Source organism: Phyllobates terribilis, unplaced genomic scaffold (assembly GCF_046119375.1).
Source record: "Phyllobates terribilis strain yellow unplaced genomic scaffold, ASM4611937v1 Scaffold_9__5_contigs__length_417890890, whole genome shotgun sequence".
Taxonomy (NCBI): domain Eukaryota; kingdom Metazoa; phylum Chordata; class Amphibia; order Anura; family Dendrobatidae; genus Phyllobates; species Phyllobates terribilis.
Genome location: NW_027362769.1, coordinates 88900330 through 88972418, shown reverse-complemented (window position 1 = coordinate 88972418; position 72089 = coordinate 88900330).

Below are 72089 nucleotides of genomic sequence, written 5' to 3'. Positions count from 1 at the left end.
GGGCCGGTCCCATGGCAACTTGTTGTCGGTCACGCCCTGTGACGGCCCCCCCGCTTTGACGGACACATCTATGCGGACAGTCATTGTTGCAAGGGGTGGGGCCTTCTTTTGGCGCCATTCTGGGACCCGGCCCACGATGGGAGGTTCTATCTTGTTGTCTTTTGGCATGCAGATAATGGCGCCCGTTCTTCTGGGGCGGGCGCCACATTCAGTATCACAACACAACTGTTTAGGTACACTTCACCCGCTGGTACGGGCTGGTCACGCATCCTGTTCGTGACGCCAGGTCTGACTCGCCCCCAGGGCCGTGGGGTACTCGGCAGCCGGGCCTCTGGATGCTGGCATGGCGGGGATATCACGGTGGCTGGCCCGGTCCGTGACCCAGGGCGGTCAGTGCAAAAAGAGGAGAAATAAGATGAATAGAAAAGTTCGGATAATTCGAGACGCCACCTGTGGTGTCTGGTGAAGGTCACCAGCGCTGCAACAGTCCTCTGAGGCAGGTGTCAAGGCAGCTAAAGATGGTACGGCTCCCCACAGGGGAGCGGGCCTCAGGGCAGTGTCAAAATAGTTGAATGGTGGGTGTGCTGGGCGTTGTGGTGCAGTGAGGAATAATGGCGCCGGTAAATAAACAGACTGAGGCTGTTCGGTGCAGTCGTCCAAGGTTTTACTTACAGTTCTTAGACAATTCACAGGTGCGCTTTACAGGTGAAAGCATCCCTCGTCACGCTGCGCTCACCGGGCAGGGGTTCAATCCTTCCTCAAACAGTCCAGGAATGCCTGGCAGAACCCCACTTTCGTATGTGTCTATATTGACCTTCTTCACCCTTGGTCCTTCTCACCGTTGCCCTACGCTGCCCAGTCTCAATCCCGCTCGGGTATGCTGAAGTCCTTCCTGTACGTCGGATCCAGGACCAACCTGATCCCCTGAGGATTAGAATGCGGTAAGCTGGATCCCTCCTATATCCTGGCAGGAGCGGGGTGTACGGGTGCCGTCCTGCACGCGCCGTACCCTCTTGGATCCTTTTTGTAGAACTGGCGCCTACTCCCTGCTCCCCTCCGGGGCCTCTATCCTGGGCCCTAACTTGTGGAGCAGAGATCTGACTGAGCCTCTGCTCCCAGACAGTCCTCACTGACCGTCTGTACCTGTACTCCACCGACTGCACTCCTCTTGACTTAATATGGCTTCCTATTATATACCTACTGTATATGTGCTTCCTCTTTCTACTTCCTCCACCCACACAAACTACTGGTTCCCCCTACCTTTGGGTTTCCCCCTACTCCAGCCAGGGCCAGGGCTCAGCAGAAACTACATTGCGTCTTGCCCCTCCTGCTGGCCTGGAGCGGTGTAGTCTTGGATGTGGGTGTTTGGGGTTCTGTGCAGCACTACCTTCTTACCTGAGAGAAGGGAGACACCACACCTCGGGGTGAGGTGCAGTATCTCTGTGGGGAATGAACCCTCAGGGGCGCCACATGTGGACACCCGGCCGCCGGGCGGCTGGGGACTGAGTATGGATACCAGGCTGCCGACGCAGCCATGACATGGTGGCCGGCGTCTACCTCCACAAGCCTAAAAGGCCTCATTTCAAGTGCAAGCAAGCTAGCAGTATGGTATTGCAGCCTGGGGGTAGGTGGGTGGCAGGCTGCACACTTACGCTTGCATTCCAAGAAAACAAAGCAGATGCTAACTTCTATCATCATCATGCTCCTCACCTTGGCACTCTCAACTCCTCTGATGGAGAAGCCAGGGCCCACCGGAGGAGTCTGGTTGTCTGGTGGACTCGGCCAATGGTGCCCTAAAGCAGGCCAGGCTAAGAAAAGTGTGGGGAAGGTTACCGGGACAAATAGAGAAGGCTGGAGACTGAGTATGGACACCCGGCTGCCCCCTGGCGGCTGGGGACCGAGTGTGGACACTCGGCCGCCGGGCAGCTGGGGACTGAGTATGGATACCAGGTTGCCGACGCAGCCATGACATGGTGACCGGAGTCTGCCTCCACAAGCCTAAAAGGCCTCATTTCAAGTGCAAGCAAGCTAACAGTATGGTATTGCAGCCTGGGGGTGGGTTGGCGGCAGGCTGCACACTTACGCTTGCATTCCAAGAAAACAAAGCAGATGCTAACTTCTATCATCATCATCATCATGCTCCTCACCTTGGCACTCTCAACTCCCCTGATGGAGAAGCCACGGCCCACCGGAGGAGTCTGGTTGTCTGGTGGGCTCGGCCAATGCTGCCCTAAAGCAGGCCGGCTAAGAAAAGTGTGGGGAAGGTTACCGGGGTCTTCCATCGTTTCCAAAACTCCAGATAAGGAATTATTTGACCTACAACAAATTTCTAACCTACAGAAAACAAGAAAACATGTCAGTTAGACCAAACAAAATAGATAAGATCCAAAAATTTAAATATTAAATTTGTTCTGCTTACTTTGATTTGGTGTTTTCAAAAAAATAGTGAATAACAGCCATACATCTTCATAGAGGGTCCAAAATGTCCTCACAATCCAACATTTAGAAAACTGTTCTTTTTCAAAGATAAAAGGACCCATCCAAAGTTCTGATGGAAAATGAGTCAACCATGCCATGGCTCGTGCAATACGCAAGAAGTTCAAACTCATAGCTCTGTGCATGCACATCATTTCACAATGAAGTCAAAACAAATATTTGACAAGAGCATTTACTGTACTTGTCATAGTGAAATGTGTAGGTATTACATAGGAACAACCAAACAGTTGAACAAGATCTTCTAATACAAATTTGCCTGATGATAAAATATTTCAGTAACTACAAAGAGGGAATTTCCTGGATCGAGGACGGTCCTTAATTTTTCCAACTAAAACACAGCAGTTTAAAGGGAACCTGTCAGCAGGATTTCGCTAAGTAAACTACAGACATTGCCATGTTGGTGCTGTTACACTGATTAAAATGATACCTGAGGTGAAGAAATCCTTCTTATGGTTCTTGTGTAATCAGTGTTTGCAGTTTTGAGTTAATGAGATTCTCTTGCTTTCGGGGCAGGACTGTGTGACGCCTCTACTCAGAAAGCCCGTGTTTTACCCTGGGTGTTGGGGGACTTGGTGTCGGGCCCTGTGTTGAAGAGATGGGATGCAGCCGTGGCCCGGGCCCGACCCGTGCTCAAGGCTGTCACATTAGAAAGAGATGGTGTGGGCTTGTCCGGGTTGAGTGGCTGATTAACGACTACGCCACCTGTGGTGCCTGGTGAAGGGTCACCAGCGCCGCTAGCAGTCCGCTGAGGCCCGGTGTCGTGGCGGCTAAAGTTCTCACTGCTCCCCACAGGGGGAGCAAGGCCTCAGGGAAGACAAACAGGATGAAGGGGGGTAGCAGTAGCGCGGGGAGTACAGGCACCGCGTCGCGTGGTATGGCGCGTAATGAACAGTCTGGAGGCCATAGGGGTGAACTTCCAAGGCTTTACTCACTCAGAGATATTAGCGGGAAGGCGACTCCCTGCTCCTCGCGGAGTCCTGCGGCCACCAGGGACGGGGGTCCGACTACCTCTGAGGAAGTCCAGTATTCGGTAGCGACCCTACACCAGAGTGTTCCTGCACTACAGACTTCACCCTTTCCCGTCTGTGCGTGTGTGGATAGGCTGGGTCTCCCTCTGAGCTGCTCTCAGGTGTAGGGCTCGGGTGGCAATTCCTCTCCATCCGACGCCTGGCGGGATCCTCAGGGCCTAACCGGGCTTTCCCGTCCTGAACGTAGAGTACGAGGTCGGGTGTCGGGGGCCGGTGCCCCTTTTGCAGCCGGAATCCCTCTGAATAGATCAGGTAGGCGAGGACAGGTGGCGTGTTCCGCTCCGTCTGCATCCTCCCCGGGACCCATTTGCTAGGGAGCCACACTCTAAAGCTCCCGGGCCTTCTTGATCCTGGTCCTCGGCCGGGTTGAGACATTCCTTGTCTGCAACCTACCTCTCGTCCCAATATCAGGGTACGAGGGCTGTGTCCAATGCTGGTGCAGGCCCACACAGGATCTGCGCTCCCGGGGGGAAGTCACATTAACACACAGTAGTTTGACAGCACAGTGACAGCCGACAGACTAGCAAAGGCTAGACTGATGAACCAGAGAAGACAGGAGAGAAGGACCAAAAGACAAGATCAAAGATGGCATTCTATTAAATATGAAATCTAAAAGTGTCACTATCTAGTTGTTCCTCCACCCACACCCTCTAACTGGTTCCTACCACTTTGTGTTCCCCAGTCTCCCTGTAACCAGGGGAGCAGCACCTAGTGCATAATAGCTCCCTCTGGTGGAAATGTGGTGTTGGATGCAAAAGGTTAGGTCACTACCATCACACCGGCCTTACCTCAGAGGAACGCCACATTCCATTGAAGAAGTGCAGCATTCCTGTGGCGGTCGAACCCTCAGGGGCGCCACAACTGTAGGCAGGGTCTTTCCTTGGTGCTCTAGGCCAGATCAGCAAGATAAGACCTGCCCACATGCCTGTCCCGAAACTCAAGTATGTTCCTCATCATAGAGACAGCAAGACAGAAAGACAGCCAGAGAGATAGACAGATAGACAGCCAGTGGGGGAGAGAGACAGATAGACATCCGGAGAGGGAGAGAAACAAATAGGCAGTCATAGAGGGAGAGACAGCCAGAGACAAACAAGCGCACCTAGTAACCCGTTGTTTATCATGGTTACGAGCCTGCTAAAGTGAGCGGTAACCTCCCGCTCACTGTAGCAGAGTGGTAACCATGATAAACAATGGGTTACTAGGAGCTCGTGTGCCCCTAGTAACCCGATGTTTACCATAGTTACCAGCCTGCTCCTGCTTCAGCAGGCTCGTAACCAGGAGCAGGACATCGTGGAAAGATTCTTTCCATGATGTCGCTGCTCCCCTGATCGTTGGTGAGCCTGCCTGTTTGACAGCTCACCAGCGACCACATAGCGACGCAGCAACGATCCCTGACAGGTCGTATCGTTGTCGGGATCGTTGCAGCGTCGCTAAGTGTGACGGGGCCTTTACAGTAATTGGCCTGAGGATATCAGATTTCAGCGACTGCAAAGAGCATGTTGCTTGGATCGAGGATGGTCTTTTGTTTTTTTAACTAAAACACAACAGATTAGATTGTAGTAATAAAAATGCAATCTCAATGTAAAGCCTCTCAGCTTTCTGACACATGATGATTGCATATTGTCTACATTTAAAGCTTTGAAAATGTGATAGAGTTCTTGAGCAAATGCTTACCACACAATAGGAGTATGACCTGAATTCTACAATATCTCCCAAGGATTCCAAGAGTCCACAAAAAGGTTCCAGGTAAAGATTGTCCTGACCTACAAAAAAATACAAAAAAACATATCAGTAAGGACAAATATGGCCGGCTCACGGCCTTGCAACTTTTTTTTTCATGGGTACCTTCTGCTACCCATCCGGGTTCCAGTACCGTCAGCTGGTTCTCGGCAGTGCCTTTGGCTTAGGTGCCTCCTTCTCGGTATCCAAGTTCCACCAACGTCTGCTGGTCCTTGGTAGTGCTTTCTGGCACAGGTACCTCCTGCTTAGCAACTGGGTTCCAGTACCATCAGCTGGTTCTCGGCAGTGTTTTTGGCACGGGTACTCCCTCCTGCCCAGCCTGGTTCCAGCACTCCAGCTATTTCCAGGTAGTGTCAACATCACTTTGCCTCCAATACGTTGTCCTGCCGTGTTGTGGTCGGGTTAGCCGACTCTATGGTGCCTGCAGTTTAGATGACTCCTATGTGGGCTGCGGGATCTCGCAATGAAGGCTGGTTCCAGAGTGCCAATAGGACAAGCACCCCCTGTAGGACTGTGGGTTTTGGTAACGCCGGCCAGCTTGCGGCCTTGCAACTTTTTTTTTCATGGGTACCTTCTGCTACCCATCCGAGTTCCAGTACCGTCAGCTGGTTCTCGGCAGTGCCTTTGGCTTAGGTGCCTCCTTCTCGGTATCCAAGTTCCACCAACGTCTGCTGGTCCTTGGTAGTGATTTCTGGCACAGGCACCTCCTGCTTAGTAACCGAGTTCCAGTACCGTCAGCTGGTCCTTGGTTGTTCCATTGGCTATTGTGCCTTCTGCTACCCATCCGGGTTCCAGTACCGTCAGCTGGTCCTCGGTAGTTCCATTGGCTCTTGTACCTTCTGCTACCCATCCGGGTTCCAGTACCGTCAGCTGTTTCCCGGCAGTGTCTTTGGCACGGGTACTCCCTGCTGCCCAGCCTGGTTCCAGCACGCCAGCTGTTTCCAGGTAGTGTCAATGTCACTTTGCCTCCAATACGTTGTCCTGTCGTGTTGTGGTCGGGTTAGCCGACTTTATGGTACCTGCAGTTTAGGTGACTCCTATGTGGGCTGCGGGATCTCGCAATGAAGGCTGGTTCCATAGTGCCAATAGGACAAGCACCCCCTGTAGGACTGTGGGTTTCGGTAACACCGGCCGGCTCGCGGCCTTGCAACTTTTCTTTTCATGGGTACCTTCTGCTACCCATCCGTGTTCCAGTACCGTCAGCTGGTTCTCGGCAGTGCTTTTGGCTTAGGTGCCTCCTTCTCGGTATCAAAGTTCCACCAATGTCTGCTGGTCCTTGGTAGAGCTTTCTGGCACAGTTACCTCCTGCTTTGTAACCGGGTTCCAGTACCGTCAGCTGGTCCTCGGTAGTTCAATTGGCTCTAGTGCCTTCTGCTACCCATCCGGGTTCCAGTACCGTCAGCTGGTTCTCGGCAGTTCCTCAGCCTTCTTGTACCTTCTGCTACATTTCCAAGTTCAAGCTTTTTGAAATGGTTCTTGGTAATCACTCTGGATCTCCCTGACGACGACCCTGAAGACAAGGACCCTGAAGACCACCCCAAAGAAGACGAGGACCCCGAAGACGATGACCCTGAAGACGAGGACCCTGAAGACCACCCCGAAGAAGACGAGGACCCCGAAGACGAGGACCCTGGAGACGAGGACCCTGAAGACCACCCCGAAGAAGACGACGACCCTGAAGACCACCCCAAAGAATACGAGGACCCCAAGACGACGACCCTGAAGACCACCCTGAAGAAGACGAGGACCCCGAAGACGACGACCCTGAAGACGACGACCCTGAAGACCACCCCGAAGAAGACCAAGAAGATGACCCTGAAGAAGATGACCAAGAGGACAAAGAACAAGAAGACAACCACCAAGATACAGAAGAACAAGAGACAGAAAACCAAGAAGCAGAAGATTAAGAAGCTGCAGAACAAAAAGCGGAAGAACATTAAGCATAAGACTAAAAATCAGAGCAAAAGATATTATCTAAATTATAAGCAGAAGAAGACTAAGCAGTGTATGGGGTGAGTCCATTCCTCCTCGTGGTGCCCCTGGAAAAGACTTCTTGCTGCAGGCCAAACTGAACGCGGACAAATCCTGTTGTAAATCTTTTGTGACAGGCAGAACGAAAGGTGTAATCTTCAAACTTTTATAGATAACAACTACAGGAATGCCTGTCACAAATAAGAATATGATGAAGAAGAAGAATATGAAGAAGATGAAGAAGTAGAATATGAAGAAGAATAATAGTTGAATAAGAAGAATATGAAGAATGTAAAAAAAAAGAATAATACGAAGAAGGTGAAGAAGATGAAGAAGGTGAAGAAGAAGTTGATGAAAAAGATGCTGATGCTGAGGATGTTGAAGGAGAAAGTGTGGGAGAAGTAAAAAAGAAGGTGAAGAGCATGGAAGTAGTGAAACATAAATATCTGACAAAATATAAAAAAACTTAACATAGTCAATATTTTTGTAACTCAGAACATCTTAAAAAAAATATTAGTTCCTGCTATTCCATTTGATTGGGCTAAACCTCTATGCCTTTATTGTCCCCCCCACCTCCCCCAATACATTCTACATTATTCTTAGCTGTTTTCCTTCATGTAGAATTAACCTACAAGGAAAGAAAGGGTTTATTTTCATTCCGATATTTGTGTCCCATTGACTTGCATTGGTTTCCGGTATCGGAATCGGCGATATCTGATATTTTTTGGGTATCGGTCCGATCCAATCCGATCCGATATTTCTCGATATCGGAGGGTATCGATCAACACTATCACAACAATGCAGTAATACAACTCTTTTACAAGAGCTTTTACTTTTTTATCATTGTGAAATGTGTGGGCATTGCACAAGAACAGCCAAGCAGTTGAACATGACCTTCTTTCCATAACTGGCCTGAGAATAACATATTTCAATAACTACAAAGGGGGTATTGCCTGGATCGATGACTCTCCTTCATTTTTCTAACTGAAAAAATGAAACAGATTAGCTTGCAGTAATAAAAATGCAATCTCAAAGTAAAGCCTCTCAGCTTTCTGACACATGATGATTGCATATAATCTACATTCATAGCTATAAACCAGTGATTGAATGGTGTAGGTAATACTTACCATCCAATTGGGGCATACCGAGAATTCTAAAATGTATTCCATTGATTCCAAGAGTCCAGAAAGTGATTCTAGAGAAATTATTTTCTGACCTACACAAAACAAAACAAAAAATGTCATCTAGGAGAAACGGATTAGATAGAATTCAAATATTGAAATATTAAATTTTTTAAACTCACGTTGATTAGGTGTTTTCCAAAATTGATGAACAAAAGCCTCTCATGGTTTTCAAGGTGTTTCTAATGGAATCCGTTCTTGATAGAAGGTCCAAAAATGTCCTCCAAATGCAACACTTAGAAGACGCTCGTGTGTCAAAGAAGCAAGAATTTTTCTATGGTTCTTCTGAAAAGTGCATCAACCATTCCATGGCCCATGCAATATGCAAGAAATTTATGCCCTAGGCTCTATGCATGCACATGATTTCACAACAATGCAGTAAAAACAAATCTTTGACAAGAGCTTTTACTGTATTTATCATTGTAAAATGTGTGGGTATTGCACAGGAACAACCAAGCAGTTGAACAAGTATTTCTTACCCTAATTGGCCTGAGGATATCAGATTTCAGCGACTGCAAAGAGCATGTTGCGTGAATCGAGAATGGTCTTTTGTTTTTTAACTGAAACAGAACAGATTAGACTGCAGTAATAAAAATGCAATCTCAGTGTATAGCCTCTCAGCTTTCTGACACATGATGATTGCATATTGTCTACATTTAAAGCTTTGAAAATGTGATAGAGTTCTTGAGCAAATGCTTACCACACAATTGGAGTATGACCTGAATTCTGCAATGTCTTCCAAGGATTCCAAGAGTCCACAAAAAGCTTCCAGGTAAGGATTTTCCTGACCTACAAAAAAAGTAAAAAAAATCATATCAGTTAGGACAAACAGGGTTTGATTAATTCCAAACATTTAATATTACATTTGTCCTACTTACTTTGATTTGGAATTTTCCAAGAAAATGATCAATAAATCCACACAATTTCTTTAAGGTTCTTCTGAGGTAATCTTTTCTAGATGGAGGATCCAAAATGTCCTCTCTGTCCAACATTTAGAAGATGTTCTTTTGTCAAAAATGGAACAACCCATCCAAGGTTCTTCTAGAAAATGCAGAAACCATGCTATGTCTCATGAAATGCGCAAACAATTATTGCTCATAGCTATGTGCATGCATAGTTTCACAACAATGCAGTAAAACAACTCTTTTACAAGAGTTTTTACTTATTCATCATTGTGAAATGTGTGGGCATTGCACAAGAACAGCGAAGCAATGGAACATGACCTTCTTTCCATAACTGGCCTGAGAATAACTTATTTCAATAACTGCAAAGAGGGTATTGCCTGGATTGAGGACTCTCCTTCATTTTTCGAAATAAAAAAATGAAACAGATTAGCTTGAAGTAATAAAAATGCAATCTCAATGTAAAGCCTCTCAGCTTTCTGACACAAGGTGATTGCATATAATCTACATTCATAGTTATAAACCAGTGATTGAATGGTGTAGGTAATACTTACCATCCAATTGGGGCATACCGTGAATTCTAAAATGTATTCCATTGATTCCAAGAGTCCAGAAAGTGATTCTAGAGAAATTATTTTCTGATCTACACAAAACAAAACAAAAAATGTCAGCTACGACCAATGGAGTAGATAGAATGCAAAACTTGAAATATTAAATTTGTTAAACTTACTTTGATTAGGTATTTTCCAAAAATTGATGAACAAATGCCTCACATGTCCTTCAAGGTGTTTCTAATGGAATCCATTCTTGAAAGAAGGTCCAAAAATGTCTTCAAAATGCAACACTTAGAAGACGCTCGTGTGTCTAGGAAGGAAGAATTTTTCTATGGTTCTTCTGAAACGTGCATCAACCATTCCATGGCCCATGCAATACGCAAGAAATTTACTCCCTAGGCTCTGTGCATGCACATGATTTCAAAACAATGCAGTAAAAACAAATATTTGAGAAGAGCTTTTACTGTACTTATCATTGTAAAATGTGTGGGTATTGCACAGGAACAACCAAGCAGTTGAACAAGTATTTCTTACCCTAATTGCCCTGAGGATATCAGATTTCAGCAACTGCAAAGAGCATGTTGCTTGGATCGAGGATGGTCTTTTGTTTTTTAACTAAAACACAACAGATTAGATTGTAGTAATAAAAATGCAATCTCAATGTAAAGCCTCTCAGCTTTCTGACACATGATGATTGCTTTTTGTCTATATTTAAAGCTTTGAAAATGTGATAGAGTTCTTGAGCAAATGCTTACCACCCAATTGGAGTATGACCTGAATTCTACAATGTCTTCCAAGGATTCCAAGAGTCCACAAAAAGGTTCCAGGTAAATATTTTCCTGACCTGCAAAAAAAGTAAAAAAAAACTTATCAGTTAGGACAAATAATGTAGATTGAGAAAATTAAATCCAAACATTTAATTATTACATTTGTCCTACTTACTTTCATTTGGAGTTTTAAAGAAAATGATCAATAAATCTACACATTTTCTTCAAGGTTCTTCTGAGGTAATCTTTTCTAGATGGAGGATCCAAAATGTCCTCACAGTCCAACATTTAGAACATGCCCTTTTGTCGAAAATGGAACAACCCATCCAAGGTTCTTCTAGAAAATGCAGAAACCATGCTATGTCTCATGAAATGCGCAAACAATTATTGCTCATAGCTATGTGCATGCATAGTTTCACAACAATGCAGTAAAACAACTCTTTTACAAGAGTTTTTACTTATTCATCATTGTGAAATGTGTGGTCATTGCACAAGAACAGCGAAGCAATTGAACATGACCTTCTTTCCATAACTGGCCTGAGAATAACTTATTTCAATAACTGCAAAGAGGGTATTGCCTGGATCGAGGACTCTCCTTCATTTTTCGAAATAAAAAAATGAAACAGCTTAGCTTGTAGTAATAAAAATGCAATCTCAATGTAAAGCCTCTCAGCTTTCTGACACAAGGTGATTGCATATAATCTACATTCATAGCTATAAACCAGTGATTGAATGGTGTAGGTAATACTTACCATCCAATTGAGGCATACCGTGAATTCTAAAATGTATTCCATTGATTCCAAGAGTCCAGAAAGTGATTCTAGAGAAATTATTTTCTGACCTACACAAAACAAAACAAAAAATGTCAGCTACGACCAATGGAGTAGATAGAATGCAAAACTTGAAATATTAAATTTGTTAAACTTACTTTGATTAGGTGTTTTCCAAAAATTGATGAACAAATGCCTCACATGTCCTTCAAGGTGTTTCTAATGGAATCCATTCTTGATAGAAGGTCCAAAAATGTCTTCAAAATGCAACACTTAGAAGAAGCTCGTGTGTCCAGAAAGGAAGAATTTTTCTATGGTTCTTCTGAAACGTGCATCAACCATTCCATGGCCCATGCAATACGCAAGAAATTTACGCCCTAGGCTCTGTGCAAGCACATGATTTCAAAACAATGCAGTAAAAACAAATATTTGAGAAGAACTTTTACTGTACTTATCATTGTAAAATGTGTGGGTATTGCACAGGAACAGCCAAGCAGTTGAACAAGTATTTCTTACCCTAATTGCCCTGAGGATATCAGATTTCAGCGACTGCAAAGAGCATGTTGCTTGGATCAAGGATGGTCTTTTGTTTTTTGACTAAAACACAACAGATTAGATTGTAGTAATAAAAATGCAATCTCAATGTAAAGCCTCTCAGCTTTCTGACACATGATGATTGCATTTTGTCTATATTTAAAGCTTTGAAAATGTGATAGAGTTCTTAAGCAAATGCTTACCACCCAATTGGAGTATGACCTGAATTCAACAATGTCTTCCAAGGATTCCAAGAGTCCACAAAAAGGTTCCAGGTAAAAATTTTCCTGACCTGCAAAAAAAGTAAAAAAAACCTTATCAGTTAGGATAAATAATGTAGATTGAGAAAATTAAATCCAAACATTTAGCTATTACATTTGTCCTACTTACTTTCATTTGGAGTTTTAAAGAAAATGATCAATAAATCCACACATTTTCTTCAAGGTTCTTCTGAGGTAATCTTTTCTAGATGGAGGATCCAAAATGTCCTCACAGTCCAACATTTAGAAGATGCCCTTTTGTCGAAAATGGAACAACCCATCCAAGGTTCTCCTATAAAATGCTGCAACCATGCTATGCCTCATGGAATTGCGCAAACAATTATTGCTCATAGCTATGTGCATGCATAGTTTCACAACAATGCAGTAAAACAACTCTTTGACGAGCGCTTTTACTTTTTTTATCATTGTGAAATGTGTGGGCATTGCACAAGAACAGCCGAGAAGTTGAACATGACCTTCTTTCTGTTAGAACCTTGCTGTTAGGTTTTTTTTCCTTTGCTGGTCACATGACCTTGTTGGCCTATTTAATCCTGCTCCGCCCTTCTGGCTTTGCTGGACTTCATTGTATATCTACTTTCTAGCTAGCCTGTGCTCTGTATCTAACTCTGTTAGTTTGGTTGGTCTACGGACCTCTATGTTCTATCTATTTTGTTTGTTCGTCTGTCTGCTACTATTTCTGTTAGGAGGTGTCCCATATTCCTCCCAGTCCTTAGTACTTGTAGGGATTCCCTCCCCACATCTATAGGTCTCCGTACAGACTAGATTAGGACTTTAGCAGGTCTGATCGCAGGATCAGGTTCCCTGTTACATCGTAGGGATTCAGCTGAGTCCTATAGTAGGGACAGATCTCCTCTCTTTCCTTAGCTTTGGTAGCAGAACATAACACTTTCCATAACTGGCCTGAGAATAACATATTTCAATAACTACAAAGGGGTATTGCCTGGATCGAGGACTCTCCTTCATTTTTCTAACTAAAAGAATGAAACAGATTAGCTTGTAGTAATAAAAATGCAATCTCAATGTAAAGCCTCTCAGCTTTCTGACACATGATGATTGCATATCATCTACATTCATAGCTATAAACACTTGATTGAATTGTGTAGGTAATACTTACCATCCAATTGGGGCATACTGTGAATTCTATAATGTATTCCATTGATTCCAAGAGTCCAGAAAGTGCTTCCAGAGAAATTATTTTCTGACCTACACAAAACAAAACAAAAAATGTCAGCTAGGTGAAATGGATTAGATAGAATTCAAGTATTGAAATATTAAATTTTTGAAACTCACGTTATTAGGTGTTTTCCAAAAATTGATGAACAAATGCCTCACATGTCCTTCAAGGTGTTTCTAATGGAATCCATTCTTGATAGAAGGTCCAAAAATGTCTTCAAAATGCAACACTTAGAAGAAGATCATTTGTCCAGGAAGGAAGAATTTTTCTTTGGCTCTTCTGAAGCGTGCATCAACCATTCCATGGCCCTTGCAATACGCAAGAAATTTACACCCCAGGCTCTGTGCATGCACATGATTTCACAACAATGCAGTAGCAACAAATCTTTGACAAGAGCTTTAACTGTATTTATCATTGTAAAATGTGTGGGTCTTGCACAGGAACAACCAGGCAGTTGAACAAGTATTTCCTACCCTAATTGCCCTGAGGATATCAGATTTCAGCGACTGCAAAGAGCATGTTGCTTGGATGAAGAATGGTCTTTTGTTTTTTAACTGAAACAGAACAGATTAGATTGTAGTAATAAAAATGCAATCTCAGTGTATAGCCTCTCAGCTTTCTGACACATGATGATTGCATATTGTCTACATTTAAAGCTTTGAAAATGTGATAGAGTTCTTGAGCAAATGCTTACCACACAATTGGAGTATGACCTGAATTCTGCAATGTCTTCCAAGAAACCCAAGAGTCCACAAAAAGCTTCCAGGTAAGGATTTTCCTGACCTACAAAAAAGTAAAAAAATCATATCAGTTAGGACAAACAGGGTAGATTAATTCCAAACATTTAATATTACATTTGTCCTACTTACTTTCATTTGGAGTTTTACAAGAAAATGATCAATAAATCCACACATTTTCTTCAAGGTCCTTCTGAGGTAATCTCTTCTGGTTGAAGGTTCCAAAATGTTCTCACAGTCTAACATTTAGAAGATGCCCTTTTGTCAAAAATGGAACAACCCATCCAAGGTTCTTCTAGAAAATGCAGCAACCATGCTATGTCTCATGGAATGCGCAAACAATTATTGCTCATAGCTATGTGCATGCATAGTTTCACAACAATGCAGTAAAACAACTCTTTGACAAGAGCATTTACTTTTTTTATCATTGTGAAATGTGTGGGCATTGCACAAGAACAGCCAAGCAGTTGAACATGACCTTCTTTCCATAATTGGCCTGAGAATAACATATTTCAATAACTACAAAGGGGTATTGCCTGTATCGAGGACTCTCCTTCATTTTTCTAGCTTAAAGAATTTAACAGATTAGCTTGTAGTAATAAAAATGCAATCTCAATGTAAAGCCTCTCAGCTTTCTGACACATGATGATTGCATATCATCTAAATTCATAGCTATAAACACGTGATTGAATTGTGTAGGTAATACCATCCATTTGGGGCATACTGTGAATTCTATAATGTATTCCATTGATTCCAAGAGTCCAGAAAGTGCTTCCAGAGAAATTATTTTTTGACCTACACAAAACAAAACAAAAATTGTCAGCTACGACCAATGGATTAGATAGAATGCAAAACTTGAAATATTAAATTTTTTACACTCACGTTGATTAGGTGTTTTCCAAAAATTGATGAACAAATGCCTCACATGTCCTTCAAGGTGTTTCTAATGGAATCCATTCTTGATAGAAGGTCCAAAAATATCTTCAAAATGCAACATTAAGAAGACGCTCGTGTGTCCAGGAATGAACAATTTTTCTATGGTTCTTCTGAAACGTCCATCAACCATTCCATGGCCCATGCAATTCGCAAGAAATTTACGCCCCAGGCTCTGTGCATGCACATGATTTCACAACAATGCAGTAAAAACTAATCTTTGACAAGAGCTTTTACTGTATTTATCATTGTAAAATGTGTTGATGTTGTGGCGCTCTGCTGCACTTGGTACCACAGATCCCAGGAGGGATGCATGGAAGGATTCCTCCACAAGAGGCCCTCATAAGCATTCACACATCTCCACCTTACCACCTCAGACCACCAAAGGGAGCCCGTTAGGGATATAAATAGGGAAGGTGGAGCTAGGCAGTTTAGTCTGTGAGAAGTGTGGAAGCTGATAGCAGTCTGAAGCACAGTCTGAGCGCAGTTACCTCAGGAGACAGAGACAGTTACTGCTCCAGCAGTTGCTTGCCTGCAGTGGAGCACAGTCCAGACTCACCGAGCTCAGGTTAGTGAGCCTAAGGAGTGCTGACGCCATAAGAGTGGTGAAGAGTAGCGAGGCCTACTGCCCGTGTGAAGCCTAGTCAGGGCCCGAGTGCGGCCGAAGGCAAGAGGAAGGAGAGTAACTTAGGGGGCAGAGGAGCATTACCCGCTCACGCCAGAAACCAAATACCGGACACCGGGTCCACGTCTGCAGGGATTCATCATATCCAGCAGAAAACAACCGGAACCCCTGGAGAACTACATGTCCCAGGTTAACCCAATGCTGACCACGTACCAGGGTCAGGAGTTACTGAAGCCCCATATACTAGGGAGTGAGAACTCCAACAGAAGGCCCTATCACCAGGATCAGCAGGTGCAAGACAGAAACCTAGTTAGGCCTAGCACCAGGCAGGTCAGAAACTTATCGAGGAAAGGCAAAGAACAGGAGTCCTCACACCCGCTCACTGTGGAAAGTCCCGACATGCACCCTTCACCCTGTAGCACCCTGGATTGTGCCTGAAATACCACCAGTAAAGGTGCTGAAGTGAACCGTTGTGTGTGCCTATCCTTTCCCTGACCCGGCTGGGTCCCGTCTGTCCTGCATCCCTGCACCTACACTGCCCTGAGGTCCCGCTCCACCTGTGGGGAGCTATACCAACTATGCTGCCAGAACACCGGCCTCAGAGGACTGCCGCAGCGCTGGTGATCCTCACCAGAATCTACAGGTGGTGTCATGAATAATTCCCCTATCCTATACAATCTTTTCCCCTTTTCTTTTTCTTATTTTTTTTACTGACCACCCTGGGTCACAGACCAAGCCAGCCACCGTGATATCCCCCGCAAAACAGCCATATGCCCAGCTGCCGAGTACCCCACAGCCCAGGGGGCGCGTCAGACTTGGCGTCACGAACAGGATTCCGTGCCCGTTGCCACCGGGTACTGTGCGCCTTTAATCAAAAACTGTGTGTTAAACTGTGGTGAAGATGGCCGCCATTGTTGCGCTGTAGTGCGGGAAGAAGAAGGGCATAACCGCGGGAAACTGAAGGGCGTACCTGCTGAAGCGCGCGAAGCCCCGGACACGCCCCACGCCTCGACGTCAAACCATGAAGCGCCAGGTCCTGGAAGGAGTCGCGGTGAGCGCTCTGACGTAGGAAGCAAGCGACGCAAGGTCCTGAAGAAGACCGTCACCTGCGCAGCTGCGGCCTACCGGAAGAAAAGAAAAGAAGGAAGGCCACAGTTCTCTAGGGGGGCGCCAGAATGTCTGAAGAACAGCACAACGCCGGAATACCGGTTAACGACCCTGGTAACAAATCCGCGCCCGGCGCCGAGCAGGCCGGAGCAGCTGCTCAACCAGCAGGACTTGTAACACCTGTCGTACCCATGGCCCTGCCGTACATCCCTGGAGCGAAGTGGCTCCCCCAGTATAGCGGCAAACCAGATACCCTGTCTGGATTTAAACGGAAGATATGCGGTATTTTGGACATGTACTCTATGACACGCAAGCAAAGATCCGCTGTTGTATTGGGACAATTGATTGGTGCTGCATAGTGAGAAGTAGAAAACTGGTCGGCCGCAGACCAGGAGTCAGTGTCCGCAATCTTTGAGGATCATACTGAGACGGACCTCCGGATGAGGTTCTACAACTGCTCTCAGCAACCAGAGGACAATGTTCAGGACTATGCCTGGCGTCTACAAGGGGGTCTGCGAGCTCTGAAACAGGTTAGTCCAACCAGCATCAACAATGAAAATAAAATACTGAAGGAACAGTTTGTCCGGGGACTGAGGTCTCCAGAGGAGAGCAGGACTGTGCGTTGGTGGTCCCTGGATCATCCAGATGCCACCTTTGACAACCTTAAGGACATGGCTATAAAAGGACTGCAGCCCCTGGAAACAAATGCCATCCAATGTTTCCAGGGTGGGGCCACCCCACCCACCTTTTCCCCGGTGGCTGCTGAAGCCAAGGTTCCAGCAACGTCCCCTAGTGAGCTGGACAGCCTTCGCTCTGAGGTGCATCAGTTGAGCAAAACCATGACCACTGTGCTGAGTGCCCTGCAGCTGCGGACGGAGCCCGAGGCCGAGGGAAGGATCCTGCTAGCCGACAGCCCTGAGGATGTCCCCTGGATGAGGAGGAGGAGGATAACACCACCCCCTGAGAGGACCAGCCACCAACGCCGCCCACCGAAGGACCCTGTCTGCTACCGTTGTCGCAAGACAGGTCACACCATCCAGAGCTATCCTTTAAACGAGAAAACCCTGGGGCCGAGGGCCGACACCCAGGAGTAGATTCCCCAGGCCCATCAGACTGGTACTGCAGGTTCATGGGAGGAAGACCTTTCCTGTCCATCGTGCTGGACGGCATCCCGACACACGCTCTGCTGGACACAGGATCTCAGGTAACCATCATGCCTGACGTCCTCTACAAAAGGTTCTGGTCCATGGATGACCTAAACCCACCAGCTCCAAATCTTTCCATCTATGCTTCAAACGGCCTTCCCCTTAACCTAATTGGGGTTAAGGATGTGGTAGTGAAGGTGGGAAGAGTGGAACTGAAGAACCAGGGACTAATTGTAGTAGAGACTAATCCTGATGATAAAGACTTGTATATGGTACTTGGCACAAACATTGTTAGTAACTGTATGGGAGAAGATGTGTTCTTGCTCCAACAGCTAGCTGACACTGCAAGACCAGGCCAGAGAAGGGCGCTCCAAAAAGAGATCGGAGCCCTTTTGTACCAGCAACAGGTAAAGTTAACAGGTGGTGAAATTGGTAATGTGCGGGTGACAGACCCGGTACCCATTGTGATTCCCCCCATGAGTGAAATGCTAATCTGGTGTAGAGCAGCAATAGGTCTCAGGGGACGGAGCTACAAAGCAGTAGTAGAGCCCATTAGCTCTGAGCATAGACCTACACTCTTGACAGCCAGAGGGGTAGTGGATGTACGCAATGGGAGGGTGCCCATACGCCTCTTAAACTGTGGGGAGGACGAGGTTAGATTACCACGCTATGCCACTGTTTCCAAACTGTACACAGTAGATAACAACTCCATACACACGGCGGAGTCCTTGACCTCACCAAATGAAGTGGAGGATAATGACCCTGGAACCCAGGTGGAGGATTGGTGTCAGCAGCTCCATGCTGGGACAGACACCACTCCTGCCCATCAGAAACAGGGGGGTGCACCGGGTGGTTCAGGAATACGCACAAGTATTCAGTAAGCACCCACTTGGCTTTGGGAGGATTAAGGGGGCACAACATCATATACCCACAGGTGACCATCCACCCATCAAAGAACGGTACAGGCCTATACCACCAGCTCACTACCAGAAGGCAAAGTAGATGCTGCACAACATGAGAAAGGCAGGGATAGTAAGGGATAGTTGTAGTCCCTGGGCAGCTCCCCTAGTGCTAGTCAGGAAAAAGGACGGGAGCATGAGAATGTGTGTAGATTACAGACAAGTAAATCGCATTACACATAAAGATGCATACCCTTTACCACGCATAGAGGAATCCCTGGCTGCCTTAAAGTCTGCAAATTACTTTTCCACCCTTGACCTCACTAGTGGGTACTGGCAAGTAGCTGTTGCTGAGGAGGATCGGGAGAAGACTGCCTTTACTACCCCGATGGGACTCTGCGAGTTCAATAGTATGCCGTTTGGACTCTGCAACGCCCACGGAATGTTCCAAAGATTGATGGAGTGCTGCCTGGGACACTGCAACTTCGAGACTGTGTTACTCTACCTGGATGATGTGATAGTGTACTCCAAAACATACGAGGACCACTTGAAGCACCTGGCGGAGGTATTTGAGTCACTGTCCCGTTACGGGATGAAGCTGAAGCCCTCAAAGTGCCACCTGCTCAAGAGAAAGGTACAGTACCTGGGGCACATCGTCAGTCCGGAGGGAGTAGCACCAGACCCGGAGAAGATCACAGCCATCCAGAAATGGCCGGAGCCGAAGAGCCTCAAGGAGGTGCATCAGTTCCTGGGACTAGTAGGATACTATCGGAGGTTTGTAAAAGTTACACTAAGAAAGCAGCCCCTCTGCAAGACCTCCTGGTAGGACAGTCCCCCAAAGGCAGAAATCCCCCGTTCCACTGGGGTAACGAGCAAGCCGAGTCATTTCAGGAGATGAAGGAGATCCTGACAGGCAATGAGATCCTGGCCTACCCTGACTACAGTCAACCGTTCCTGCTGTATACTGATGCCAGCAACGAAGGATTGGGAGCTGTCCTAAGTCAGAAGCTGAATGGCCAAGAGAAAGTGATCGCATACGCAAGCAGGAAGCTCCGCCAGACCAAGAGGAACCCAGAGAACTATAGCAGCTTTAAGTTGGAGTTCCTGGCCCTGGTCTGGGCCATCACCGAGCGGTTCAAGCACTACCTAGCCTCCAATAAATTCACTGCCTTCACTGATAACAACCCCTTGACTCATCTGGAAACAGCCAAGCTTGGAGCCCTGGAACAACGATGGATGGCTCGGCTGTCAAACTACCAATTCACAATTAAATACCGGGCGGGCCGCAAGAACGCCAACGCCGATGCCCTGTCTAGGATGCCTCACCAGTCAGACACGGAAGAAGAAGTGGATGACCTGGAAGAGATTGAGCTACCTGCCTTTCACCGGAATGGGATGATCCACGAGCAATGAGCCTCCAGGAGGCAGCGTGGGAAGACGTTAAACCCTCTGCCTCACCACAGCTGAAAGGAGACCCAGGACAGCGACCCGGTTGTCAGCCGTATTAAAGAACTGATAACCCAGGAAGGTGCCTCCCTGGAAAAGGAAGCGTCTCTGCAAGCGAAGCAGCTATGGAACGAGCGAAGCCGGCTGTTTATCTACCGTGAGAAGCTGTGCCGGAGGTATGTCAATCCAAAAACCCATGAAATGGTATGGCAGATAGTGGTCCCTAAGACAGACCTCCAAATGGTGTTGGAGGCCTGCCATGATCAGGCGGGACACTTTGGCTGGAAAAAGCTAGAGAACTTGCTGAAGTGTCGACTCTACTGGGTAGGAATGCGCAGCTCCATTGAGCGGTGGTGCCGAAACTGTGGACCCTGTAGCCTCAGAAGAAAAGACTACAGCAGCCAGAAGGCACCCCTGCAATCCATTAAGACGACTCGACCCCTGGAGATCGTGGCCCTGGACCATGTCAAGCTGTCATCCAGCAGGTCAGGGTACTCCTATGCCCTGACCATGGTGGATCACTACTCCAGGTTCCTGGTGGTCGCCCCCATTAAAGACCTGACAGCAGAGACAGTAGCAAAAACGTTTCAGGCGTGTTTCTGAAGACCCCATGGATACCCTGAGCAGGTGCTAACGGACCAAGGCCCGGCCTTTGAGGCTGAGTTGTTCAAAGAGTTCTGCCATTTGTACGGGTGTAAAAAGATCAGGACTACACCGTACCAAACACAAACCAATGGTCTCTTTGAAAAGATGAATAACATCATCATTGACCTGCTGAAGACCATACCACTTGAGGAGAGAAATCAGTGGCCGGACCTACTACCTGACCTGGTAGATCTGTACAACAACATACCTGTGAGGTCCACCAATTGTACTCCGGCATATCTCATGCGTGCAAGACCTGGGAAGTTGCCCATGGACCTGGAGCTTGGTGTAGTGGAACCAGAAGCAGATATGTCCACTGAGGACTGGGACACGACCAGACAGGAGCAGTATAGAAGAGTACAGGCCTCGGTCGAAGACAGTCTCACTCGGGTGAGGGACAAGCAGGAAGCCCACTACAACAAAAGTGCGCCAGCAGAACCCTTCACACCGGGAGAAGTGGTGTTAAACAGGAAGAGGAGTAACCACAAACTTGATGACCAGTGGGAGAAAGAACCCTACACTGTGTTAAACTCAAGGTTTGATAACAAGAAGACCTGTTTAATAAGCAAAGATGGAGGAATAACGACTGCGACGGTATCTAGAGACCATCTGAAGTTGTGTCCAGACCTGCTAAAGCCCCAAGAAGAAGTGCCTCTCACCATACTGGAGGAGCCTAAAGAAGCAGTAATACATACTGACTTAGGAGATTTCCCGGCAGATTGGCCCCAACTAGGAGGAGCAGTAATCATCCCTGTAATCACCTTCTACCCACAGCAAGAAGAACCTGTAAGTGCTTTAGAAGAGCCTGCTCAAGAAGAATCCCCTGCTCAAGAAGAATCCCCAGAAGAAGGTTGGAGCAGAGCAAGAAGGCCCAGTCAATGGTATACTTGCCAGTCCTGAAGAGAGGTCAATGCAGGCTTGTAGCCCCTCCACACCTAGAACTGACAGAAGGCGAGGTAGTACAAACACTAGGGCCTCATGCATCCCAGTACTACGCAGATCAACACGTAGCACGAAAGGTCAACCCCCTGTCAGATACACTGAGTAAAATAGTTAAACTCTGACAGTGTAGATAGTTGGCCCTGGGGTATTGTGTATTTTTCATGCAGATGTATCTTAATATGTGTTTTTGCCTTTAGTAATGGATAATTTAAGTGATATGGACACTTCCCTTGTTATTCACATAAAGAACTTTGTGGCTGAGGACTATGTGCAGCCTAAAAACTGCTTCTTGTACATAATAGTGCCCCCTTTAGGTGACCTCAGAAGAAAAACCTGTCTGGAGTGGCTCTACCGGAGGTCCAAACTCAGGATCTCCATGCCCTGCAGCCACCCCAGGGCCTAAGTTGAGGGTTTGGGACAGGTCCCTCAAGCTACCAAGTACTTCACCCTGTGAGATGGACACTCTGTCAGGGGACCTCACCGGAAGAGACTAGAATTCTGAGGTTGCTTATTGAATTATTATTTGTTATTTATAATGTTTTATGCAACGTTCAAGCAAAGTGCCTCCCATAAAGGGAAGAGTTATTGTATTGTTGTTTTAACTGTTTTGCAAAAGTTACTTCAGTCCGGGAGTACTGAGCTTTGCTAGGGGAAATGTGGCGCCCTGCTGCGATTGGTACCACAGATCCCAGGAGGGGTGCATGGATGGATTCCTCCACAAGAGGCCCTCATAAGCATTCAGACATCTCCACCTTACCACCTCAGACCAAAGGGAGCCCGTTAGGGATATAAATAGGGAAGGTGGAGCTAGGCAGCTTAGTCAGTGAGAAGTCTGGAAGCTGGTAGCAGTCTGAAGCACAGTCTGAGTGCAGTTACCTCAGGAGACAGAGACAGTTCCTGCTCCTGCAGTTGCTAGCCTGCAGTGGATCACAGTCCAGACTCACCGAGCTCAGGTTAGTGAGCCTAAGGCGTGCCAGCGCCATAAGAGCGGTGAAGAGTAGCGAGGCCTATTAACCGTGTGAAGCCTAGTCAGGGCCCGAGCGCGGCCGAAGGCAAGAGGAAGGAGAGTAACTTAGGGGGCAGAGGAGCATTACCCGCTCACCCCAAAAACCAAATACCGGACACCGGGTCCGCGTCCGCAGGGATTCATCATATCCAGCAGAAAACAACCGGAACCCCTGGAGAACTACATGTCCCAGGTTAACCCAATGCTGACCACGTACCAGGGTCAGGAGTTACTGAAGCCCCATATACCAGGGAGTGAGAACTCCAACAGAAGGCCCTATCACCAGGATCAGCAGGTGCAAGACAGAAACCTAGTTAGGCCTAGCTCCAGGCAGGTCAGAAACTTATCGAGGAAAGGCAAAGAACAGGAGGCCTCACACCCGCTCACTGTGGAGAGTCCCGACATGCACCCTTCACCCTGCAGTACCCTGGATCGTGCCTGAAATACCACCAGTAAAGGTACTGAAGTGAACCGTTGTGTGTGCCTATCCTTTCCCTGACCCGGCTGGGTCCCGTCTGTCCTGCATCCCTGCACCTATACTGCCATGAGATCCCGCTCCACCTGTGGAGAGCTATACCAACTACGCTGCCAGAATACCGGCCTCAGAGGACTGCCGCAGCACTGGTGATCCTCACCAGAATCTACAAGTGGCGTCACAAATAGCCCCCTATCCTATACAATCTTTTCCCCTTTTCTTTTATTTTTCATTTTTTTTACAGACTGCCCTGGGTCACGGACCGGGCCAGCCACCGTGATATCCTACGCAAAACAGCCATAGGCCCGGCTGCCGAGTACCTCACAACACAGGGGGCGCGTCAGACTTGCACAGGAACAACCAAGCAGTTGAACAAGTATTTCTTACCCTAATTGGCCTGAGGATATCAGATTTCAGTGACTGCAAAGAGCATGTTGCTTGGATCGAGAATGGTCTTTTGTTTTTTAACTGAAACAGAATAGATTAGATTGTAGTAATAAAAAAGCAATCTCAGTGAATAGCCTCTCAGCTTTCTGACACATGATGATTGCATATTGTCTACATTTAAAGCTTTGAAAATGTGATAGAGTTCTTGAGCAGATGCTTACCACACAATTGGAGTATGACCTGAATTCTGCAATGTCTTCCAAGGATTCCAAGAGTCCACAAAAAGCTTCCAGGTAAGGATTTTCCTGACCTACAAAAAAAAGTAAAAAAATCATATCAGTTAGGACAAACAGGGTAGAATAATTCCAAACATTTAATATTACATTTGTCCTACTTACTTTGATTTGGAGTTTTCCAAGAAAATGATCAATAAATCCACACATTTTCTTCAAGGTTCTTCTGAGGTAATCTTTTCTAGATGGAGGATCCAAAATGTCCTCACAGTCCAACATTTAGAAGATGCCCTTTTGTCAAAAATGGAACAACACATCCAAGGTTCTTCTAGAAAATGCATCAACCATGCTATGTCTCATGGAATGCGCAAACAATTATTGCTCATAGCTATGTGCATGCATAGTTTCACAACAATGCAGTAAAACAACTCTTTGACAAGAGCTTTTACTTTTTTTTATCATTGTGAAATGTGTGGGCATTGCACAAGAACAGCCAAGTAGTTGAACATGACCTTCTTTCCATAATTGGCCTGAGAATAACATATTTCAATAACTACAAAGGGGTATTGCCTGGATCGAGGATTCTCCTTCCTTTTTATAAATAAAAAAATGAAACAGATTAGCTTGTAGTAATAAAAATGCAATCTCAATGTAAAGTCACTCAGCTTTCTGACACATGATGATTGCATATCATCTACATTCATAACTATAAACACGTGATTGAATTGTGTAGGTAATACTTACCTTCCAATTGGGGCATACTGTGAATTCTATAATGTATTCCATTGATTCCAAGAGTCCAGAATGTGCTTCCAGAGAAATTATTTTCTGACCTACACAAAGCAAAGCAAAAAATGTCAGCTAGGAGAAACGGATTAGATAGAATTCAAATATTGAAATATTAAATTTTTTAAACTCACGTTGATTAGGTGTTTTCCAAAAATTGATGACCAAATGCCTCACATGTCCTTCAAGGTGTTTCTAATGGAATCCATTGTTGATAGAAGGTCCAAAAATGTCTTCAAAATGCAACATTTAGAAGACGCTCGTCTGTCCAGGAAGGAACAATTTTTCTATGGTTCTTCTGAAACGTGCATCAACCATTCCATGGCCCATGCAATACGCAAGAAATTTACACCCCAGGCTCTGTGCATGCACATGATTTCACAACAATGCAGTAAAAACAAATCTTTGACAAGAGCTTTTACTGTATTTATCATTGTAAAATGTGTTGGTGTTGCACAGGAACAACCAAGCAGTTGAACAAGTATTTCTTACCCTAATTGGCCTGAGCATATCAGATTTCAGCGACTGCAAAGAACATGTTGCTTGGATCGAGAATTGTCTTTTGTTTTTTAACTGAAACAGAACAGATTAGATTGTAGTAATAAAAATGCAATCTCAGTGTATAGGCTCTCAGCTTTCTGACACATGATGATTGCATATTGACTACATTTAAAGCTTTGAAAATGTGATAGAGTTCTTGAGCAAATGCTTACCACACAATTGGAGTATGACCTGAATTTTGCAATGTCTTCCAAGGATTCCAAGAGTCCACAAAAAGCTTCTGTGTCACCCTGGCCTGGATGCCACAAATATAATAAAGCTGTGTCTGAGAGCAAGGGGGAGGTTCTCTGGTCAGGGGAACATTAGCATGCAATACCTCCTGTCTCAGGCCAGTAGGGGGAGCAGGCTGCCCCTATAAAAGCTGGAATTGGGGGCAGGGTTAGGGAGAACTGGAAGACCTGTCTCAGGACTGAGAGGTGTCCCAGAGCAGAGAGGGACAGTTGTATTGCACCCTAAGAGGACGTGTGGCAGTAGGAGAGCCACAAGCCAGGGACAAGAGGTGAAGTACGCCTGTCCTGGCAGACAAAGAGACTACTCTACCAGACTTTGGTGTCTGAGGCTGTGAGGATTCCACGTCCTACAGCAGATAACCAGTCCGCAGGGTACTGTATGTTCCTTGGCCTAAGAAGCCCGGCGGTTCCGCCACACCAGAAGGGACCAGCAGAGCCGTACTAGGCCGGGAGTAGAAAGGAACCCACGTTGCAAACCATACGGGCGAGAGGACACGGTGAGCTCGGGACCGTGGGCTGTTACCCTACCTGGAGGAGATAGCCAGAAGGAGCGCAGAGAGCACGGTAGGCCTACACCCTCACTCTGACCAGGGCCAATTTCCCAATTGCTCTCAGACATCCAGGTCCCCTCCTAGCCGGGACTGTTTGTGGGTCAGTTCACCTGTTCTAGTAAAGACCCTGGACTGCAACCTGTTGTCTGTGTGCTCCTTGCTCCTCCAGCACTAACGGTACTGGGACACCCTACACCATCACCCCCCATCTTCCATTATACTGCCCTGGGGCCGCACTCTTCCCGTGGGGAGTCACACTATCCCAGCTGCATACATCATCAGCCCCAGCGGTCTACCTGGCAGCGGCGGTCCGCACTGACCGCAATCCACGGGTGGCGTAGTTGGACACACCAACAGCGCGTCGCAGACTACCACTGGTCTGACCACCCCGAGCCACGGAACCGGGTAGCCACTACTACCTCCATCGTTCCCCTATTGCCCGGTTCCGAGTGCCCCCCGGCCCAGGGGGCGAGTCAGCTTTTGGCGTAGTCGGCAGGATAGTAACCAACCCGCCACAAATGGGTATTGCGTGCCTGAAAAAGACTGTACACGCACCTGAAAAGAGGTTTCCCGCCATCCGGAGCCGTTTCCCGCCATTTCCAGCCGTCTCCCGCCATCTTCCGTCGGTTCCCGTCATCTTCAGCCGTTTTCCCGCCATCGGACGCCATCTTCAGGACGCCGCGCGGGAAGAAGAGGGGCGTGGACGTCCAAACCGCGTGAGACCCGAAGCTCCGCCCCACGCACCAACGCTGCGCAAGGTCCTGGAAGGGAGAGAGAGCGACGCTGACGTCACCAGGACGCGACGCAAGGTCCTCGTCCGGAGCAGCATCAGCGGAGCCACGGCCTACAGAAGAGGATCGTCGGAAGGTAGGCCGCGCTTAACTAGGGGGGAGGAAGATGTCGGACACAGAGGCGCCCACTACCACCAGCGCAGCTGCAGCAGCGGTGATGCCATTTTCCCTGCCCTACGTCTCTGGAGTGGCCTGGCTGCCTAAGTACTCAGGGGAGCCCCATGCCCTGACTGATTTTAAGGAAAGGCTGTACAGTTTGTTCCAAGTTTACCCCCTGACAGAGGAACAGAAGGTCAGCATACTGACGGGGCAGTTAACTGGCGCAGCCCAGCGGGTGGTAAAGTCATGGCCCGCTGAGGAGAAAAGGACTGTGAAGGACATTCTGGCCCGGCTGCGAGGTACCTTTGATATCCGTACCTCCGCTGAAATTAAAATGCGATTCTATGGATGTAAGCAGCGGGCACAGGACAGCATCAGAGACTATGCCCTAAACTTGCAGGAAGCCTTGAGGGCCATCAAACAAACTGACCCTGGCAGCGTGCAGGAAACGGATAAGCTGCTAACGGAACAATTCATAGAAGGTCTGCTGTCTAGCGCCCACAGGGCCCAACTGCGCCTCATGTTCTTTCAGAACCCTGATCTGACCTTTGCCCAATTTAAGGACAGGGCCATAAGGTTGCTTCGTGAGCCCGCAACAAGTGGCGCTATAAACCCCCGGCGCCCTGCTCTCACCTACCACCAGGAGGCGGCGCCCTCCTCTATGGACTGCGTGGGGGCTGACGCACAGGCCCTGAACCAAGCCCCGTCGAAAGATCTGCATCACCAAGTCCAGGAGCTGACCAGGAGCGTTGCTGCGTTGACCAGGACCGTCCAGGCGTTACAAGTGGACCCGTCAAGACCCATCGAGCTGGCTTCAAGTCCGGAGGATGTCCCGTGGCATCGACAGAGGAGGATCCTGTCGTTCCGAGGGAGGCCCACAGACCACTACGCAGAGGATGGACAGCCCATTTGCCGTCGATGCAACCAGCCCGGACACATTTCCAGGTACTGTAATTTAAACGGGTCCAACCTGGGGCAGAGGGCCAACCCCCAGGCATAAGATCACCAGGCCCTTATAATTGGCGTGATAAGTGCGTTGGGGGGCGCCTGGTTTTACCCGTGGTGCTGGACGGTATCTCCATGAGCGCCTTGCTGGATACCGGGTCGCAAGTAACCACTATCCCTTATGTACTTTTTAAGCAGTATTGGATTGATGCTGATATCACACGGTATCCAGACAGTAACTTGAGCATCATCGCCAGTAATGGCTTACCCGTGCCGCAGATGGGGTTCAAGGAGATGACCATTAAAATTGGTAAAGTTGAACTACCGGCACAGGGAGTGATTATTGTGGACATTGATCATCGTGAAAGTCACCCTAAAATAACTGTGGGTACTAACGTGATTGAAAATTGTCTTTCAGAGGTAATTGTAATTCTACAACAGGTGGCGGTGAATGCTAGTTCCAGCCAACAGAGAGTCCTCAACAAAGAGATAAAAGCCCTGATGAGATGGCAGCAGGTAGAACTGTCTGGTGGTGAGATCGGTAGCGTAAGACTGAGTGACCCATTCCCCATTTCCATGCCTCCCAAAAGTGAAATGATGATCTGGTGTCGGACTGCAATCGGGTTGAGAGGTAGAGACTACCAAGCCATGGTAGAATCCGTGTACTCAGACAGCAGGCCCACCATTTTGACAGCCAGGGGGGTGGTTGATGTCCGCCATGGGAGGGTGCCCGTTCGCATTCTCAACATTGGGGAGAGAGAGGTACACTTACCCAGGTACGCTACACTTGCCAAACTGTTTGTTGTCGAACACAAAGCTATCAGGGCCGTGGAACCCTTGCCTCCATCTCCTCAGGCGGAGGGTAATGGCTCCCAGAAACAAAAGGAGGACTGGTGCCAGAAACTCCATGTGGGTGCTGACTCCACTCCCCTGCACCAAAAACAAGGAGTCTACCAGGTGGTCCAGGAGTACGAGAGAATTTTTAGTAAGCACCCGCTAGACTTCGGCAGAGTAAAAGGGATAGAACACCATATCCCCACGGGGAGCCACCCACCAATAAAAGGGAGACACAGGCCTGTACCCCCTGCACATTATCAGAGCGCCAAGGGTATGCTGAGAGAAATGAAAGAAGCTGGGGTCATTAGAGATAGCTGTAGCCCCTGGGCAGCCCCCTTGGTTTTGGTAAAAAAGAAAGACGGCACCATGAGAATGTGCGTGGACTATAGACAAATCAACCATATCACCCACAAAGACGCATATCCGCTGCCTAGAATAGAGGAATCTTTAGCCGCACTAAAATCAGCTAACTTCTTTTCTACTTTGGACCTTACTAGCGGGTACTGGCAGGTTCCTGTGGCAGAGGCTGACAGGGAGAAGACCGCCTTCACCACCCCAATGGGACTGAGCGAGTTCAACTGTATGCCCTTCGGGCTCTGCAACGCACCAGGGACCTTCCAGAGGCTGATGGAATGCTGTCTAGGGCACCGAAACTTCGAGACGGTCCTCCTTTACCTGGACGACGTGATGGTCTATTCGAAGACTTACGAGGACCATCTAAAGCACCTGGCCGAGGTGTTCGAAGCCCTGGTAGGCTATGGCCTGAAGGTGAAACCATCGAAGTGTCACCTGCTGAAACCAAAGGCCCAGTACCTAGGGAACGTGGTAAGTGCGGAAGGAATAGCCCCCGACCCTGACAAGGTCACGGCAATCAAGAGCTGGCCAAGCCCTTCGAGCATCAAGGAAGTGAGGCAATTCCTCGGGTTGGTAGGCTACTACCGAAGGTTCATCCTCGGGTTCACTAAGATGACAGCTCCTATGCAGGACCTCCTGATAGGACAGTCTAAGTCCAGAAGCCAAAAGCCACCCTTCAAGTGGGATAAACCGGAAGAGGAGTCCTTCTGCCAGTTGAAGATGGCCCTCACAGGGGATGAGATCCTGGCCTACCCTGATTATGGCCAGCCTTTTATTCTCCACACAGACGCCAGTAATGTGGGACTGAGAGCTGTACTGTCCCAAAACCAACAGGGCAGAGAAAGGGTGATCGCGTACTCCAGCCGGAAGCTGAGGCCCACCGAGAGGAACCCGGAGAATTACAGCTCCTTCAAGCTAGAATTCTTGGCGGTGGTGTGGGCCGTAACGGAATGCTTCAAGCATTACCTGGCCTCCGCAAAGTTCACTGTGTACACGGACAACAACCCGTTAACACACCTAGACAGTGCAAGACTTGGTGCCCTGGAACAGCGGTGGATGGCCCGTCTCTCCAATTATGACTTCGTGATCAAGTACCGGGCAGGCAAAACCAATGCCAACACTGACGCCCTATCGAGAATGCCTCACTTACCTGAAGGTGACGAAGACCCAGAAGAGCTGGAGGAGGTAGAACTCCCCGCGTTTCACCGGTATGGAGCCGCTCAATACTCCCACCGTGTGAAGGAGGAGGATTTAACAACCGTTATGATCAATCCCCTACCTCACCACAGCTGGGCCGAGACCCCAAATAGTGACCCTGCAGTCCGCCTGGTGAAAGATCTGCTGACCCAGGAAGACGCCCGCTTAGGTCCGGATGCTCCAGAGGAAGCCAAGCAGCTATGGAAAGAGAAGAGCAAGCTGTTTCTCTATGAAGGCAAGCTGTGCAGATGACTTGTCAACCACCGGACACACGAGCTGACTTGGCAAGTCGTGGTCCTAAGGCGGGATGCAGCTATGGTCCTGGGGGCTTACTATGACAGAGCGGGGCACTTCAGTTGGAAGAAACTGGAGTTCCTGCTAAGAGGACGGTTCTTTTGGGTCGGCATGAGAGGTGCTGTAGAGAAGTGGTGCCGGGACTGTGGCCCTTGTCACTTAAGGAGAAAAGACCACACCAGCCAGAAGACACCCTTGAAGCCCATCGTCACCCAGCAACCTCTTGAGCTGGTAGCCCTAGACCACGTCAAATTGGCTCCAAGCTGGTCAGGATACATCTACGCCCTGACAATCGTGGACCACTATTCCCGTTTTCTAGTGGTGGTCCCGGTGAAAGACTTGACAGCCCAAACGGCGGCCAGAGTCTTCCAGCAATACTTCTGCCATCCTCACGGGTATCCGGAACAGGTCCTGACGGACCATGGTCCAGCGTTCGAAGCTGAAATCTTCCAAGAATTCTGCAACCTCTATGGCTGTAAGAAGATTCGGACAACGCCTTACCACCCACAAACCAACGGGATGTGTAAGAAAATGAACAATATAGTCATTGATCTCATGAAGACGTTGCCCCTGGAGGAACGCAGCCTGTGGCCAGAAAAACTGCCGGATCTAATAGACTTATACAACCATATCCCGGTGAATGCTACAAACTGCACCCCGGCTTACCTGATGCGAGCTAGACCAGGTAAGCTGCCCGTAGACCTGGAGATGGGAGTCCTAACACCTGAGGACACCTCCCCGGATGCGGGTTGGGATACGGAAAGGCGACTGCAGTACAAGAAGGTACAGAAGAGTGTGGAGAAGAGCTTGGCCCAGGTGAGAGAAAGGCAAGAAAGACTCTTCAACCAACACGCCCCTGCTGGTCCCCTAGAACCTGGTGAGCAGGTCCTGAAGCGCAAGAGAAAGCTACATAAGTTGGACGACCAGTGGGAAAGGGAACCCTACACCGTACTGCAGTCTGACCACGACAACTCGAAGGTGTGCGTGATCACCAAGGAAGTAGGAGAAACCACTAGTACCGTCTCCAGAGACCACCTCAAAAGATGCCCCGAGCAACTCCGTAGTGCAGAAGAGGATCAAAGTGACCTTGAACCCGCAGAGGACAAGGAAGAAATGATCAGCACCGTTCTCGGAGAGTTCCCTCAGTCCTGGACTCGAATAAACGATGCCATAGTGGTGCCCGTCCTGCATTTCCTGCAACCGACTGAGCAACAACCTGCACCAGAGCTGGAAGGTGAAGAGGAGCAAGCAGCTCCAGAGGCAGAAGAGCCTGAACCAGCAGCCCAGGAGAGTCAACCCTCTGCTGACAGCGAGCCTGCCATGCCTGCGGTAAGCCTGCCTGCCTTACCTGTACACCCAGCTGGTAGCAGTACCCCTAACGCTAGTGGGGAAAGCCAGGTCGGTCCACCACCAGACAGTGGGTTAAGGAGGTCAACCAGGAGCACAAAGGGGCTGATACCCGCTCGCTGGAGAATATAGGGTGCACTAGAATTGTAAATAACCCTGTTGCCAAATGTTGAAATGTTTGCCAAGTTACCTGCATGATTATTAATAGTGTATTTCAGTTTCTTGCAGTTACCGTACTCACTCAAAGGTTATGGACTTTTAATAACCGGGACTTTGTATGTACTGCGTTCGGAGCCTGACCAAGGAATGAACTAAGACTGTAAAGGACTTGGGGTAGGACAGACCCCCACCTGGTTAAGGCTCCCCGTTGTGTTGGTGATATGGACACCTGGTCACAGACCACACTGTGACCTTAAGAACTCAACCTGTGCGTCGTTTATCTATTAATGTTTTATGGCTATGCATATTGTTCTTGTTTCTTGTTTAGTCCCGGAGTACTAAATTCTACTAGGGGGAAATGTGTCACCCTCGCCTGGATGCCACAAATATAATAAAGCTGTGTCTGAGAGCAAGGGGGAGGTTCTCTGGTCAGGGGAACATTAGCATGCAATACCTCCTGTCTCAGGTCAGTAGGGGGAGCAGGCTGCCCCTATAAAAGCTGGAACTGGGGGCAGGGTTAGGGAGAACTGGACGACCTGTCTCAGGACTGAGAGGTGTCCCAGAGCAGAGAGGGACAGTTGTATTGCACCCTAAGAGGACGTGTGGCAGTAGGAGAGCCACAAGCCAGGGACTGTTTGTGGGTCAGTTCAACTGTTCTAGTAAAGACCCTGGACTGCAAACTGTTGTCTGTGTGCTCCTTGCTCCTCCAGCACTAACGGTACTGGGACGCCCTACACCATCACCCCCCATCTTCCATTATACTGCCCTGGGGCCGCACTCTTCCCGTGGGGAGTCACACTATCCCAGCTGCATACATCATCAGCCCCAGCGGTCTACCAGGCAGCGGCGGTCTGCACTGACCGCAATCCACGGGTGGCGTAGTCGGACAGACCAACAGCGCGTCGCAGACTACCACTGGTCTGACCACCCTGAGCCACGGAACCGGGTAGCCACTACTACCCCAATCGTTCCCCTATTGCCCGCATCCGAGTGCCCCACGGCCCAGGGGGCGAGTCACTTCCAGGTAAGAATTTTCCTGACCTACAAAAAAAGTAAAAAATCATATCAGTTAGGACAAACAGGGTAGATTAATTCCAAACATTTAATATTACATTTGTCCTACTTACTTTCATTTGGAGTTTTCCAAGAAAATGATCAATAAATCCACACATGTTCTTCAAGGTTATTCTGAGGTAATCTTTTCTAGATAGAGGATCCAAAATATCCTCGCAGTCCAACATTTAGAAGATGCTCTTTTATCAAAAATGGAACAACCCATCCAAGGTTCTTCTAGAAAATGCAGCAACCATGCTATGTCTCATGGAATGCGCAAACAATTATTGCTCATAGCTATGTGCATGCATAGTTTCACAACAATGCAGTAAAACAACTCTTTTACAAGAGCTTTTACTTTTTTATCATTGTGAAATGTGTGGGCATTGCACAAGAACAGCCAACCAATTGAACATGACCTTCTTTCCATAATTGGCCTGAGAATAACATATTTCAATAACTACAAAGGGGGTATTGCCTGGATCGAGGACTCTCCTTCATTTTTCAAATAAAAAAATGAAACAGATTAGCTTGTAGTAATAAAAATGCAATCTCAATGTAAAGCCTCTCAGCTTTCTGACACAAGATGATTGCATATAATCTACATTCATAGCTATAAACCAGTGATTGAATGGTGTAGGTAATACTTACCATCCAATTGGGGCATACAGTGATTTCTAAAATGTATTCCATTGATTCCAAGAGTCCAGAAAGTGATTCTAGAGAAATTATTTTCTGACCTACACAAAACAAAACAAAAAATGTCAGCTACGACCAATGGAGTAGATAGAATGCAAAACTTGAAATATTAAATTTGTTAAACTTACTTTGATTAGGTGTTTTCCAAAAATTGATGAACAAATGCCTCAAGTGTCCTTCAAGGTGTTTCTAATGTAATCTATTCTTAATAGAAGGTTCAAAAATGTCTTCAAAATGCAACACTTTAGAAGGCGCTCGTGTGTCCAGGAAGGAATAATATTTCTATGGTTCTTCTGAAACGTGCATCAATCATTCCATGGCCCTTGCAATACGCAAGAAATTTATGCCCTAGGCTCTGTGCATGCACATGATTTCACAACAATGCAGTAAAAAAAATCTTTGACAAGAGCTTTTACTGTATTTATCATTGCAAAATGTGTGGGTATTGCACAGGAACAACCAAGCAGTTGAACAAGTATTTCTTACCCTAATTGGCCTGATGATATCAGATTTCAGCGACTGCAAAAAGCATATTGCTTGGATCGAGGATGGTCTTTTATTTTTTAACTAAAACAAAACAGATCAGTTTGTAGTAATAAAAATACAATCTCAATGTAAAGCCTCTCAGCTTTCTGACACATGGTGATTGCATTTTGTCTATATTTATAGCTTTGAAAATGTGAGAGTTCTTGAGCAGATGCTTACCACACAATTGGAATATGACCTGAATTCTGCAATGTCTTCCAAGGATTCCAAGAGTCCACAAAAAGATTCCAGGTAAGGATTTTCCTGACCTACAAAAAAAGTAAAAAAATCATATCAGTTAGGACAAATAAGGTAGATTGAGAAAATTAATTCCAAACATTTAATATTACATTTTTCCTACTTACTTTCATTTGGAGTTTTACAAGAAAATGATCAATAAATCCACACATTATCTTCAAGGTCCTTCTGAGGTAATCTCTTCTGGTTGGAGGGTCCAAAATGTCCTAACAGTCCAACATTTAGAAGATGCCCTTTTGTCAAAAATGGAGCAACCCATCCAAGGTTCTTCTAGATAATGCAGCAACCATGCTATGTCTCATGGAATGCGCAAACAATTATTGCTCATAGCTATTTGCATGCATAGTTTCACAACAATGCAGTAAAACAACTCTTTGACAAGAGCATTTACTTTTTTATCATTGTGAAATGTATGGGCATTGCACAACTACAGCCAAGCAGTTGAACATGACCTTCTTTCCATAATTGGCCTGAGAATAACATATTTCAATTACTACAAAGGGGTACTGCCTGGATCGAGGACTCTCCTTCATTTTTCTAGCTTAAAGAATTAAACAGATCAGCTTGTAGTAATAAAAATGCAATCTCAATGTAAAGCCTCTCAGCTTTCTGACACATGATGATTGCATATCATCTACAGTACAGACCAAAAGTTTGGACACACCTTCTCATTTAAAGATTTTTCTGTATTTTCATGACTATGAAAATTGTGCATTCACACTGAAGGCATCAAAACTATGAATTAACACATGTGGAATTATATACTTAACAAAAAAGTGCGAAAAAACTGAAAATATGTCTTATATTCTAAGTTCTTCAAAGTAGCCACCTTTAGCTTTGATGACTGCTTTGCACACTCTTGGCATTCTCTTGATGAGCTTCAAGAGGTAGTCACCGGAAAAGGTATTCCAACAATCTTGAAGGAGTTCCCAGAGATAATTAGCTCTTGTTGGCCCTTTTGCCTTCACTCTGCGGTCCAGCTTACCCCAAAACATCTCGATTGGGTTCAGGTCTGGTGACTGTGGAGGCCAGGTCATCTGGCGTAGCACCCCATCATTCTCCCTCTTGGTCAAATAGCCCTTACACAGCCTGGAGGTGTGTTTGGGGTCATTGTCCTGTTGAAAAATAAGTGATGGTCCAACTAAACGCAAACCGGATGGAATAGCATGCCGCTGCAAGATGCTGTGTTAGCCATGCTGGTTCAGTATGCATTCAATTTTTAATAAATCCCCAACAGTGTCACCAGCAAAGCACCCCCACACCATCACACCTCCTCCTCCATGCTTCACGGTGGGAACCATGCATGTAGAGTCCATCCGTTCACCTTTTCTGCGTCGCACAAAGACACGGTGGTTGGAACCAAAGATCTCAAATTTGGAATCATCAGACCAAAGCACAGATTTCCACTGGTATAATGTCCATTCCTTGTGTTCTTTAGCCCAAACAAGTCTCTTCTGCTTGTTGCCTGTCCTTAGCAGTGATTTCCTAGCAGCTATTTTACCATGAAGGCCTGTTGCACAAAGTCTCCTCTTAACAGTTGTTGAAGAGATGTGTCTGCTGCTAGAACTCTGTGTGGCATTGACCTGGTCTCTAATTTGAGCTGCTGTTAACCTGCGATTTCTGAGGCTGTTGACTCGGATAAATTTGTCCTCAGAAGCAGAGGTGACTCTTGGTCTTCCTTTCCTGGGGCGGTCCTCATGTGAGCCAGTTTCTTGGTAGCACTTGATGGTTTTTGCAACTGCACTTGGGGACACTTTCAAAGTTTTCCCAATTTTTCGGCCTGACTGACCTTCATTTCTTAAAGTAATTATGGCCACTCGTTTTTCTTTATTTAGCTGCTTTTTTCTTGCCATAATACAAATTCTAGCAGTCTATTCAGTAGGACTATCAGCTGTGTATCCACCAGACTTCTGCACAACACAACTGATGGTCCCAACCCCATTTATAAGGCAAGAAATCCCACTTATTAAACCTGACAGAGCAAACCTGTGAAGTGAAAACCATTTCCGGTGACTACCTCTTGAAGCTCATCAAGAGAATGCCAAGAGTGTGCAAAGCCGTCATCAAAGCAAAAGGTGGCTACTTTGAAGAACCTAGAATATAAGACATATTTTCAGTTGTTTCACACTTTTTTGTTAAGTATATAATTCCACATGTGTTAATTCATAGTTTTGATGCCTTCAGTGTGAATGTACAATTTTCATAGTCATGAAAACACAGAAAAATCTTTAAATGAGAAGGTGTGTCCAAACTTTTGGTCTGTACAATACATTCATAGCTATAAACACGTGATTGAATTATGTAGGTAATACTTACCTTCAAATTGGGGCATATTGTGAATTCTATAATGTATTCCATTGATTCCAAGAGTCCAGAAAGTGCTTCCAGAGAAATTATTTTCTGACCTACACAAAACAAAACAAAAAATGTCAGCTAGGAGAAACTTATTAAATAGAATTCCAATATTGAAATATTAAATTTTTTAAACTCACGTTGATTAGGTGTTTTCCAAAAATTGATGAACAAATGCCTCATGTCCTTCAAGGTGTTTCTAATGGAATCAATTTTTGATAGAAAGTCCAAAAATGTAACATTTAGAAGACGCTCGTGTGTCCAGGAAGGAAGAATTTTTCTATGGTTCTTCTGAAACGTCCATCAACCATTCCATGGCCCATGCAATACGCAAGAAATTTCCGCACCAGGCTCTGTGCATGCACATGATTTCACAACAATGCAGTAAAAACAAATCTTTGACAAGAGCTTTTACTGTATTTATCATTGTAAAATGTGTTGGTGTTGCACAGGAACAACCAAGCAGTTGAACAAGTATTTCTTACCCTAATTGCCCTGAGGATATTAGATTTCAGCGACTGCAAAGAGCATGTTGCTTGGATCGAGGATAGTCTTTTATTTTTTAACTAAAACACAACAGATTAGATTGTAGTAATAAAAATGCAATCTCAATATAAAGCCTCTCAGCTTTCTGACACATGATGAATGCATTTTGTCTATATTTAAAGCTTTGAAAATGTGATAGAGTTCTTGAGCAAAAGCTTATGACGCGCCCCCAGGGCCGTGGGGTACTCGGCAGCCGGGCCTATGGCTGCTTGCGTGGGATATCACGGTGGCTGGCCTGGTCGGTGGCCCAGGGCGGTTAGTGAAAAAAGGGGTTATTTAATTGGGAATTATAGAGTTCGTGACGCCACCTGTGGATTGCGGCTAGAGGGAGCCGCCGCTGCGGGTCAGTCCTCTGGAGCTGGTGTTCGGCAGCAGGGATGGTGTGGCTCTCCACAGGTAGAGCTAGCTCCAGGGCAGTGGAGGTAATGTAAGGTGCGCTGGGCGTTGCAGTGCAGGGGGAAAGCTGGCGCTGATGAAAGAATGGACGGAGGCAGTGCAGTGCAGTCATGCGAGTTTTTACTCACAGTTGTTAAGGTAGTTCCACTGGTGCACTGATCGGGTGCTAGCCTCCCACGTTGCGCTGCGTTCACCAGGCAGGGTTCCAGTTCTTCCTCAGGCAGATTAGGAGTACCTGGCAGAAACCCACTTTCCTGTGTTCCTAGGTAGACCGTCTTCACTCTGGGTCTTTCTCCCTCCTGCCATGCGCTTCCCCACTCTGAATCCTGCTCGGGTGCTCTGAAGTCCCTCCTGTCCGTTGGAGTTCACAGACCTGCTTGACCCTCACAGGTATTAGAGAAGGGCTTCGGCAACTGACTGTAGAAGCCAGAAGCCTCCGTTTTTTTCCAGCCGAGACCTGGAATACACGACTGGGCAAGGGGCCGGTCCCCTTTTTTCGGCCTATGATCCCTCTGTCTTGTGACAGATTCGGGGCGTATGGGTGCCTTCCTGCACTCTCCGTACCCCCTAGGATCCCTTCTACAGAACGGAGCTAACTCCCTGCTCCAGTCCTGGGCCTCTATCACTAGGCCCTAGTAGTGGAGCAGAGCTCCTACAGAGACTCTGCTCCCAGACTGTTCTTATGAACTGTCCCTACTGTCTGTTCTGACTAACCTGCCACCCTAAGAAGGCTTCCCTTTATATACCTCCTTCTCCATGTGCTCCCCCTAACTACTTCCTCCACCCACACCCACTACTGGTTCCCCCTACCTTTGGTTCCCCCCACTTCAGCCAGGGACAGGGCTCAGCAGAAAACACATTGCATCTTGCCCTTCCAGCCGGCCTAGAGCAGTGTAGTGTTGAATGTGGGTGTTGGGGTTCCGGGCAGCACTCCTTCCTTACCTGAGAGAAGGGGATACCACACCTCTGGGTGAGGTGCAGTACTTCTGTGGCGACTGAACCCTCAGGGGCGCCACACTTGCCACCCAATTGGAGTATGACCTGAATTCTACAATATCTTCCAAGGATTCCAAGAGTCCACAAAAAGGTTCCAGGTAAAGATTTTCCTGACCTGCAAAAAAAGTAAAAAAAAACTTATCAGTTAGGACAAATAAGGTAGATTGAGAAAATTAAATCCAAACATTTAATTATTACATTTATCCTACTTACTTTCATTTGGAGTTTTACAAGCAAATGATCAATAAATCCACACATTTTCTTCAAGGTCCTTCTGATGTAATCTCTTCTGGTTGGAGGGTCCAAAATGTTCTCACAGTCCAACATTTAGAAGATGCCCTTTTGTCAAAAATGGAACAACCCATCCAAGGTTCTTCTAGAAAATGCAGCAACCATGCTATGTCTCATGGAATGCGCAAACAATTATTGCTCATAGCTATGTGCATGCAAAGTTTCACAACAATGCAGTAAAACAACTCTTTGACAAGAGTATTTACTTTTTTATCATTGTGAAATGTGTGGGCATTGCACATGAACAGCCAAGTAGTTGAACATGACCTTCTTTCCATAATTGGCCTGAGAATAACATATTTCAATAACTACAAAGGGGGTATTGCCTGGATCGAGGACTCCCCTTCATTTTTCTAACTAAAAAAATGAAACAGATTAGCTTGTAGTAATAAAAATGCAATCTCAATGTAAAGACTCTCAGCTTTCTGACACAAGGTGATTGTGACGCGCCCCCTGGGACATATTCCTCTTTGAGGGGAATACCCGGCACCGGATCAGATGGGGGGTTGTAGTCTCCGAGCGGCTGTGACCCGGTCCCGTGCCCAGGGCGTCAAGCTCAGTGTTATGTGGCAGCTTTACAGATGTTACTAAAGTTCTTTTGTGTCGACTACGCCACCCGTTGTGATGCGGTCACTGTGGCCGCCGCTGCTGCAGGGTCCGCTGAGGCTGATGGTGGGTGCGCAGCTTGGTGAGATAACCCCCAACGGGAGGGGTATAGCCTCAGAGGGGACAGGCGCAGAGGATGGGGGTTGTGGTGGTGCGATGCAGCCGGCAATGAAGACAGACTCGGGTTGTGCAGTTAAGGGTGTTTACTTACTGCTGATGTTGTACTGGTCACTCCAGCTGCTAGTGACCACCCGAGCCGTGCTGCGTCCACCAGGTCCTGGATCCAGCCAACCCCCAAACAAGTCCGGAGCGTGGCCCTGAGCTCTCCCTCTGTCCTTTCTTCAGCCGTCCCCACCAGTGATTCACCTAGGTCCAGCTCCCTCGGGCCTTCTTTTGGGACACCCTTGGCCCTGGGTTCCCTGACCCTTCATGTGGTTTGCCTTCGGGGTGAATGTGGTGGGTGACCGTGGCAAACGCTGCCCACGATCTCCGGTCTCTGGCTGGGGATTGTTTTTGCCCCCACCAGCTTGGGTTCCGGTACCCTGATGCTGACTCCTCACCCGGTGTTCTAATTTGGGTTCTTGGGTCCCTTCAGTCTTCCCCCTCTGGGTCTTTCTCTGCTCCACTCTCTCTCTCTCCAGGGCTGCTGTTTCCTTCTCTCTCCTCTCCAACTGACTTGTTCTCAGCGTCTGACCCTGATCTAAGTTGGTGCCCTCCTTATATATCCCTCTATGTGTGAGCTCAGGTGACCAGCACCCAATGAGCTCCTATCACTACCCAGACTGCTCCCCCTATCTGCCCCTACACTACATGGGATGTACCACCCCCCTCCCACTCCAGCCAGGAACAGGCTCGGTTGTACCTGCACATTTCTAAGTGGGAGTACCGTCGGCCTGCTCCTCTGGAATGGGATGTATGTAGTGCATGCAGTCTATCTGAGCTCAGTTCCACACTCCTTCCTTACCCGGGAGTGGAATATCACACCTCTGGGTTGAGGTGCAATACCCCTGTAGCAGCCGAATCCTCAGGGTGCTACATTCCCCCCTGGTAAATCACAGCACGTCCTCGGGCTGTAAGACATAAAACACCAAAACATACAAAATTTTTATATGAACATATAAAACATATAAACATTATATATATATAAAACTTTTTATATAAACATTCTCGTAGACTTCTCTTGTCTCTGGTTCCTCCTCCGGACACTGTGCACCGTGTGTCCGGGAAAAGTGCGACAGTCTCTTAGGAAAACTGGTTTCCCTATAAAACCGGTAGGGGGCGCTTTAGGACGCGCAACTATATACAGGGGAAGTTGAAAGTTGGCCGCTCTCAGTCCTCGGCCAGGTAGAGGGTAGGGAATGGCTGCTCACAGTCCTCAGCCTGTAGGATGAAGGGGTTAACGGGTAAACAGTTCCCTGGTCCCAACGGGGACTATTTTAGCAGCAACAGTTTCAGTTTCTATATACCCCGATTGGGTAACTATTTACAGCTCCTGCTCTGCCGCACTCAACGGCGTCTTCCTCCTGCTCTTTCTTGATATGATGTTTCTTCAGACCCGTCCGGGTCCTCTGGCTCCTCCCAGATGCGGCACTCTTGGTCTTATGGGCGCGGTGGTGGTGGCGCCCAGGTCGCCCGGGCCTTGCGGCCAGGCCTGGGGCACCTGGAAGGTGAAGGGCACCGTTAGGACGGCGGCGCCCTGGGCTACCTGGCCTTGCGGCCAGGCCGGGGGCTCCGCGGAGGTAGGGGGCGCTGTTGGTGGTGCGGCGCCCGGGGGTACTAGGCCTTGCGACCAGGCTGGTGGTAATTCCTGCTTTGTCACGCTCCGGGTCGGGGCGCGTGACGTCACAGGGGTCGCTGCGGCGGCTTCCGGTCGGGGCCTAGTCCATAGCGGTGACATGGCGGCTACGGGCACAGCAGGGGGACTTTCGGGCTCTGCGACGGGGAGCTGGGGCAGGTAAGCGGTGTCACGGCTTGGGGTATAGGCGTCCCCTTTACCTGCCTCCATGCGTTCGGCTCCCTCCTCGGCGCCGTCTCCGGCCTTGGGTCCTCCCGCGCCATCCTCAGAGGCGGTCTGCTTCCTCTTCCAGGGTAGCGTGCTCCGTTGACTGGTCTCAGCTTGCTGGGTCATCTCCCGGCTCCACTCCGCCAGTATCTCGCGCTGTACCCGGGCCATCCTCCTTGCGAGGCCCTCCAGGGCAGTTTGTGCACACTCCCGGTCTCGGGGGAGCTGCGCTAGGATCTCCGCTAGACCTAGCGGGGTTGTGGACTCTAGCAGGCTCCTGACCATCGGGTCGGTGCTGCTCTGCTCGGCTTCCGGCAGGCTCCTGGCCAGCGGGCCGGTGCTGCTCTGCCCTCCTTCCTCGGTCTCTAGCAGACTCCTGGCCAGCGGGCCGGTGCTGTTCTGCTTTCTCTCCATCTCCGGGTGAGCTCCTCCGCTACTCCTTGTTAGACCTCTTGCCTCCGGGTGCGCTCGCTCCAGACTGCTCCAAGCGACACCCATCTTTTCTCTTCTCTTTCGTCTCCTCCCACTTCGAGGGCGGTCCCGGGGCAACTCGGTGACTGTCAGCTCCAGGGGGAGTTCTTTCACGCTGACAGACACCTCCAGCATCACAGTCTCTGTTGGTGGGGGCGGTTTCCACTTTTGGCGCCATTTTCTGTCCTGGCCCACGATGGGAGGTGGCCTCTTGCCCTCCTTTGGCACGCCCATAATGGCGTCCGCTGCTCTTCCAAGGCGGGAAATCTGCGGTTTTGGCGGGAAGCGTCGCCCAGTGGCGGGAAACTCTGCAGATGGCGGGAACAAGCTGGAAATGGCGGACAATCGGCGGGAAACGACTGGTGATGGAGTCCGATGGCGTGGACCCTCCGGAACCGGCAGGAGTCTTCTTTCTGAGGTAAACTTGCACTTTTCTTCAGGCACGCAGTACCCGGGTGTTGCGGGCACGTAATCCTGCCGACTACGCCAAAGTTGACGCGCCCCCTGGGACATATTCCTCTTTGAGGGGAATACCCGGCACCGGATCAGATGGGGGGTTGTAGTCTCCGAGCGGCTGTGACCCGGTCCCGTGCCCAGGGCGTCAAGCTCAGTGTTATGTGGCAGCTTTACAGATGTTACTAAAGTTCTTTTGTGTCGACTACGCCACCCGTTGTGATGCGGTCACTGTGGCCGCCGCTGCTGCAGGGTCCGCTGAGGCTGATGGTGGGTGCGCAGCTTGGTGAGATAACCCCCAACGGGAGGGGTATAGCCTCAGAGGGGACAGGCGCAGAGGATGGGGGTTGTGGTGGTGCGATGCAGCCGGCAATGAAGACAGACTCGGGTTGTGCAGTTAAGGGTGTTTACTTACTGCTGATGTTGTACTGGTCACTCCAGCTGCTAGTGACCACCCGAGCCGTGCTGCGTCCACCAGGTCCTGGATCCAGCCAACCCCCAAACAAGTCCGGAGCGTGGCCCTGAGCTCTCCCTCTGTCCTTTCTTCAGCCGTCCCCACCAGTGATTCACCTAGGTCCAGCTCCCTCGGGCCTTCTTTTGGGACACCCTTGGCCCTGGGTTCCCTGACCCTTCATGTGGTTTGCCTTCGGGGTGAATGTGGTGGGTGACCGTGGCAAATGCTGCCCACGATCTCCGGTCTCTGGCTGGGGATTGTTTTTGCCCCCACCAGCTTGGGTTCCGGTACCCTGATGCTGACTCCTCACCCGGTGTTCTAATTTGGGTTCTTGGGTCCCTTCAGTCTTCCCCCTCTGGGTCTTTCTCTGCTCCACTCTCTCTCTCTCCAGGGCTGCTGTTTCCTTCTCTCTCCTCTCCAACTGACTTGTTCTCAGCGTCTGACCCTGATCTAAGTTGGTGCCCTCCTTATATATCCCTCTATGTGTGAGCTCAGGTGACCAGCACCCAATGAGCTCCTATCACTACCCAGACTGCTCCCCCTATCTGCCCCTACACTACATGGGATGTACCACCCCCCTCCCACTCCAGCCAGGAACAGGCTCGGTTGTACCTGCACATTTCTAAGTGGGAGTACCGTCGGCCTGCTCCTCTGGAATGGGATGTATGTAGTGCATGCAGTCTATCTGAGCTCAGTTCCACACTCCTTCCTTACCCGGGAGTGGAATATCACACCTCTGGGTTGAGGTGCAATACCCCTGTAGCAGCCGAATCCTCAGGGTGCTACATTTGCATATCATCTACATTCATAGCTATAAACACGTGATTGAATTGTGCAGGTAATACTTACCATCCAATTGGCGCATAATGTGAATTCTATAATGTATTCCATTGATTTCAAGAGTCCAGAAAGTGCTTCCAGAGAAATTATTTTCTGACCTACACAAAACAAAACAAAAAATGTCAGCTACGACCAATGGATTAGATAGAATGCAAAACTTGAAATATTAAATTTTTTTAACTTACTTTGATTAGGTGTTTTCCAAAAATTGATGAACAAATGCCTCACATGTCCTTCAAGGTGTTTCTAATGGAATTCATTCTTGATAGAAAGTCCAAAAATGTCTTCAAAATGAAACATTTAGAAGACGCTCGTGTGTCCAGGAAGGAAGAATTTTTCTATGGTTCTTCTGAAACGCGCATCAACCATTCCATGGCCCGTGCAATACGCAGGAAACTTACGCCCTAGGCTCTGTGCATGCACATGATTTCACAACAATACAGTAAAAAAAAATCTTTGACAAGAGGTTTTACTGTATTTATCATTGTAAAATGTGTTGGTGTTGCATAGGAACAACCAAGCAGTTGAACAAGTATTTCTTCCCCTAATTGGCCTGAGGATATCAGATTTCAGCGACTGCAAAGAGCATGTTGCTTGGATCGAGAATGGTCTTTTGTTTTATTACTGAAACAGAACAGATTAGATTGTAGTAATAAAAATGCAATCTCAGTGTATAGCCTCTCAGCTTTCTGACACATGATGATTGCATATTGTCTAAATTTAAAGCTTTGAAAATGTGATAGATTTCTTGAGCAAATGCTTACCACACAATTGGAGTATGACCTGAAATCTGCATTGTCTTCCAAGGATTCCAAGAGTCCACAAAAAGCTTCCAGGTAAGGATTTTCCTGACCTACAAAAAAAGTAAAAAAATCATATCAGTTAGGACAAACAGGGTAGATTAATTCCAAACATTTAATATTACGTTTGTCCTACTTACTTTGATTTGGAGTTTTCCAAGAAAATGATCAATAAATCCACACATTTTCTTCAAGGTTATTCTGAGGTAATCTTTTCTAGATGGAGGATCCAAAATGTCCTTGCAGTCCAACATTTAGAAGATGCTCTTTTGTCAAAAATGGAACAACCCATCCAAGGTTCTTCTAGAAAATGCAGAAACCATGCTATGTCTCATGGAATGCGCAAACAATTATTGCTCATAGCTATGTGCATGCATAGTTTCACAACAATGCAGTAAAACAACTCTTCGACAAGAGCTTTTACTTTTTTATCATTGTGAAATGTGTGGGCATTGCACAAGAACAGCCAAGTAATTGAACATGATCTTCTTTCCATAACTGGCCTGAGAATAACATATTTTAATAACTACAAAGGGGGTATTGCCTGGTTCGAGGACTCTCCTTCATTTTTCGAAATAAAAAAATGAAACAGATTAGCTTGTAGTAATAAAAATGCAATCTCAATGTAAAGCCTCTCAGCTTTCTGACACAAGATGATTGCATATCATCTACATTCATAGCTATAAACCAGTGATTGAATGGTGTAGGTAATACTTACCATCCAATTGGGGCGTACCGTGATTTCTAAAATGTATTCCATTGATTCCAAGAGTCCAGAAAGTGATTCTAGAGAAATTATTTTCTGACCTACACAAAACAAAACAAAAAATGTCAGCTACGACCAATGGAGTAGACAGAATGCAAAACTTGAAATATTAAATTTGTTAAACTTACTTTGATTAGGTGTTTTCCAAAAATTGATGAACAGCGGCCTCCCATGTCCTTCGAGGTGTTTCTAGTGGAATCCATTCTTGATAGAAGGTCCAAAAATGTCCTCAAAATGCAACACTTAGAAGAAGCTCGTGTGTCCAGGAAGGAAGAATTTTTCTATGGTTCTTCTGAAACGTGCATCAACCATTCCATGGCCCATGCAATACGCAAGAAATTTACACCCCAGGCTCTGTGCATGCACATGATTTCACAACAATGCAGTAAAAACAAATATTTGACAAGAGCTTTTACTGTATTTATCATTGTAAAATGTGTGGGTATTGCACAGGAACAACCAAGCAGTTGAACAAGAATTTCTTACCCTAATTGCCCTGAGGATATCAGATTTCAGCGACTGCAAAGAGCAGGTTGCTTGGATCGAGAATGGTCTTTTGTTTTTTAACTAAAACACAACAGATTAGATTGTAGTAATAAAAATGCAATCTCAATGTAAAGCCTCTCAGCTTTCTGACACATGATGATTGCATTTTGTCTATATTTAAAGCTTTGAAAATGTGATAGAGTTTATGAGCGAATGCTTACCACCCAATTGGAGTATGACCTGAATTCTACAATATCTTCCAAGGATTCCAAGAGTCCACAAAAAGGTTCCAGGTAAAGATTTTCCTGACCTGCAAAAAAAGTAAAAAGAAACTTATCAGTTAGGACAAATAAGGTAGATTGAGAAAATTAAATCCAAACATTTAATTATTACATTTGTCCTACTTACTTTCATTTGGAGTTTTACAAGAAAATGATCAATAAATCCACACATTATCTTCAAGGTCCTTCTGTTGTAATCTCTTCTTGTTGGAGGGTCCAAAATGTTCTCACAGTCCAACATTTAGAAGATGCTCTTTTGTCAAAAATGGAACTGTTAGAACCCTCTTGTTAGTTTTTTCTATCTTGTGTTTGCGGTCACGTGACCGTCTGCCTATATATTCCAGCTCCGCCCTTCTGGCTTTGCTGGACTTCAGTGTTGTTTGACTGTCTCTCTAGCCAGGTGCTTCGGTGCCTATCTCTTTCTAGTTCGCTTGGTCCTCTGGGACCTTTACTACTTTTTGTTAGTTTGTCTTTGTGCTCTGCAACAACTTCTGTTTAGGAGGTGTCCCATTTTTGTCCCAGTCCTTAGTTCATTTAGGGACCCCTCCCTTAATTCTATAGGTCTTCTTTCAGACTAGCCGAGGACGAAGGCAGGTCTGTTCACAAGGAACAGGCAGCCCGCTACATCGTAGGGATTCAGCTTAGTCTTACTGTAGGGACAGCTTTCCCCTATCTTTCCTTAGTTTATGTTGCAGATCATAACAGGAACAACCCATCCAGGGTTCTTCTAGAAAATGCAGCAACCATGCTATATCTCATGGAATGCGCAAACAATTATTGCTCATAGCTATGTGCATGCATAGTTTCACAACAATGCAGTAAAACAACTCTTTGACAAGAGCATTTACTTTTTTTATCATTGTGAAATGTGTGGGCATTGCACAAGAACAGCCGAGCAATGCCCACACATGACCTCAGGCCAATTATGGAACATGACCTTCTTTCCATAATTGGCCTGAGAATAACATATTTCAATAACTGCAAAGGGGTATTGCCTGGATCGAGGACTCTCCTTCATTTTTCTAACTAAAAAAATGAAACAGATTAGCTTGTAGTAATAAAAATGCAATCTCAATGTAAAGCCTCTCAGCTTTCTGACACATGATGATTGCATATCATCTACATTCATAACTATAAACACGTGATTGAGTTGTTTAGGTAATACTTACCATCCAATTGGGGCATACTGTGAATTCTATAATGTATTCCATTGATTCCAAGAGTCCAGAAAGTGCTTCCAGAGAAATTATTTTCTGACCTACACAAAACAAAACAAAAAATGTCAGCTTGGAGAAACGGATTAGATAGAATTCAAATATTGAAATATTAAATTTTTTACACTCACGTTGATTAGGTGTTTTCCAAAGATTGATGAACAAATGCCTCATGTCCTTTGAGGTGTTTCTAATGGAATCCATTTTTGATAGAAAGTCCAAAAATGTCTTCAAAATGCAACATTTAGAAGACTTTTCACATAAGTAGTCCAAATATATAATGAAATAATAGTACTCCCAATATCAATTATAAATACAGATTTTTACAAAGGTGTATAATAATCACCAAGTAAAAAAGGAGTAACAAAAGAAGTATTAAAATGAATATTTTATTTGAAACATGTTTAAAAATAACTAAAAAAGATAAAAGGGGAAAGGTACCAATCAATGGAATACACAGTAGGAACTTTTTAATCTTTGGGAGTGATATCAGATGAAAAATAATGCATATAGGGCTAAATTGTACTTCATCAAAATTTCATGGTGGAAAATATCTCCACAACAGTACTATTTGTAAATACAATCAATAGCATTCCAACATGATTTGATCAATCAATGAAAAACAAAGGAACACCAAAGTGGACCTATATATTCCACATAACGGGGTAAATCACAGACAACGGCATGTCAGGTGAGGGAAACAACGGTGTTCTCGTGCCTTATGCACATAAACTAACACAGCCAAATATACATGGTTCCCCTCTAACTGACATGCCAATTACCAAAGTGAATCCTCCGATGAAAAGTGGAGTATCGAACATTGATGTCAACACATAATAAATAATTAACAGTTAGATCATCAAAAGTATCCCATACCGATGTGAACTCTCCTGCTTCCTGTCCCGACTCGCACGTTTCCCGAAGAAGCTAATGCGAAACGTGCGCGTCGGGTTTACTCTTTTCATCAATGTGTGGGCATTGCACAAGAACAGCTGAGCAGTTGAGCATGACTAGAGATGAGCGGTGTTCGAATCGAACTGTTCGCCAATCTCAAATTCGAGCTGTTTTGGGCGGTGTTCGAGCTGTTCGACGAACCCGAACAATTTGAAAAAAATCCGGCTGTTCGAGGTTATGTTCAATAACTGTTCGTGCACCAAAATCATAACTGGATTTTTTCACAGTAATGCTGATAATCAATGTTAATACGCAGTTTGAGTGTACAGCGGGGCGGGGGGGAGGGGCATGGGATGGATCTCTGCAGAAATAATGAAGATCTCCATTTTTTTCTCTCTTTCCCGCATTTACAGTGGGGAGGTGCAGTCTGTCAGCCTATCTGCAGCGCACACATGGAGCGAAGTGCTTTTTTTCACACAAGCAAGGGCATGTGTCATTGGCTGTGTATGTCACATGTCCTTGCCCTATAAGACCCACCCATTTTCCCTGTCGCCACCATTTTCTCACTGCTGCAGCTGAGTGTTAGACGGCACTGCTGCTGCTGTTAGCGCTATATTGCGTAACTGAATTGCAAGCAAATTTTCTCTTAAATAGACAGAAAGGTTTAGGGAGTAGGGACTAGTTTGTAATTGCAGCCCCTTTGAGGGCTAGGTTACAGCAGTTCCTAGCACTTTTAGCAGACAGGTCTATGCTCTTAAATAGACAGATACTTTGGGAGTAGTGACTAGTTGTAATCCCAGCCCTTTTGAGGGCTAGGTTACATCAGTTCCTATCACTTTTGCCAGGCAGGTCTGTTTTAGTGCTGTGCAAGTGTTTTTCACAGCATTTGGCTAAATCTAGCAAAGCAAATCCTTTTGGGCCTCTTGCAGTGTGTGTTACTCAGTGGAGTAGCTTATCTGCGTTGCAAGCTACACCACCTGTGTATGTAATATAAATTTTTTACAGCACCTAGCCAAGTAAAACCTTTTGGGCATAGTAGCAGTGTGTGGTACTCATTGTATTAGGCCATCTTTACCAAGCTCCACCAGCTTTGAAATTAATAATAATTTTTAGCTGCATCTAGCCCGGAAAATAATTTGGGGCATAGTAGCAGTGTGTGGTACTCATTGTATTAGGCCATCTATTCCAAGCTCCACCAGCTTTGAAATTAATAATAATTTTTAGCTGCATCTTGCCTGTAAAATAATTTTGGGCATATTAGCAGTGTGTGGTACTCATTCTATTAAGCCATCTATACTAAGCTCCACCAGCTTTCAAATTAATAATAATTTTTAGCTGCATCTAGCCCGGAAAACAATTTTGGGCATAGTAGCAGTGTGTGGTACTCATTCTATTAGACCATCTATACTAAGCTCCACCAGCTTTCAAATTACTAATAATTTTTAGCTGCATCTAACCCGGAAAATTATTTTGGGCATAGTAGCAGTGTGTGGTACTCATTCTATTAGGCCATCTATGCTAAGCTCCACCAGCTTTTAAATTACTAATAATTTTTAGCTGCATCTTGCCTGGAAAATAATTTTGGGCCTGTAGCAGTGTTTGGTACTCATTCTATTAGGCCATTTATACCAAGCTCCACCACCTGTGTATCTAATAAAATTGTTTTACTGCTTCTAACCCAGCTAATCCTTTTGGGCTAGTACCACAATTTGGCCACTCAGCTCTGCTCGGTTTCCATCCATCGTTTTTTGTGCAAACAACTCCAGAGTTGTCAATTAGTTAACCACCAAAATGAGTGGCAAAAGGCCTGCTGCTGGTGGAAAGGGGAATAGGCGTGTTGGAAAGGGAAAGAAAGGTTGTGTCCGTGGGGTAGGTGTTAAAGCAACAGTAACATCTGCAGAAGAAAGACCATCTTCCAGCCAAACTAAGATGTCTACTTCTTTTAGTGGACAATGTGATATGATCCCTTTCTTACGGCCACGCCCATCGCTGCAAATTCCAGATGAGGCACAAAAACAGCAGGTGCTTCAATGGATATCAAGTGCTCCTTTAAGTAGGCTCTCCTCCACCTCAACTTCAACATCACAAATATTCCAGTCCTCAGAGGTGTCACCCCAATCGCACTTGCTTCCTCACAGCTCCCAAGTCTCCAGCTGCCCATCTGAGTATGGGGTAGAACAGATGGTTGAGTCTGCAGAGCTGTTTACTCATACTATAGCCTGGGAATCAGAGGTCGGCTCCAGAGCTTCTGTGAATCCAGACGAGGAAATGATCTGCACTGATGCCCAGAATCTTTATGAGTCGGATCCAGGACCAGATGAAGAAGGTACTGTGCATAATGTAGACCCTCGTTCCCAAACTGTAAGTCCTGTTGGTGGAGACAATGAGGAAGACGATGATGAGACTCAAATACCTGATTGGAGCGACAACTTGAGTTTTTTGTCAGGGCAGGAAGAGGTTGGCTCTGAGTACGACGGGTGTGAGAACGCACAGGGTGATGATGACGAGGTTGCAGATCCCACTTACTGTCAACCCACAGTCAGCCAGTCAATGAGGTCAGCAGAGGAGGTGGAGGAGGATGCTAGTGACGAAGTGGTCAGGTTGCGCCTTCCTGGACAGAGACGTAGTACTGGAAGCACGTCACCAACTGCATCCTCAAACACAACTCTGCCTCTGACCACAAGTCGTGGTGGCTCTTCAGGTCGCATGGGTTCTAAGCCTTGCATAGCCTGGGCATTTTTTCAGATCGATAAGGATGACCCAACTCATGTTATCTGTAACATTTGTCACCAAAAGCTAAGTAGAGGCCAAAAAATCCATAGTTTGAGTACTTCATGCATGAACCGTCACATGGATATGAAGCATAAGTTGCAGTGGGAAGCTCACTGTGCTACAATGCTGCCTAGCGGGCCGGGCCAACCACCGTCTGCCACATCGTGTGCATCCGCGGCCTCTTCATCCTCTGTGACTGGGGGGACAGCAGTCACACCTGTTTTGAGACGCAGACCTGCCACCTCTTTACCCGCAACAGCCAGTGTGATTGGCAGGTCATCATTTCATTTGGAAGTGGAAACACCAGCTGGTGTTGAGCGCTCTCTGACAACGAGAGCACCACCTTTGGATCAAGGCAACCTAACTTTTCCGCCTGCATCTTCCTCACAGACCGTCAGTTTGCCGGGGATACCCTACTCAACCCCGTCTAAGCATAACAGCCAGCCCTCGGTCCCTCAGATGTGGACAAGTAAAAGACCATTTCCTCCTAGTCATGAGAAAGCTAAGAGGTTGAATTTCACCATCTGCAAGCTCTTGGCTACAGAAATGCTGTCTTTCCGCCTGGTGGACATAGAGGATTTTCAAGACCTTATGTCCGTCGCAGTGCCCCAGTACCAGATGCCCAGTCGGCACTACTTCTCAAAGAAAGGTGTGCCTGCGCTCCACCAGCATGTCGCACACAACATCACCGCTTCTTTGAGAAACTCTGTGTGTGACAGGGTGCATTTCACCACAGACACTTGGACGAGTAGGCATGGACAGGGGCGTTATATGTCGCTGACTGGGCACTGGGTAACTATGGTGACAGCAGAACAAGGGGCTGCTGTCCAAGTCTTGCCGTCCCCACGAGTTGTCCGTCAATCCTCTTTATCTCGAAGTTCCTCCACTGCTTCTGCCTCCTCAACCTCCTCTCGGTCCTCCACCTGCACCCAAAGCCTGTCTGGTCATGCCACCCGCTTTCTAACTGCGCAGAAGGGATCCTGCACACCTCCTTACTATGCTGGCAGCAGGGCTCAACGTCATCAGGCGGTTTTTACTTTGAAGTGTCTGGGAAATGTGAGTCACACAGCTGAGGAGTTGTGGTCAGCTCTGGAGAACCAGTTTCATGAATGGTTGTCTCCACTGGACCAGCAACCAGGGAAGGCCGTGTGCGACAATGCTGCAAACCAGGGTGCGGCCCTTCGCCGGGGCAATGTCACACACTTGCCTGGTATGGCTCACGTGTTGAACCTGGTTGTCCAGCAATTTTTAGCCCACTATCCCGGACTAGATGGCCTTTTGCAGAGGGCACGGTCGTTGTGTGCTCACTTCCGCCATTCGCATCCCGCAGCTCAGCGACTTACATCTCTACAGAAGTCGTTGGGCCTGCCACTTCACCGGCTAAAATGCGATGTGCCAACACGGTGGAATTCAACTCTGCACATGTTGCAACGACTGTGGCAGCACCGACAAGCCCTGGTGCAATATGTTCTGACTTATAGCCTGGCCCAACGAAATCCAGAGGTGGGGCAAATCACGCTGGAGGAGTGGTCTCAGATCAGGGACCTATGCACCCTTCTGCACAGTTTTGAAATGGCGACGGAGATGTTTAGTGCTGACGATGCCATTATCAGCATGACTATTCCGGTGATTTACATGCTGGAGCACATGTTAAACAGAATTCGGAGTCAGGTGGTGGGACAAGAGGAGGTGGAGGAAGTAGAGGAGGAGGAGTTGTATGTGGAAGGGCTAACATCTGCAAGGTCCAGACGGTCGGCAGCACCAAGGCGGCAGGCATGGGAGGGTGGGGGAGAGGGATTAATCACGGTGCATGGTAGCAGCCAAACTAGTGAGGAAGGTGCAGGAGCCCTGGAAGAAGTGGAGGACGAACTGGCGATGGGCATGGAAGACTCATCAGATAAGGGAGACCTTGATCACATTTCTGTTGTGCGAGGTTGGGGAGAGAGGGCAGAGGAAGGAAGCATGATCCTTACCTCGCCACCAACACAACAGGGACTTGGTGCTCCTGGATGCGCAAGACACATGAGTGCCTTCTTGCTGCACTACCTGCAACATGACCCTCAAATTTTCAGAATTCGAAATAATCCTGACTACTGGGTTGCCACACTCTTAGATCCCCAGTACAAAAGTAAATTTGCCGAAATAATTCCTGCCATACAAAGGGATTCACGCATGCAGGAGTATCAGCAGAGACTGTTGCAGAATCTTACATGTGCTTTTCCACAAAACACCAGTGGTGCACGTAGTGAATCTCACAGTTCTAACTTGCCAACCGTGGGACTGTCGAGTCTTCAGCACTCAAACCGTAACAGAAACACAGTATCTGCTGGGAACAGCAATTTTGCGGAATCCTTTCATCACTTTTTTAGCCCATCCTTTGCAAGGCCACAGGAGACAAGAAGTCAGACACATAGTCAACGCCTAGAGACAATGGTACAGGAGTATCTCCAAGTGAACATCGAAGCCATGACTGTGTCACTGGACCCTTGCTCTTTTTGGTCTTCCAATCTGGATAAATGGCCGGAGCTCACCACTCACGCCTTGGAGATATTGTCATGCCCCGCAGCCAGCGTTTTCTCTGAACGTGTGTTCAGCGCTGCTGGTGGTGTGCTGACAGATAAGCGGACGCGGCTGTCCACTGACAATGTAGACAGACTCACGTTCATAAAGATGAACAAATCATGGATCCGCAGGGACTTTTCTACCCCTGTGTCATCCTGGGGAGAGTAAAAGCTTGAGGATTTGTTAAAATCACCTCACCAACCGTTTTAAGTTTTCAAATTAATAATAATTTTTAGCTGCATCTAGCCTGGAAAATAATTTTGGGCCTGTAGCAGTGTGTGATACTCATTCTATTAGGCCATCTATACTAAGCTCCACCAGCTTTCAAATTACTAATAATTTTTAGCTGCATCTTGTCTGGAAAATAATTTTGGGTATAGTAGCAGTGTGTGGTACTCATTCTATTAGGCCATCTATACTAAGCTCCACCAGCTTTCAAATTACTAATAATTTTTAGCTGCATCTTGTCTGGAAAATAATTTTGGGCATAGTAGCAGTGTGTGGTACTCATTCTATTAGGCCATCTATACTAAGCTCCACCAGCTTTCAAATTAATAATAATTTTTGTTCTCTCTGAACGTGTGTTCAGCGCTGCTGGTGGTGTGCTGACAGATAAGCGCACGCGGCTGTCCACTGACAATGTAGACAGACTCACGTTCATAAAGATGAACAAATCATGGATCCGCAAGGACTTTTCTACCCCTTTGTCATCCTGGGGAGAGTAAAAGCCTGAGGATTTGTTAAAATCACCTCACTAACCTTTTTAAGCAACTCTGGGGCAATTGATGCCACTTAAGTGGTGTCTGTGCCCCAAATTTTTGGAAAAAATGGAGACTCTTTTTGGAGTCCCCTTGCTGTGTTTTACGTGACGTTGGCATCGTCAATTACAGGTGGGTTGGGTCTCCCCCCCCCTTTTAACCGTAAGAAACTACATACACTATGGCTTGGGGTAACACAGATGGTTGAGTCTGAAGAGCTGTTTACTCAGAGGTCTGCTCCAAAGCTTCAGTGTCTGCTAGTCAGCGTAGTAACCCAGCTGCGAAGCAAGCTGCACCGCCTGTGTATCTAATAATGATTTTTAACTGCATCTAGCCTAGGCAGACTGTGGTGACCCCCAACCAAACCCAGACACTCAGCCCCCTACCGCCCCCATTTCATTGACAATACAATCATGTAACTCTTACAACTGGATGGGTGAGGATCGGTCACAGCTTTATTAACTGTTTATACTCATTACATTAGAAAGGCATTTTATTTCTAAAATAATTCAGCTTGTTGCAGCATGCCCTGTGTCTCCAGTCTCCACAACGGCAAGTTGGCCAACAAGTGTAACTCTCCAACATGTCCTTTCTATTTCCAGGCCACGGAGGATCCTGCGTACTTGTATGCAGGACTCTGACCCCCATCCATCACTCTTAACACTTGCTCCACTCCGTCCTGGAGTCCTGACAGGAATATGTCCAGTCCAATATCCATTAAGTGAACACAGTCGGGCCGTATGAGGCCTGCTTTACCTCCTTCCAGTTGTCCGCCTCTGTCTCTTATAAATTTTGGCATCCAAATATTTATTAGCCGCCTTGTCCGTTCGATGGCCGTGATGTCTCGGGCACCTTGCCATACCGCTCTCGGCACAATCTCTGACTATTTTTGTGAAAAATTCTCTGAAGCGCTCAGTGTCTAGTTTCATTATTGCCATTAGTTATGCGCTCTTGTGATAACCTAGCTCGTTTCCCCCGGCCTGTATAACTAAGATGACCGGACCTCTTGCCTCTCTCCCTACCTTGATTACCTCCATTAGTACCTGTGGCCATTGCAGGCCTCTAATACCTCTCCAGTTGAAATATGTGTTATGAAACTCAAATTTCCTCCTGCCTGGGCGGACTTTCGCCCTTTTTTCTGCACAATATATATACGAGTGGCCTATCACCTACACTGTTGGCTTAGCGTCACCTGTAAAAGAAACAAACCACGTTAGGATAACAAGTCCGGTCTTATGTATCTCGCCAAACACGTGGATCGCCATCTCCCTATCCTCTGAACTTCTGTTTGTGACAGTCCTGCTCTTGCTGCTTCCGTGGCCGTACCTATGCGGAATGAGTGTGTCCCATAATCTTTGGGGTGATTCCCTTCCGATGTTATGCATTTATTAAATATAGCTTGGAACTGGTATCTTGATAATGGCGTTCCATCAATGTGTGATAGGAAGAAATTACTTTGTGATCTGATGGTTATATATGTTTTTACTATTGTTACCCGACTCAGCGTACCATTTGTGGGTTGTAGAAGTACCCAAGTGCCCCTGCCCTCTGGAACCATTTTCGATTTGCGTATGCGTAGACGTATTGCATTATTGGCTATGACTACGTCCTGGTGTAATAAGCCTCCACTGGTGTTAATTTTGGATTGAGGGACTAATTCGCTTATGCATAGCGCCCCGAAGGCGATCGCAAATACAGCAGACAGTAGTGTTGCTTCGAATTGTGAGTATCATGTTAATGGTGTTAGGGATATGATGTGAGAAATCAGTTTTAGTGACATGGGACGGGACGTCTACACTCCGGACTTGGCTGACCCCTTTTCCACCCTTTTATGGATTGTCTGATGATGAATCTCTTTGTCACATGTCCCCAATTCAGTAGTTGGAAGTGAAATGCTACTCCGGTCAGCCACCGCTGCGCTGACGCCCCTGATATGCCCCTCATCATTAGCTGGTGGAGAAATTCTATGGTGACTTGTAATCTGGCTTGTTCACATTAGTCAACCCATCTGCCTGCTACTAGTCGTGTCCACTGTTTCCATGCCTTACTGTATGCTTGCCACATCGACGGGGCAACTGACGCTCTGATTAATGGCATCAACTATTCTCCACTAGATCCCATAGGGAGGCTGGGCAACTGTTGCCTGATGGGTGGGCGTTGAGGAGGAGCTCTGTGAAAATCTGCCAATTGAATTGTGATAAAGCGTTAGCAGCAGCGTTAGACCCCTCAGCATCGTGGCTAGCGCGGACCCATACATTGTGTTTTAGGCACAGGAATGCTAGCCAGCGTAGCAGGCCTAACACTGGGAGAGACGATGATGCCATATTATTAATGAAGTGTGCTGGGCTGGTGTTTTTTGTTATGAAGAGTATATTTTTGTTAGCCAGGCGCGCGCCCCATTTTTCTATTGCTACCACTATTGGAAACAGTTCCAGGACTGTCTGTTTTTTTGTCAGCACTTGTTCTGCCCAATACGGAGGCCATAAGCTTGTGCACCATTGGTTATTTAGTATCGTTGCATATCCGCCTGATTCTGCCGCCCCGGTGAATAATCTTAGTTGAATGTTGGACTGTTCTGCTGACATAAAGAACGTGTGACCGTTGAATGATTATAAGAAGGTTTTCCACACCTCTAAGTCTGCCCGTAGCTGCCTGCTGATTCTGATTGTATGACTCGGTTTAGATGCCCCTTTTGCTGCGGGCGATAAATGAAGAGAAAAAACCTTTCCGACTGGCATCACCCGGCTCGCAAACCCGAGGAGACCTAGTAATACTTGCATCTGCTGTAGTGTTACTTTCCATACTGCGCAAAAAACCTAGATCAGGTGTATTTTTTCCCATGGGAGGCGGAACAACCTTGCTGTGGTGTCGATTTCGATGCCTAAGAACGATTTTTTTTTAGTTGTGGGGCCTGTTTTTGGTTGGCCATAATGGGACTCCAAACCGACGCGAGATGTTTGTGAATTCGTTGAGTAAGGGGCAGCAAAAGTGGATGACCAATCGTCACATGGCAGAAAAAGAAAGGAAAAAATCAGCTCACCCACCTAGAAGATCAACAGCATGGAGCCAGGAGTGCTACCAGACGAACATGAGGAACCAGGAAGATCCAGCTGAACAAATCTTCTAAAATCCACTTTTTATTGGGTCATACAAAAAATATTTTAAAAGTCCACCTTGGAGAAGAACAGCAAACGCCTTTCGAACTAAAGGTTCTTAATCATTGCATAGCAAAAAAACAGCAAGGAAGTGGTATTTATAGGTCATGTCCTGCTATGCACCTGTTCAAGGCTGAGTTAATCAGAAATTTAAACACACATACCATGTTAAAATCGTATAGCATAGAAACAATGCATATAAATGTAAATAATCCAAAAGAAAAAGAAAAGAAGAAAAAAGGAACATATATATAATAATAATCTATAAATGATCATTCATAATGATACATCAAATCATGTCTGATGTTTAAACCCGCTGGTACAAGTGTATTTAAAGTATAAATCCACCAACTTTCTCTATTAAGGAGCTTTCTCCTATAATCATCCACCAAATCTCCACCAATCGCCACGGCCCACGGAGGGGACACCACAGTCAGTGAATCCTTCCTTATTTAGTATAGAGTCTACCAATACTTTGGGCGTATTAGCCCAGCTGCGAAGCAAGCTGCACCGCCTGTGTATCTAATAATAATTTTTAACTGCATCTAGCCTAGGCAGACTGTGGGGACCCCCAACCAAACCCAGACGCTCTGCATCTAACCCAGCCAATCATTTGATAGTATTGCTAGTAGCAGAGTCGCATGGGCTCTAAACCTTGCATAGCCTGTGCATTTTTTCAGATCGATAAGGATGACCCAACTCGTGTTATCTGTAACATTTGTCACCAAAAGCTAAGTAGAGGCCAAAAAATCCATAGTTTGAGTACTTCATGCATGAACCGTCACACGGATATGAAGCATAAGTTGCAGTGCGAAGCTCACTGTGCTATAATGCGGCCTAGCGGGCCGGGACAACCACCATCTGCCCCACCTGTGTCATTGTGGGGAGACTAAAAGCTTGAGGATTTTGGAAAATAACCTCACCAACCATTTTAAGCAACTCTGGGACAATTGATGCCACTTAAGTGGTGTCTGTGCCACAATTTTGGGAAAAAATGGAGACTCTTTTTGGAGTCCCCTTGCTGTGTTTTACATGACGTTGCCTTCGTCAATTCCAGGTGGGTCGGGTATCCCCCCCCCCTTTTAACCGTAAGAAACTACATACACTATGGCTTGGGGTAACACAGATGGTTGAGTCTGAAGAGCTGTTTACTCATACTATAACCTGGGAATCAGAGGTCTGCTCCAAAGCTTCAGTGTCTGCTAGTCAGCGGAGTAGCCACCGCCTGTAGATCTAATTACAATTTTTTTTTTCAAATTCAAGTTTTTTTTTATTTTTGTGTTGAAAAAGTACAAGAAAATACAATATACATAGTAAAAGGGGTAGTATAACTATAAATCTATGCATAACGACAGTACATAGGGGGGTACAGGGAGGGTTTTCCATCAATATCCAGATCAAGCATGTATTTTTCCATATGAAAGATAGAGAGAGAGGGAGCGAACCACGGCAGACAACCAATCAATAGAGTGCGATTATGATCATTGTTGTGCCGACATCACGGATAACTTTAGTTGGGGGCTAGATGGTAGGCATCAGAGTTTTGCAAATCAATCCAATCCCTTCAAATCACACAGTATCTATCAACATCAGCCGGTGAGATGGCAATCAGATGCTCCATCCTATTAAGGAGGGAGATCTCTGCAAACCATTCCTCCACAGTGGGTGGGTCTTCTCTTTCCCAGTGTCCTGGAATGACATTCTTAGCCATCTGTATTAGGTAGCCTATTGATGACCTTTTATAACTACGTTTACTTATTGGTAACATTGATAAAAGGAGGGCTTCTGGCGTATTAGGGATAGTCAAACCAGTTATTTTCTCAATCATGGGAGCCACCTTTGCCGAAAATGCATTTATTATAGGGCATGCCCACCATATGTGTGACATTGTCCCTTCCCCTTCCCCACATCTCCAACATCTATCTGAGACCACTGGATACCATCTATGAAGGACTGCTGGTACCCGGTACCATCTAGAGTTAATTTTGAAGGAGGTTTCCTGAGCTTTGGACTCTATTGAGGTTTTATGTGTTAGGAAGAAACATTTATCCCATTGTGAGTCAGAGAAGGACTTCCCCAGCTCCCTTTCCCATACACTGCAGAATCCTGGCCTATTGTCAGTTACCTGGGCAATGAGGAGATTATACAGTAGGGAGATGGAGTGTGTAGGGGGTGACAATGATAGGCTCAATTTTTCAAAGTTTGTGAGATCTCTATGAAGATGTGTGCGCTTCTTCACAGTTGAATAGAAGTGTTGTATCTGGCTATATTCAAAATTAGCCTTCGGGGAAGTGGCTCTTCCCTGTAACAAGTCATTGAGGGGGAGCAGCGAAGTATTGGAGATGACATGAGAAAATAATATCGGATGGGATTTATTTGAACCGAGAAATCTATTTGCAGATAGTCCTGGTGGGAAATCTGGATTATCTGAAATCGGGAGCAAGGGGCCCTGGGGGTCGATTGAGGATAAGCTTTTTTTTTGGAATCTCAAAACCAAAGCAGTGGCATAAGTACTATATGACACGAGGCCAAGAGAGGGGACAATTAAATGGGCGCACCATGGGAGAGTGGTAAGAGCTTTAGGACAAATGGATTGAGCTATTTTGACCCACAATTTCCCTTCCGAATGATGGAAGAAGTCCAGGATTCTAGCGTGTACTGCTGCCATGTAATACCTTCGACAATCCGGAAGGCTAAGGCCCCCCTTTTGTTTGTGTCTGATCAGAACGTCCCCCCGAATGCGTGGACGCCCACTTGCCCAGATAAATCTGCAAAAGCTACTGAGTAGTCTTTTCCAAAAATTTGAGGGAATTACCACGGGAATGGTTTGGAAGAGGTATAAGAGTTTAGGTAGGACGTTCATTTTTAGTATATTTATTCTGCCGAACCAGGAAAAATCCTTCACCGGCCAAGAAGTAAGATCTCTATGGAGTTGTTCAGTAAAGGGCCCAAAATTAAGATAAAATAGACGGGAGAGGTCTCTATGAATACGAATTCCTAAGTATTTGATACCCTGTGAGCGCCAGGCAAAGGGAAAGTTGGACTGGATGGAATCCTGTATGGATTTGGGGAGGGAGACATCGAGGGCCTCAGACTTCGCTGCATTGATTTTAAAATTTGACCATGTACCAAAGTGATCTATTTCAGCCATAACAGCAGTGATGGATATATGTGGTTGAGTGATATATACTAGGACATCATCAGCAAATGCAGAGCACTTGTACTCGGTGCCTCCCACCTCAATCCCCCTAATATTGGGGTTATCGTGAATTGATGAGAGCAGGTGCTCCATCACTAGGATGTATAAGAGAGGGGACAGAGGACATCCCTGCCTTGTCCCATTGGTGATTATGAAAGGTGATGATAATGTTCCATTTATCTTCAGCCTAGCAGACGGATTGCGATACAGGGCCATGATTTTGGCTATAAAAGGGTCCCCTACCCCAAGCTTTTTAAGAGAATAATATATGGCGTGCCAGGAGACTCTATGGAATGCTTTCTCAGCATCCAACGAGAGTGTCTAATTACAAATTTTTAACTGCATCTAGCCCAAGCAATACTTTGGGCCTAGTAGCAGTGTCTGCTAGTCAGCGGATTAACCCAGCTGTTAAGCAAGCTACACCACCTGTAGTTTGGACACTTAATTTTTTCAAAGGAAATGGTTCGGGCCCCCGGGACACTCAGTGAAGAGCATCGGGGAGGCACCCCAAGGCACAGGGGCTGGGACTGGCGGTAGGACGCCTTGCGGTGGACCACCAAGCTCGATCCTGATAAAAGCTTTTTAACTGCAGCAGCTTTAGTGGACGCTACTGGAGCTGGAATTACCACGGCTGCTGGCATGAGACTTGCCCTCCAATAGATCCTTGTAAAAGAATTTAAAGTGTACTCATTCAAATTAGAGAGACAATTTAAATTAAAAAGATTAGACCTGGCTCCACCGCAGGGGGGCTCGCTCGACCCACCAGCAGACAGGCACCAGTATTGGGAGAGGGGGGCTGGCTGTCAGGGTCCACCGCATCTCTGGCACAAACCCGGCGACACGGAGGTCGCACGGGCAGGAACGGACTGGCCGTGTCGGCTTCGCACTTTTTTGGTTTTAGAAGGGCATGACATGCCTATATCTGTGTCTCCCCCTCCTTTTACTCCTCCACCTCTTTTCTTTTCGCATGACTATATGTACTTGTCACTTTTCCATGTGTTAGTTGTGTCTTCTGAGCAGTTTGTCAGCTTTTGGACACCTTTGAAGTGTTTTCCATGTGTTTTCTATGTATGTCTATGTGTTTTTGTTTGCCTGCCATTGGTTTTAACGGTGTTCGAAGGTGTTCGACGAACAGTTACGAACTGTTCGGCGAACATACGGGTGTTCGACGAACCGAACCGAACTCAAACACTACGGGGGTGGCTCAACACTAAACATGACCTTCTTTCCATAATTGGCCTGAGAATAACATATTTCAATAACTACAAAGTGGTATTGCCTGGATCGAGGACTCTCCTTCATTTTTCTAACTAAAAAAATGAAACAGATTAGCTTGTAGTAATAAAAATGCAATCTCAATGTAAAGCCTCTTAGCTTTCTGACACATGATGATTGCATATAATCTACATTCATAGCTATAAACTAGTGATTGAATGGTGTAGGTAATACTTACCATCCAATTGGGGCATACCTTGAATTCTAAAATGTATTCCATTGATTCCAAGAGTCCAGAAAGTGATTGTAGAGAAATTATTTTCTGACCTACACAAAACGAAACAAAAAATGTCAGCTACGACCAATGGAGTAGACAGAATGCAAAACTTGAAATATTAAATTTGTTAAACTTACTTTAATTAAATGTTTTCCAAAAAATTGATGAACAAAGGCCTCACATGTCCTTCGAGGTGTTTCTAATGGAATTCATTCTTGATAGGAGGTCCAAAAATGTCCTCAAAATGCAACACTTAGAAGATGCTCGTGTGTCAAAGAAGGATGAATTTTTCAATGGTTCTTCTGAAAAGTGCATCAACCATTCCATGGCCCATGCAATATGCATAAGAATTACGCCCTAGGCTCTATACATGCACATGATTTCACAAAAATGCAGTAAAACAAATCTTTGACAAGAGCTTTTACTGTATTTATCATTGTAAAATGTGTGGGTATTGCACAGGAACAATCAAACAGTTGAACAAGTATTTCTTACCCTATTTGGCCTGAGGATATCAGATTTCAGCGACTGCAAAGAGCATGTTGCTTGGATCGAGAATGGTCTTTTGTTTTTTAACTGAAACAGAACAGATTAGATTGTAGTAATAAAAATAGAATCTCAGTGCATAGCCTCTCAGCTTTCTGACACATGATGATTGCATATTGTCTACATTTGGCTTTGAAAATGTGATAGAGTTGTTGAGCAAATGCTTACCACACAATTGGAGTATGACCTGAATTCTGCAATGTCTTCCAAGGATCCCAAGAGTCCACAAGAAGCTTCCAGGTAAGGATTTTCCAGACCTACAAAAAAAGTAAAAAAATCATATCAGTTGGGACAAACAGGGTAGATTAATTCCAAACATTTAATACTACATTTGTCCTACTTACCGTACTTTGATTTGGAGTTTTCCAAGAAAATGATCAATAAATCCACACATTTTCATCAAGGTTCTTCTGAAGTAATCTTTTCTAGATGGAGGATCCAAAATGTCCTCGCAGTCCAACATTTAGAAGATGCTCTTTTGTCAAAAATGGAACAACCCATGCAAGGTTCTTCTAGAAAATGCAGAAACCATGCTATGTCTCATGGAATGCGCAAGCAATTATTGCTCACTGCTTTGTGCATGCAAAGTTTCACAACAATGCAGTAAAACAACTCTTTTAGAAGAGCTTTTACTTTTTATCAATGTGAAATGTGTGGGCATTGCACAAGAACAGCCGAGCAGTTAAACATGACCTTCTTTCCATAATTGGCCCGAGAATAACATATTTCAATAACTACAAAGGGGGTATTCCTGGATCGAGGACTCTCCTTCATTTTTCTAACTAAAAAAATGAAAAAGAATAGCTTGTAGTAATAAAAATGCAATCTCAGTGTATAGCCTCTCAGCTTTCTGACACATGATGATTGCATATCATCTACATTCATAGCTATAAACCAGTGATTGAATGGTGTAGGTAATACCTACCATCCAATTGGGGCATACCGTGATTTCTAAAATGTATTCCATTGATTCCAAGAGTCCAGAAAGTGATTCTAAAGAAATTATTTTCTGAACCTACACAAAACAAAAAATGTCAGCTACGACCAATGGAGTAGATTGAATGCAAAACTTGAAATATTACATTTGTTAAACTTACTTTAATTAAATGTTTTCCAAAAATTGATGAACAAAGGCCTCACATGTCCTTCAAGGTGTTTCTAATGGAATCCATTCTTGATAGGAGGTCCAAAAATGTCCTCAAAATGCAACACTTAGAAGACGCTCGTGTGTCAAAGAAGGAAGAATTTTTCAATGGTTCTTCTGAAAAGTGCATCAACCATTCCATGGCCCATGCAATATGCATAAAAATTAATCCCTAGGCTCTATACATGCACATGATTTCACAAAAATGCAGTAAAACAAATCTTTGACAAGAGCTTTTACTGTATTTATCATCGAAAAATGTGTGGGTAAGGCACAGGAACAACCAAGCAGTAAAACAAGTATTTCTTACCCTAATTGCCCTGAGGATATCAGATTTCAGTGACTGCAAAGAGCATGTTGCTTGGATAGAGGATGGTCTTTTATTTTTTAACTGAAACACAACAGATTAGATTGTAGTAATAAAAATGCAATCTCAATGTAAATCCTCTCAGCTTTCTGACACATGATGATTGCATATTGTCTATATTTAAAGCTTTGAAAATGTGATATAGTTCTTGAGCAGATGCTTACCACCCAATTGGAATATGACCTGAATTCTACAATAACTTTCAAGGATTCCAAGAGTCCACAAAAAGCTTCCAGGTAAAGATTGTCCTAACCTACAAAAAAAGTAAAAAAAATCAGTTAGGACAAATAGGGTAGATTAAATCCAAACATTCAATTATAACATTTGTCCTACTTACTTTGATTTGGAGTTTTCCAAGAAAATGATCAATAAATGCACACACATTTTTCTAGGTTCTTCTGAGGTAATCTTTTCTAGATGGAAGATCCAAAATGTCCTCCCAGTCCAACATTTAGAAGATGCCCTTTTGTCAAAAATGGAACAACACATCCAAGGTTCTTCTAGAAAATGCAGCAACCATGCTATGCCTCATGTAATGCGCAAACAATTATTGCTCATAGCTATGTGCATGCATAGTTTCACAACAATGCAGTAAACCAACTTTTTGACAAGAGATTTTACTCTTTTTATCATTGTGAAATGTGTGGGCATTGCACAAGAACAGCCGAGCAGTTGAACATGACCTTCTTTCCATAATTAGCCCGAGAATAACATATTTGAATAACTACAAAGGGGGTATTCCTGGATCAAGAATAGCTTGTAGTAATAAAAATGCAATCTCAGTGTAAAGCCTCTCAGCTTTCTGACACATGATGATTGCATATCATCTACATTCATAGCTATAAACCAGTGATTGAATGGTGTAGGTATGCCCCATCCAATTGGGGCATACCGTGAATTCTAAAATGAATTCCATTGATTCCAAGAGTCCAGAAAGTGATTGTAGAGAAATTATTTTCTGAACCTACACAAAACAAAAAATGTCAGCTACAACCAATAGAGTAGATAGAATGCAAAACTTGAAATATTACATTTGTTAAACTTTGATTAGGTGTTTTCCAAAAATTGATGAAAAAAGGCCTCACATGTCCTTCAAGGTGTTTCTAATGGATTCCATTCTTGATAGAAGGTCCAAAAATGTCTTCAAAATGCAACACTTAGAAGATACTCGTGTGTCCAGGAAGGAATATTTTTTCTATGGTTCTTCTGAAACGTGCATCAACCATTCCATGGCCCATGCAATTCGCAAGTAATTTACTCCCCAGTCTCTGTGCATGCACACGATTTCACAACAATGCAGTAAAAACAAATCTTTGACAAGAGCTTTTACTGTATTTATCATTGTAAAATGTGCGGGTATTGCACAGGAACAACCAAGCAGTTGAACAAGTATTTCTTACACTAATTGCCCTGAGGATATCAGATTTCAGTGACTGCAAAGAGAATATTCCTTTGATCGAGGATGGTCTTTTGCTTTTTAACTGAAACACAACAGATTAGATTGTAGTAATAAAAATGCAATCTCAAAGTAAAGCCTCTCAGCTTTCTGACACATGATGATTGCATATAATCTATATTCATAGCTATAAACCAGTGATTGAATGGTGTAGATCAGGGTTCCCCAACTCCAGTCCTCAAGGCCCACCAACAGGTCATGTTTTCAGGATTTCCTTAGTATTGCACAGGTGATGTAACTATTGCCTGTGCTGATGATGGAATTATCACCTGTGCAATACTAAGGAAATCCTGAAAACATGACCTGTTGGTGGGCCTTGAGGACTGGAGTTGGGGAACCCTGGTGTAGATAATACTTGCCATCCAATTGGGGCATACCGTGAATTCTAAAATGTATTCCATTGATTCCAAGAGTCCAGAAAGTGATTCTAGAGAAATTATTTTCTGACCTACACCAAACAAAACAAAAAATGTCATCTGCCACCAATGGAGTTGATAGAATGCAAAACTTGAAATATTAAATTTGTTAAACTTACTTTGATTAGGTGTTTTCCAAAAATTGATGAACAAAGGCCTCACATGTCCTTCGAGGTGTTTCTAGTGGAATCCATTCTTGATAGAAGGTCCAAAAATGTCCTCAAAATGCAACACTTAGATGAAGCTCATGTGTCCAGGAAGGAAGAATTTTTCTATGGTTCTTCTGAAACGTGCATCAACCATTCCATGGCCCATGCAATACGCAAGAAATTTACACCCCAGGCTCTGTGCATGCACATGATTTCACAACAATGCAGTAAAAACAAATCTTTGACAAGAGCGTTTACTGTATTTATCATTGTAAAATGTGTGGGTATTGCACAGGAACAACCAAGCAGTTGAACAAGTATTTCTTACCCTAATTGCCCTGAGGATATCAGATTTCAGCGACTGCAAAGACCATGTTGCTTGGATCGAGGATGGTCTATTGTTTTTTAACTGAAACAGAACAGATTAGATTGTAGTAATAAAAATGCAATCTCAGTGTATAGCCTCTCAGCTTTCTGACACATGATGATTGCATATTGTCTACATTTAAAGCTTTGAAAATGTGATAGAGTTCTTGAACAAATGCTTACCACACAATTGGAGTATGACCTGAATTCTGCAATGTCTTCAAAGGATTCCAAGAGTCCACAAAAAGCTTCCAGGTAAGGATTTTCCTGACCTACAAAAAAAGTACAAAAATCATATCAGTTAGGACAAACAGGGTAGATTAATTCCAAACATTTAATATTACATTTGTCCTACTTACTTTGATTTGGAGTTTTCAAAGAAAATGATCAATAAATCCACACATTTTCTTCAAGGCTCTTCTGAGGTAATCTTTTCTAGATGGAAGATCCAAAATGTCCTCGCAGTCCAACATTTAGAAGATGCCCTTTTGTCAAAAATGGAACAACACATCCAAGATTCCTGTAGAAAATGCAGCAACCATGCTATGTCTCATGGAATGCGCAAACAATTATTGCTCATAGCTATGTGCATGCATAGTTTCACAACAATGCAGTAAAACAACTCTTTTACAAGAGCTTTTACTTTTTTATCATTGTGAAATGTGTGGGCATTGCACAAGAACAGCCGAGCAGTTGAACATGACCTTCTTTCCATAATTGGCCTGAGAATAACATATTTCAATAACTACAAAGGGGGTATTCCTGGATCGAGGACTTTCCTTCATTTTTCTAACTAAAAAAATGAAACAGATTAGCTTGTAGTAATAAAAATGCAATCTCAATGTAAAGCCTCTCAGCTTTCTGACACAAGATGATTGCATATAATCTACATTCATAGCTATAAACCAGTGATTGAATGGTGTAGGTAATACTTACCATCCAATTGGGGCATACAGTGATTTCTAAAATGTATTCCATTGATTCCAAGAGTCCAGAAAGTGATTCTAGAGAAATTATTTTCTGACCTACACAAAACAAAACAAAAAATGTCAGCTACGACCAATGGAGTAGATAGAATGCAAAATTTGAAATATTAAATTTGCTAAACTTACTTTGATTAGGTGTTTTCAAAAATTGATGAACAAAGGCCTTACATGTTTTTCAAGGTGCTTCTAATGGAATCCATTCTTGATAGAAGGTCCAAAAATGTCTTCAAAATGCAACATTTAGAAGATGCTCGTGTGTCCAGGAAGCAAGAATTTTTCTATGGTTCTTCTGAAACGTGCATCAACCATTCCATGGCCCATGCAATACGCAAGAAATTTACGCCCTAGCCTCTGTGCATGCACATGATTTCACAACAATGTAGTAAAAACAAATCTTTGACAAGAGCTTTTACTGTATTTATCATTGTAAAATGTGTGGGTAATGCACAGGAACAAACAAGCAGTTGAACAAGTATTTCTTACCCTAATTGCCCTGAGGATATGAGATTTCAGCGACTGCAAAGAGCATGTTGCTTGGATCGAGGTTGGTCTTTTATTTTTTAACTAAAACACAACAGATTAGATTGTAGAAATAAAAATGCAATCTCAATGTAAAGCCTCTCAGCTTTCTGACACATGATGATTGCATATTGTCTATATTTAAAGCATTGAAAATGTGATAGAGTTCTTGAGCAGATGCTTACCACACAATTGGAATATGACCTGAATTCTGCAATGTCTTCCAAGGATTCCAAGAGTCCACAAAAATCTTCCAGGTAAAGATTGTCCTAACCTACAAAAAAAGTAAAAAAATATCACTTATGAAAAATAGGGTAGATTAAATCCAGACAGTTAATTATAACATTTGTCCTACTTACTATGATTTGGAGCTTTCCAAGAAAATGATCAATAAATGCACACATTTTTTTCTAGGTTCTTCTGAGGTATTCTTTTCTAGATGGAAGATCCAAAATATCCTCGCAGTCCAACATTTAGAAGATGCCCTTTTGTCAAAAATGGAACAACACATCCAAAGTTCTTCTAGAAAATGCAGCAACCATGCTATGTCTCATGGAATGCGCAAACAATTATTGCTCATAGCTATGTGCATGCATAGTTTCACAACAATGTAGTAAACCAACTTTTTGACAAGAGATTTTACTCTTTTTATCATTGTGAAATGTGTGGGCTTTGCACAAGAACAGCCGAGTAGTTGAATATGACCTTCTTTCCATAATTGGCCTGAGAATAACATATTTCAATAACTACAAAGGGGTGTTGCCTGGATCGAGGACTCTCCTTCATTTTTCTAACTAAAACAATGAAACAGATTAGCATGTAGTAATAGAAATGCAATCTCCATGTATAGACTCTCAGCTTTCTGACACATGATGATTGCATATTGTCTACATTTAAAGCTTTGAAAATGTGATAGAGTTCTTGAGCAAATGCTTACCACGCAATTGGAGTATGACCTGAATTCTGCAATGTTTTCCAAGGATTCCTAGAGCCCACAAAAAGCTTCCAGGTAAGGATTTTCCTGACCTACAAAAAAAGTAAAAAAATCATATCAGTTAGGACAAACAGGGTAGATTAATTCCAAACATTTAATATTACATTTGTCCTACTTACTTTGATTTGGAGTTTTCCAAGAAAATGATCAATAAATCCACACCTTTTCTTCAAGGCTCTTCTCAGGTAATCTTTTCTAGATGGAGGATCCAAAATGTCCTCGCAGTCCAACATTTAGAAGATGCCCTTTTGTCAAAAATGGAACAACACATCCAAGGTTCTTCTAGTAAATGCAGCAACCATGCTATGTCTCATGGAATGCGCAAACAATTATTGCTCATAGCTATGTGCATGCATAGTTTCACAACAATGCAGTTAAACAACTCTTTTAGAAGAGCTTTTACTTTTTTATCATTGTGAAATGTGTGGGCATTGCACAAGAACAGCCAAGCAGTTGAACATGACCTTCTTTCCATAATTGGCCCGAGAATAACATATTTCAATAACTACAAAGGGGGTATTCCTGGATCGAGGACTCTCCTTCATTTTTCTAACAAAAAAAATGAAACAGATTAGCTTGTAGTAATAAAAGTGCAATCTCAATGTAAAGCCTCTCAGCTTTCTGACACATGATGATTGCATATCATCTATATTCATAGCTGTAAACCAATGTGTTTCTAATGGAATCCATTCTTGATAGAAGGTCCAAAAATGTCTTCAAAATGCGACACTTAGAAGATGCTCCTGTGTCCAGGAAGGAATAATTTTTCCATGGTTCTTCTGAAACGTGCATCAACCATTCCATGGCCCATGCAATACGCAAGAAATTTACGCCCCAGGCTCTGTGCATGCACATGATTTCACAACAATGCAGTAAATACAAATCTTTGACAAGAGCTTTTACTGTATTTATCATTGTAAAATGTGCGGGTATTGCACAGGAACAACCAAGCAGTTGAATGAGTATTTCTTACCCTAATTGCCCTGAGGATATCAGATTTCAGCGACTGCAAAGAGAATATTTCGTTGATCGAGGATGATCTTTTGCTTTTTAACTGAAACACAACAGATTAGATTGTAGTAATAAAAATGCTATCTCAATGTAAAGCCTCTCAGCTTTCTGACACATGATGATTGCATATAATCTATATTCATAGCTATAAACCAGTGATTGAATGGTGTAGGTAATACTTACCATCCAGTTGGGGCATACCGTGAATTCTAAAATGTATTCCATTGATTCCAAGAGTCCAGAAAGTGATTCTATAGAAATTATTTTCTGACCTACACAAAACAAAACAAAAAATGTCATCTGCCACCAATGGAGTTGATAGAATGCAAAACTTGAAATATTAAATTTGTTAAACTTACTTTGATTAGGTGTTTTCCAAAAATTGATGAACAAAGGCCTCACATGTCCTTCACGGTGTTTCTAATGGAATCCATTCTTGATAGAAGGTCCAAAATGTCTTCAAAATGCAAAACTTAGAAGATGCTCTTGTGTCCAGGAAGCAAGAATTTTTCTATGGTTCTTCTGAAACGTGCATCAACCATTCCATGGCCCATGCAATACACAAGAAATTTACGGCCTAGGCTCTGTGCATGCACATGATTTCACAACAATGCAATAAAAAGAAATCTTTGACAAGAGCTTTTACTGTATTTATCATTGTAAAATGTGTGGGTATTGCACAGGAACAAACAAGCAGTTGAACAAGTATTTCTTAAGCCCCCGTCTCACATAGCGATATCGCTAGCGATATCGCTGCTGAGTCACGGTTTTGGTGACTCACCAGCGACCTCACCAGCGATGTCGCTGTGTGTGACACTTTGCAACGATCAGGCCCCTGCTGTGAGGTCGCTGATCGTTGCAAAGTGTCCTGGACCATTTTTTGGTCGTTGGCCTCCCGCTGGCCAGCACACATCGCTGTGTGTGACCAGCGGGACCAACGATCTGGCTGGTAACTATGGTAAACATCGGGTTACTAGGGGCACGCGCGCACTTAGTAACCCGCTGTTTACCATGGATACCACTCTGCTACGGTGCGCGGAGGCTCCCGTGCACCGTAGCAGAGTGGTATCCATGGTAAACAGCGGGTTACTAGGGGCACACGCGCACTTAGTAACCCGATGTTTACCATAGTTACCAGCCTGCTCCTGCTTGCAGCAGGCTGGTAACGGGAGCAGGACATCGTGGAACGATTCTTTCCATGATATCGCTGCTCCCCTGATCGCTGGTGAGCCTGCCTGTTTGACAGCTCACCAGCGATGTATTAGCGATGCAGCAACGATCCCTGACAGGTCGTATCGTTGTCGGGATCGCTGCTGCATCGCTTAGTGTGACGGGGCCCTTACCCTAATTGGCCTGAGGATATCAGATATCAGCGACTGCAAAGAGCATGTTGCTTGGATTGAGGATGGTCTTTTGTTTTTTAACTAAAACACAACAGATTAGATTGTAGTAATAAACATGCAATCTCAATGTAAAGCCTCTCAGCTTTCTGACACATGATGATTGCATATTGTCTACATTTAAAGCTTTGAAAATGTGATAGAGTTCTTGAGCAAATGCTTACCACACAATTGGAGTATGACCTGAATTCTACAATATCTTCCAAGGATTTCTACAAAAAGCTTCCAGGTAAAGATTGTCCTAACCTACAAAAAAAGTAAAAGAAATCAGTTAGGACAAATAGG